Raw genomic sequence first — 72,089 nt, forward strand, 5'->3', positions numbered from 1 at the left:
TATAATCTCTCAGCTTTCATGAATCCACTGCAGTTTTCACATGTTTGCCCATGTTTAGCCTTGAAACATTAGTTGAATGAATAGCCTCGTTCACTGAAGGCACGTCACCTTTCTATTCTATCCAAGCTCTCAATTCCCTGGCTCCCTGGCCTCTCCATTCTTTGACACTGCCCGCTGCTTTTGAGTATACGTCCATTCCATTACAATATCCCTATATTTTAAAGCGACAGCTGCCCCACAAAACGTAAAAAATTGCGATCGGTGGTGTCAACAGGATTGATACAAAGACTCATCGTCATTTAATGGTGTCACTGTATGACATCATCACGACGTCAAGCGATGACGTTAATTAATGGTGCCACCGGAGATCGCGAAGGCCCCGAAAAACCACGCGACACGTGCAGAAAGTGTCAAGGGCCTTCGATCCAAAAGGTAGTGCAAAACCACGTCGGGCACAGAAAGATGGCGGGAAAGAGGAGGCCAATAGATGATTTACACTAACGTTACTGTAACAGCCACGTTAGCGCACCAACACAGCGGCAGGCAAACTTTCCGACGTTGCATTAATCTCACGGTGGTTCCTTAGTTATTCACGCACAGAAACCTAATATTGTTTCAGTGACATTGTTATTACACTGAAACGGATTAATTGATGCATGATTCCACTGCTTTGACGTGAGCCAAGCTATCGATAGAATCAACTGAGAAAGAGAAGGTGACGTTCGCCTTCAAGTCGTCTTCGGCAAATGCATAACAGACCACGTGAGCTTTCGGTAGAAGGTGATGCGGTATTCACGATCAGCATTATCCTTAGTGTGTACCATGATATGGGCTGCCACGTCTGCTGCAGGGGACATAGAGGGCTGCTGTTTGTATTCGCAGTTCTGCTCACATTACGTTAATTTGTGCAACAAATGGGGGCAGCTTCATTATACTTCAACTGCACTTCTTGTTTGACAGGATAGTATGAACAGTTGCCTTTGAGAAACGGCACCGCAACGGCTATATTTATAGCTGCGACATAAAAAGGGTGGTTTGAAGGAACATAGGTCATGCTACCTGTGATGTCTGAACATCTAGTAGACCTAGCCGAGACCTCCATAGGATATCTTTCCACCAACACCCTACCGCAGATGCTTTTCATGAAGCCAGCCGCACCAAGCGATTGTCTTTTCTATCGCCTCGATTTTGTAGGCCCGTGTGCTCAGATTTGGGTGCACGTTAAAAAACCCCACGTGGTCAAAATTTCCGGAGCCCTCCACTACGGCGTCTCTCATAATCATATGGTTGTTTTGGGACGTTATACCCCACATATCAATCAATAGCCTCGGTTTCACATTTTTACATATACGAAGTGAGAGTCACATGGCCTAGATGCGTCATTCTAAACATTTACTGCGATATCAATTTTATAGGCTCTATGTGCGAGCGAATGCTTCAGAAGGCCGCAGACAAGCGCGGCTCAAGCAGAGAAAAACGCGCCGGCCTGCTCTGTCGGGTGAAGGAGCAGAAAAGGGTGCCGTAAGTGGAGCTGCGTCGATAGGAAACTGTGAACTATCTAGAAGAATGTGCATGCATTCGCTATCTCGACTGCAATAAGCAGTTGGCATTTATACCGTTGCACACGCTGAGCTCTCAGTGCATATTTTGCATTGAAGCGACAGACGGCCCTTAGCTTACTGGAGGGGCCCGGTTCCTGAATGATATTTCTTTTTGTAGTTTCGCCAAGTCGGATCCTAATGGAGTCAAAAGCTAGCCTTACTTAATGCCACACTTCATTTGTTCCCATTGCCTTACCTTTCTAGCGAAAATGACAAGCGGGCCTATGCTCATCACACGGAGGGTGCATGCGATGGCATCCTGTGTGTGAGGCTGCCAACGATTGCTAATAGAATCAGAGAGGAAAAGATCGCCTGTCTTGAAGGAGCATGAAGAGACACCACACGGCAGTGTGGGGGGAGTGTGTTGCTCAAGCAGCGACTGTGAACTTTATAAAGGCGCTGTTGCTATCGCTGGCAAGCACGTAATCTTTGCAGGATACAGCATACTGTTTGTATACCCTTTTACGTGCTATGCTCTCAATGCGGAGACTGTTTGAAAAGTGCATCCATTCCTGGAGAGGCCATATTATCTTGCAGCAACATTTTGCCGAATTACGCGACATTAGATTCAAAAGAGTTAGCTGCCAGCCTCACTTCATATAACAAGAACATTTGTTGCTATTGCATTATTTGCTTCATCCTTGAGAGTAAATTTTTTTTTTGTGTCACATACTGGCTTTTCACCACTTGACCATCCTCATCGGGCTTTCAAAGCTTTCACCTTAAAAATCAGTGCTCAGATTTATGTGCCGCAAGATCATCCGTCCTGCTCGCACACACGTTGGCCAACTAAAGAAGTGTTACAACACTGAAGGACTCTACAAGACTTTCACTCGTCACAAAGTTTTGCCATTGAACGCAAGTGTAAGAGCAAGAATGCTTTGCACATTTCATCATTACGTGATGTTCCTCGGGGCTTGCCTTGTGCCATTCCACTGCATGTATTCAGTCATCCATACGGTCGAGCACTGCCTATAGCATTTTTCACAGTTTGTTGGTCCTGATCATTTCAAAAACGTGCACCACTCGAGATGCACTCGAGATGCCAAGCACAAACATGGTTTCTCGCTATACCGAACCAGTAATCTAACAAAAATTTTTTCATTGCGCAGTTGTAAATATGATCTACCTCTACAACATTGTGAAGTTTCTCTTTAATTAGCCGCTACGTAATGTTGCACATACACTATGCACACCTTCGTTTCTTATTTGTGTGTGGCTTTTTACATGCAACATTACACATGCTAATGACACACCAACAGGTACAAATAGTGTGACTGGTGTAGTGCACTACAGTTCAACTTAGTACACACAACATGCTTGCTGTGCACACTGTTCAGAGCAAAGATAATACCAGTCAGTGATTTCTCCGACACCCCCAAGCAAAGCTTTATTAAAGAAATCAGTATATCTACGCAGCATTCCACAAAAAGCACGTCGAAAGTGAATACACATGAACACGGCTTCAAATGGGCAAATCAAATTTTCAACCGTTTATAATTGTAAAGTCATCGTAATTGCAAGTAACCATGCGGTGCTTCTCATGGAAATATAACTTGTGCTGGGTGTCACAATACACAATATTTAAAAAGCCTAATGTTGTTCTTTGGTTCAGAAACGGAAGTCCTGCAACATTTGAGGATGCTGAACAAGGATCAGTCTTGCATAAGTTCATTCAATGAACAATACTGAACGCAAGTTCGTTGCTTAAACATATGCACTTAGCAGGTCACTCCTATTTGACGTGAAGCAACACCCATTCACTCGTGAACCTTCCATTGTAAGCATACATGTAGTCTACAGATAGTTTGTGTTGTCACCGCAAACCAAACACCTTAAGTTAGTGAGGCATTATTTTACCACAACCAGCAATTAGTAATCTTTATTATGTACTCTTGTTTGGCTATTCAACAAGCCTTCAATTTGTTTGATCCGTCTACAGCCATGAAAGTGAAAGTATAAAGAGTTGTGCATGAAAAAAAAAAGTGTTCACACCAATTGAAGAAACGAAATACTTTCAAGTCAAAAGCCCTAGGTTGGTCAGAAGATAATTTGACCTGTTGCAACACAGCAAAGTATTTGTGTGAATACGCTGTTTATGAAAACACCTTCGATGTAAGAGCCTCTTTTTGATAACGCACAGTGCTAAGCCTGTTATCTTACTTCCTAAAACACTTTAAGCCACACAGACTACTATAATTGTTTTAAGATGAAGGAGCTGTGTCTTTTCCTGCTACCTATCACCACAAATCAAAGTGAGAGGTCCTTCGAGTGAATTCAAGCAGCAAGCAAACACAAAGAGAGGTGCAAACAAATCAGTTGGGCACGTCTTGAGCTGGAGGTTTCCTATTTCAAGTTGCTTTTGCAATCTGATCTTTATCAGGGACACGGCTGATCATACAAGCTATGTGGCCTGCTGGACCTTGGTTCATTTGATAGTGTCAGGTACTTGCTAGAAACGAAATCACATCGTTGCTACGTTGTGGACAGTATCTATAAGAAGAAAAAGAAAACTGGAAAGGTAGAACCCCTACAGTCTCACTGATTGCCTCTCCAGACAGTGTGAAGGAAATTCACTGCTGTCATGCAGAAAAAACGACACTGCAAAGTGTGCAGTCACGATGAGAAATTTGGGCAACTTGATTCAAGACAGTTTAACAGCCACAGTGTCTAGAGCAATATGTTGGAACTGTAACACATGATACAAAGCTCACACTAAAGATGTATCGCGACGACTATGCTGGATGCAGTGATTGACGAGCGACACAGGTACTGCACGCAACACTGAGCATTGGCCAATCGGTGCTCTCCATCTACTTGAAGAGAACCACCTGATTATTCACAAGATTGCCATGACAACAGACCATGCCTGTTTTGCTTGTATTGATGGCACCTGTGTGTTACTTTGACTTTTTCTATGCTTTCTTTCGTTTATATTCACTGAAATTTACTTTCACCTTGTACTTAATTAATAGAGAATTTTGGAGCTTCTTTTTTAATCAATATTTGCTTTCTTGGGCGGCTGATAGAAAGACGAAAGGGCTAGGAACGACGAGTCTATTATGCTTCTGAGAGGCAATGGGCGAGACTTGAGGTTGTGAATGAGAATAGAGGGTGGGGTGGGGTTCTCAGAGCTTGGCTGCAGACGGCGCGTCCCGTCAATCCTTACAGACGGCCAGGGCGTCGTCACGCTCCTGGACCAGCTCCTTGCCAGTGGCATCAATCTTCTGCCGGGCAAAGTCCGACATGGGCAGTCCAGCCACAATGTGCCAGCGCCGCTGGGCATCGATCTTGACAGGGTAGCTGAAAACCACGTCAGACGGCGAGCCGTACGAGGCATCGCTCATCACCGCCATGGATACCCACTCGCCCTGTGAGAACATGCACACTCTGGGTCAGGTGCAACTTCGCTCACATATATGCGCATAAAACGCTCCCACAAGTAATGCACATATACTATACCCCATAATGTGAACGAGGGATAGTCGCCATGGTAGCTCAGTTGGTAGAGCATCGGATGCGTTATTTGAAGATCTTGGCAAGCTAATTTTTCGTCCACTTTTTTTCGTCACATTTACATTACAATTATCTCTAATAACATCTCGTATACTTAGTACGACTGTCTATTAGATCTCATTAATTGCCAAACAAAGAAAAACGAGCCCCCAAATGTACATTTCTTTCCTTCTCTCATGAAAAGAACTTACTCACAATTTACGTTTATGCTACATTAAAGCTATACATGCAGGGTTCATCTCACTGTTAGAATTTATTCGATTTACTTTTTGCCGATTAACTCTGGCAGGGCGTTATCCCCATAAAGACTCAACAATTTTGCGAAGCTACCTTATATATCGCTCGTACATTAGTTCTTTTGCAAGACAGTCGACGAATTGCAGACTTGAAACAATGGAACTCTTTAGTATCCGATTTTTCCACTTTTTGCAGTTATTGCTCGAATTGACAGCCTTGCACTGTACTGTAATTTGCTGTGATGTATTGTGCAAATGTAGGGCAACTAGACATCATTGACTGCTAATCAATTGCTCCTTGCGACTGATCTCTTCTGGAAATTACTGCCAGCCCCATATTCTTTCTTTAGAAAGGAACCAACAGAAAATGACCAGCTCTCGGTTCATACATACTACAGGTATTGCTAATTTGCCCTTTCCTGTGTTCCAAACAACATTAACAAGGTTTTACTGTTACAAGCGAGCATAAAATGCTAAGATTTCTTTATCAACTTGAACTGCGCACTGGCCATGTTCAAGAATTGCTTCAGAGATTTGAAAACTGACCTCCGGTGTGCCATGCCACCAGTCGTGCACGTGGTCAGCTGCCGCCTTTGCAGCCGACATGGCACTGGAGAGTTTGCGTGCCGCGATCACTGCTGCCCCACGCTTCTGTACAGTCTGCATGGAAAATGGGCACAAGTACTTCAGGCAACAGAAGCACATAAGAAAAAAAAAAAGCAATAGCTACCACACACATTTCAAAGTTTGCGAGATATTAATTTAAACAGCACACACTATCTGAGAGGTATTCAAAAGTTGTAATAATCGCACACCCTTAATTTGCAGCGTTAATGATGGTCATGACAATGTCAAAGAGAGAGCGGGTGTCAGGTGCTAATGTTCTTACAACACAGCCAGTCAATACGCTTGCCACTCGTGCTGTCGAATTTACGAAATGCCGAAATCAAGGTTAATCTCACTGCACATCTCACTGCTGACATGCTGACCATAGCCGTGAGGCACAATCGTGATGCGTAGTATTTAGAGGCGACTACCACATGTGCAAGATACGCGTATAATCGCAGCTTGCACACGAAGTGCACCAAACTTGCCATGCTTGCAGATGAACACTCGGTGGCATTACATTAAAAAGTTTTAGAAATCAGAGGCACTTCCTCTTCTAACGCGGATGAGTTTGAGCCAGCACTGATAAGTGCACACTCTAGACTGATGTAATGAGCCGCACGGCTGGCGACTCCGCTGTCCGGCATGCAACCGGAACTATTTCTCAGGTGCCACTTTCCAGTCCTCTACAGTGTACTCTCAGTAAACGGAACGAAAATTTCTTGAACAGAATCGCTGCTTAACTCTTCCGTTACCACGCGGGAATGGTTGTTTTTCACATGTCTCGAGAGGATCGTTTTTGCCAGTTTGAAAAGTACACCACCACACATTGCAGCGTACCAAACACTGCAGAATAAAATGCTCTTTTCGAAAAATATAGATTGTAGAGCAACAAAAATATTTTAGAATGAATAAAAATGTGGAGAGTGTAGAATTTTCGTGTCAACAGCTGGTAAACAGTGGAATAAAAAACTATATATGCAAAATATTCAAAACAAAGAAAATTCAGAATATAGATTTTGTAGATAAATGGCCCAGCAACAGTATGAAAGTAATTAATGATGTACAAAATGTTTCTCTTCACATAGAAAAAGATGATCAGAACAGAGGTGCTGCTTCATTGCTCATGCCATGCGGTGAAGCATTGAATAGTTTTTCGTGAGGCACAAGTGTACTTGTACGATCTTCTCAGTAAATTTTCGATGCCATGCGTTAAGAGTGTAGGTATTCCAAAATTTATGGATACACGTGATGTGAATTATCAATCTATAAACAAGATGTCTAATGTACTTCACTATTTTATCTAGCATCACCTCTTTCCATGAGCCACCTCACTCCGCATAGGTTGGCATATCGTAATAAAGAAAGGAGAATATCACACGCAGTTCTAAAATGTTTCGCACTGCTCTGTAGTCAGGGCCAAGATGTGTTCCGGGGGCCTTCTTGCCGCCAGGAGAAGCTATGCAGCCAGCCCCACCATACCGCGCCATAGCGAAGTATGGACCTTGCACGTAACTTGAGTAAGTATAAGATTATGCACAAAGGTCAGAAGCTATATGCACTTGCGGCAGAGGAGATAACTTGAGGATGTAAACAAAGCAAACCCCTGAACGGCTACGGGTGTCTCAGGCTGACCTAAAACGTCATCCTCAAGCAGTGCATGTGTTTTGCAGCGCTGATGCGCACCCATGTGCGTGACTACCGCGTAATAGGAACGACTAGTGACACCAGATGTGACCTTGTGTCTGATATAACGATACAAGCAAAACCAAAGTGACTGGAAACTGGCTGTGAAAGCCACCTGCACACTTTATACATGCGGCAGACCTCGGGAAATATTTTTTGTAGCATTAATTTTCCCTGACTTCTAGCAAAAGCTCTCTATTGATTAGCTGGCATAAAGTTCTGATAATTATTACTGCTCTACTCAGTCAAAATGCAAAGCTAACACATCAATTCAATATTTGGCTTGCAAAGTTTCTTTTTCATTACAGAACTTCCATGTTACTGTAGCATAATCACAAGGGGCACACACTTCTGTCAAGTTTGCCAACCTAGTGCATTTTTCTAACTACACACGCACATTAATTTGCACAAAAGTCTGTGTAAAATCTTTATGTTACCCAAGTTGGCAAATTCAAAAAAATTTTGAAAGATGAAAGGCTCAACTAACTACTAGAAAGAGCTGGGTGCCCAACAAAGAAATTTAACATGCCAAAATCGATGACCGAAAAGCGTCAATCAACAAGGATTGATTTGAATAGGCATGGTAACGAAACAGCAGGAACAACTGTCTCTAGCATGATTGGTTTCGTATTTAACTTCTGTACCCCTATTCATCTCTCAATAAACCAAACTTCTGTTACCAGAACATGTTTTCTTGGTCCATCCAGGTTTTGTTACATGAACATTTACTGTGTAGTGCAACCACGACCTGACAGAAACGCTGCTTTAATAACTGCTGTCGTGAATCTGGAGGGAACGAAAGATCATCATGCGAAATCTCCTTTGGTAGTTGTGTGATGCATATGCCCTGCATTTCACTGTAGGCAGCAAACGTCACTGGAACACCACTTTTGGGCGGTGTCAGCATGGCATCTATTATCTTTCTAGCATTCATCAGCGTTTCGAACCCTGTCCCATGGCATGTCATACCGTTGCCGCCAAAACGAGTGCGACATCAAAATTCACATATTCAATTTTCCTGGTGTGTACAGTACTTTCAGTTGGCTTTATGTGATGTCCTGCCAAATGATTTTGATTTTACTTCTACGAAAGTCATCAGAGCATTCATGGAGCATTACCTTGTTAAATGTTTGTGCTGTGGGTATAACAGATTCATGCAGGTCACATGGGTTAATATTTTGCAAGCATGGATGCGTAGCGTAATAAGGCACTTACTTTCTGAAAGCGAAGAGTTCTGGGTGAAACCTAAGCTCCGGAGTGAAAACCTTTTTGCTTAATTTTTTTGTAACACCAATTGTTTTATGCGACAGACAGATGGACGAACAGCTTTCTTATCGCGTCAGCACAGAAATTCCCAAGTGTTTAAAATGAACAAAGTGCAAGCCGTGCCTTCTTGGTTTCTTTGGTCAGTTACTCAAGTGCATGGTCAACCAGCTTGGCTCAACACTGAAATCAGAGTTCAGGTAGCCATAATATAGGAGCTAAAAGTAACAAGAGAATGAAGACTCACAGAGAGGAATTCACCCTGGAAGTAGGCCTCGTCCTTGATGGCATCCGGGACCTTGACGCTCTGGCCGTTCAGGGTCACAGAGGCATGGCTGGCGTCAGGGAACTGAGTGGACGAGTGGTTGCCCCAGATGATGACGTTGCGCACGTCCGCGGCTGATACCTTCAACTTCTGGGCAATCTGCATTGGGAGAAACAGAAGGTGCGACACCGTGTTCTAGAAGGGGCAGCCGTAAAATCATCCCACAGTCAGGAGGAAATGAATATCCCCTCTTTCAATGCAATGAAAAGAAATCAGTATGTAAGGTAAAGAACAAGCATTATGTGGCAGAAAATCTGGATCCAATTACGAGGCCTGCTGCGGTGGAACACTCTGGACTAATTTTAACCTCCGGTGTGACCTTTGTTCCCAGAGCGCTTCAATAACCCCAAGCTACAGCACTGCAGGTCGATGGCATGCAATAGTTTTCAAATCTTTACAGCACTGTATCAATTTTGCATACCACTGTCATTAACATGGCCTCATTTCACCAATCAGTCAAAGAGTAATCAGGCACTGGCCCCCACTGTGCAACCAAATTTTCAAGCTTTGCATGGCATACCTGTCCCTTGGCCCTGTTGTGGTCGAGACGTGTCATGGCCGAGAAGTTCTCCTTGGGGATGGACGGCGCATACTTGGAGCAGATCAGGGCATTCGTGTTTGCAGGGTTGCCCACCACCAGCACCTGCGCACAGCAAGAAGTACAGAGGAACGTTCATCACAAGTCGCTCGGTCATGCAAAGACTCGCACTTTATTACTAATCTGGTTGGTCCCAGGGAAACGCCTATACAAGTCGCACAATAAAAACCTCGGTTATACGACGCTATTTCACGCAGACCTCGCCTTGCATGATTCTGGTAATGATTCAGTGTGACTGCAAAGATTTCATATGAATACGGCTGCTCTTTGATATTCTGGATCAGGCCTGTAGCAACGGGGGTGCCCTAGGACACCTTCCTCACCTAAAATTTGGATGAAGAAGATGTTTACTGAATATGCATAATAAAAACAAATGTTTTCCTTATATAGTCTGGGTCTTCAGCAAATGGCTTTTTAGTTTCTTTATAATAGGGAGAGCTGATATAAAAATATACAAAACTCGGACAATTTTTTGTCACAATTGGGCTTGTAATGCTAAGGCAACAACAAAGCAGTTGTGAGAAGTGCAGTTTGCCCACCTTGACAGATTTCTTGGCGTACTGGTCGAGGGCGTTTCCTTGGCTCTTGAAGATCTTGACGTTGGCGGCCAGCAGGTCCTTGCGCTCCATGCCCTCCCTGCGGGGCATCGAGCCAACCAGGAAAGCCACGTCGATGCCCGCAAAGGCAACCTTCTCGTTGTCTGTGGCCACCACGTCTGTGTTTAACAATAATTCATAGAGTTTGCTCACATGCTGGGACCACTAACGCTGGCTACTGTTAATGAAACGAAAGCCTACGTTACAGTCACGCCTGCGTGAACACTCTACCTGACATTGTTAGCCAAACCTATCCGACTTTTGCATCGACTAACATCGACAAATATAGTAAAGCTTTAATGATATCTGCCAGCCTCTTTGCAGTCATTCATGTAAAGTTGGAGCTCTCGAGAATATTCCCTAGTGCCTACACAATGTACTTGTTCCCTTGGGCAGTTGAAATGCCCAGAAACAACGCTAAAACCAGCATTAAAAAAAAAAACCGCTTGCCATTTCCAAATGCTCCCTTTTTAAAAGCTTCTGCATGAATTTCTTTCTACTGTTCCAAAAAATAAAAGATCTGCTCTCTCATAAGCTGGCAATACCTGCTGGTGTAAAGTTCGTGCAATATAAAATGGCTACGACTCCTGCGTGACAGTCACTATAAATGAAGTGCTTTCACTGAAAAATTTCTTCTTTGATAGAATGAGTTAAACATGCATAGAACAACTGAATTCGTCAATGGTGGTGCTAGAACTCGGCTAGGCTCAATTTTCAATTCTCTAAGCTCAAAATAATAAAATACACTTTGAATACTTCAACTTTTCTCAGCAGAGCACAGTAGTGTTGAATGAATTGAGATCAATCAATCAACAATCAGTTTTTATGATTGTATAAACAAAAAAAAACATCAATAAAGTACACTGACAGCAGTGGCAAGCATAAGAGTGAATGTGCGAAGTTTTACATAACGGGACACATATAATAATTAAAAGTATGAATACACATTATTATATTGACTAACTACTCTATAATAAAAAAGTCAGTAGGAAAACATAGAAAAGGAGATGCCCCACACTTTAAACGAAACAGCAAGAAAATCACAAGTATTAAAAAAACTCCACACAAATAATTCAATTAGCTGGCGGCCAAGGGAATGCGAGAGTTGACAAACTAAACAAGCTAGTGCACATTTTGCTGAACAGAAAGTAGGTGGCCGACCTTTCAGGAGAGGGAAGGCACAATCGACGAGCTCCATGACGACACCGTTGAGAACACCCATCATCATCGGTATATCCAGCAGGTGTAGAATAACAGGCTGCAAAACCGAAAAAACGCTTACACATCCAACCATTCACTTGTCCGTTACCTTTCTTTAGTTCAGTGTTGTATGGTGCAAAATCAGCTAAGACTACGCTGTGGTAGTCCTTGGGTGTTAGGTTATGAAGACTGCAATTACTTTTAGAAACCTTCTTTCAAAAGCCACACACTTTCAAAAATTCAGCACATCAGACAAGACATGGATACAAGAGGATCATCTCCAAGAAGTGGAGCAAAGTCGGATAGATGTGTACTGATTGTACAGCTGGCGGAAAATATTTTTGCCTCTGCAAAGCAGTATTAGGGCACGCAACATCTATGTGTATAACTCTTAATGGTAGCTTCATTCTGCTTTAATTCATCAGATTGTGCGCTAACCTGCACAGTTGATGAAGACTCAGAAAACGAAGCTACATGCGACTTGCGACAAGTGCAGGGCTTCAATGGAGTCCTACTTACTCGAAGAAAAGTAAACCTTTCAAGAATATATACATAGGATAAACAAAACATACAGGAAAGACTGAGTACTATAATATGCATGAATGGAATGTTTTATAAGCACAATATACCATTGTATGTTTTTATTAAATTGTAGTATTTATTATAAGACTGCGTATCGTACTGACAAAAATGAAAATTGCTTCATGTAATTGAAAAAAATACATGTACATGTATTCTTTTAACTTGCCCATGACAGCAATGCAAGAATGAGTTGCAATATCTCAACTATATATATTTGTTAAAAAAAAGGAACTTATAAGCACCGGCAGTCAGCACTGAGAATGAACAAAAAGGGCCATTAATTATGACAACATAGATAAAAAATTCATGCAGAATTGAATAATGCAAATTGCTTGTCCCCGATTACAAGCAATGGTTCACTGGTACATCTGTCTATGCACTCTTTTACATGAAAAACTTCCATTATTTAATGCGTTTACCAGAAAACAAAATATCCTCACAAAAATCAGGATCACAATTGCACAGTTCACATAGACTTTGCAAGTGTAATCATTGTAGTCAGTGACAAGGAATGTGCACTGTTGAATTCTGCATGAAGTTCTCGCCTATTTTTCCCGTTTTCTCATAATTCATGACATGTTTCACACTAACTTACTGCAGACTGCTTGTGGTTATGTAGTTTTCATTTTCCAAAAATAAAGAGTTGAGAGTTAAGTGGCCGTTTGTACCCTACACTGTGCCCTTGTTGTTTGCGTGAGCTAAAAGTGGACAAGAATAGCAAGCAACTCTCCTAACTTTCACTTATAATGCAATGCCACTTGCACACGACTAACACAGTACTAGCAGTACCCATCAGGAATGTCCCCTTCACATTTAGGAGGAAACAAAATGGCGTGAAACGCCGGTCTTTCGTTAGACACAACAATGAGCCAAAGATGACAGCCAAAAAAAGCATGCGAGGTCTTATTTGGGGTGGGAATCTTACCAGCACCACACAAAGCCATGGTGGCAAATGTGGAACATTCTTTTTGCATTATGACGAAATGCTTAGGTGATTTCATAAAAAATTATTATGGCTATGAGGTGCACAGTAGTGGATACTTTGGAGTATCACTGGTCACCTCCTTTCACACACCTATACCTAAGTATACAGGCACTTCTTTCCATATAAACACTGCCTTTATGACTGGGAATCGAACACACCCCTTCGTGCTCATCAGCACGATGTGAGAGCCAGTAAAGACCCTATGGCAGCTGCAAGTACAAGTACCTTCGGAATTCTGTGTAAGCTACTGTCTACATTTACTCCAGCTGTAATTGAAAAAAGGGAAGGCTAAGTGCAGAGATTCAGTGACGGATCTCAAGCGGCTTACGCTTTGACTCAACAGCCACTTGCATGCAAATACAGGTATTGTTTTGTCCAGCTGGACTCACCTGGTCACACCCGAACACCTGGCCCTTGGCTATGATGGGCACCAGCGAGTAGGCAATCTGGCCTGCTGCGCCAGTCACCAGCACTCGGACAGGTTCCTTAGACTGCGCAGGCAAACAGTGAAGCCGGTCACGATTAGCACGAAAGTAAAGTCTACACTCTGGAACAGCAGACTAAAGAGAAGTCTCCTAAACAGGATCGCTGCACGAATCGAACTACCTTTGATCCGACAATATGTTTAATTTCGTACTTAATTTCTACACTCCTGTTCACCTCTCAGTTTACAGGAGCACGGTTGAATAGGCTCCTCTCACATTTCCTGCTCCATTCAGGTTCCGTTTAGCAAGAGTCTACTGTATTTTTTCACTTACACCTGGTTTCATTTCTTAGAGGATGCCCCAACCATGCTGCAAGGAAACGAATGTCTTAGTAACACTGGCTGTTTTAAACTGTCCGCGAATGCCTACCAGAAGTACAGTTGCAAAGCGCCCACTACGCCACAATTCTTTTTGCCAATCAATGGAGAGCCTACTAGGAGTCCGTAAGGCAACATGCAAACCTACTTAGCTGCTATCTTCGTAGATGCTTTTGCTGATGATGATTAAAGGTATGAGCGCTTAGTAATAGGTGAGCCTTTAAAACACCCACTGGCTACAATGTTTTAATGCCTGGTGCTATCTTGTGGTTCTGCCACGTAGTATTACGAGCGCTAAGCACACTCGTCCCACTACATTGCATTCATAGAGCATTTTTCTTTTCCACAACAGTTTCAAGTAATAGCGTGGCTCTGTTGTAGAGCACCCGCTTGTCACGCAGAAGACGTACCTTCAGCTCTCACTGAAATTGAAGACTCTTATTAATTACATTTGATTCTTTCTGACTTTTTCGGTCCCGGACAACGCCGCTTTCTCGTTCACAACCAAGGGCTCTGACACTGACGTCGACACTAAAACTTCTGAGCAACAGGCCCTTTAATGCTATAGCATTAACAGCGGCTCTAACAAGTTTTCACGAACACCTGTCGACACACGAAGGCCCTCTACTGCATTATGAGCCAGGTGTTCTTCATATTTCTCCAGCACGGCGGGCAGGGGCTGTTAGGCTCTCGGTTAGCAACGTTCATGTTGCTGCCCATGAGCATGGGATCATACATCAAGCGAAGGCAGTGCCACTGTTCTGCTCAGTAGAAACGAAGGTATATCTTCACATCTTGGGTTAGAAAACATTCCAACAATAAAACAGTATGACATTACAAACAATACATAAACAATTAACCGTGCAGACTAGTATAAAGTCACGTGTTGGGGATCATATGCATGCTCTTTCATGCCAGCGGGAGGGCCAAGAGTGCTTTTTTGCAATTTTAGTCAATAAAAAAATCGCAGCATACCCACAGAGTATGATTGGTGGGGCGAAGCGTTCGTCAGTCTGTCTATGCGTCCATCCATCCATGTGACCGTCGGTGCATCCATGTGTTCGTCTGTACATTCGTTCTTCTATCTGTCTATTCGTTCGTCTGTCTATCAGTTTGTCCTTGCCTCTGTTCATGTGGCCATCCCTCTGTCTGTCTGTCCATCCGTCCGTCTGCCCCTCTGTCTGTCTGTCCGTACACCCGTCCTTCCATCTGTCTGTCTAGTGAACACTCCAAGTACAACCATCTCACATCTTTTCATCATGCATACATCATATACAAGTGCCGCCATCCAGCGGACATTCTAAGGACTGCTCTTTCGGGTATGTGCCACCAGTAGTTACGCACTACGACGAGGGACGCACAAGCCATGCCATAAGAAGCTCCATCCCTAAAAATATACATCTATATGCAATGAGAGAAACAGCCTTCGTTCTAGCCAATGCACTACTAAAAAATATTTCCACTGGTGGGGTTATCTCAATTCGTGTTCTGGGCAGTTGTCCCTTTAATGTTGCAGAGATAATGTAATTAATACAACCAGCCATGATCTTTTTTGATATGTGGTTGCATTTAACGGATGTGCAGGGCAAAAATGAGTCCAGTATGCTTCTAGTGCGAGAGTATTTGATGCCTACATTATAAAGGTGGTCAGTATGTGGTACATGTATAAAAGTGATCAATATTCACTGCCATGAACTTCTGCATCTTTTGGACATAAGCTATATGAACGGACAAACTTACTTGCTTCTGTGCCTGCAGAAAGGGCACACTGTGTCGCAGCATCATAGCACCCGTTAGCGTATTCATTTGGGGCCTTGTACTAATGTTTCAAATGACTATCAGAGAAGGCCTGCAGCCAATAAGCTTTCGCTTCAGGTTCCTGTGCCAGCCACAGCCACCCAATTGCGAATCCCTATGACTCTTTTACGACCTAGAATTCAAAACTCACAGCTACTTCTTTGCAACTACAGCAAACCACGTTCTGAATAGGCACACCTGCAATAGCTGAGCTACCCCTCACAATAAAAGCAGCTCCACACTAAGCCAAACCGCAACACATTGTAAGAAGGAAGATGAAATAGCTACAGCTTTCGTGACGTCAGACATATGTATTGAACTCCATTAGAAAATGCAGGTCAGATGATAGCTGTTACCTCCACCAAATTATTAGGCGATGTTGCAGATGTCGTTACCAACAATTTTATTCCCTTGTTCCTTGCCTTTGAAATCTGATGAACTACTGTTCAATGGGTGCTTAAATGATCACATGATTTTCGACTAATAAATTATTCAGCAAGAATGCTATTGCCATTTACTCGAAGTTTTTATAACAAGAGAAAAGGGCCGAAAATTTTTCATCCGAGTTTTGCACAAGAATATTAGTATTACTGCATCAGTGCATCTCAAATGCCAGTCTTACTTTATTTTTTTATTTCAACCACATTGGCTGAATAAATTTTTTTTAACTAGCTATAATTATTAGTACTTAGTTGTTTTTATCGAATACAGTGTGAGATCACAATAAGCTAATTTATCAACAAAACGTCCTTATTTTCTACTTAGCATCCTTGATAATGTTCAGGTTTCATCATGTTCTAAATCTGTTAAAACTTTTTTTCTAATATGAGCTGTAATTTTAATTATCTTCTATTTGAAGTGAGCGCTCCGAGTTGGAGTTTCCTACTAACATCCACCTTTCCAGCCTTTCAGGCAGGCCAACTTTCATACTCGTGCTGATTTATGCAGCTCCTGCACATGAGGAGCTCCATTTTATCTAAACGAATACTAGGTTAGCTTTCGTGGAGTCGCAAAGACATGAACAGAATACTAATATCATAGCTCCCAGTAACTATATAACCTGCAGGCAACCTATTGGCACAGTTCCTATAATGACCTTGCGCATGATCGCGAAGATCAAACGTTCTTGCATGCATATGTATGCAACTTCCCGAGAGATATGGCAGAGGTAATTGTGGTGCTGCAATTATTCTGATTGACATGCAAATGAAGATAAATTTCTCTCATCCTTGGTCCTGTTACTTCAGGTGATTTTACGGTTCATAGGTTATCCAACAAGTGATTGTGTGACTACGCCATGTGAATAGATTTGAGTAGCCGAATGGTCGATTGATCCCACCAGCTTGTCTTACAATCTTTATTTTTCTGTCTGCCTTTTTTACACTATCCTCTGTAGTAATACTGCTTTTTCGAATGCAGCAGTCAATAAGACTATGCACACAAGCATATTTACAACAATGCACTGCATTTACAATGCAATGATTTTTGACATATGATGAAGTCACGATGTCACAATGCCAACAGAAGCTGAAAGGGCGAGGCTTGGGCAAACCAATAAATTAGGTATTCATCTGTGCTCACTGAACATGATGCTCTCATCGCTGTTCAGGTCCCAAGACACTAACACCAGAGTTTCTTATAGTTGAAAAGGCAGAAAACTCTATGCTTGAATGCATTCGCATTGGTGAGAAAAAGTCACTCTCATTAAGCCTGTTTCTATTGTTTGTAAAAATTTAAAGTTCAATTGTTACGGACTAACACGGCCTTGGTCATGACAACCTATTGCAAATGAGTCGTCAAATTTCAAGTTCAATGACAACAACATTTATTCAACAGCAGATCGCCTCTGTTATACAGATATTCCTCATGTGTCTAGAGATAGGGACATTAATTGAAACTCCTGAAGCGAAATATTTCTGTACTGCATTGCATACAAGTCTATATCAGTCACAACAGCTGTTACAGACAGTTTATGTAAAAATAACATGCTATTAAACAATGCAAAGACATGAGTTTCCTCACCAACATTTTATGCAGTGCTACATGACAACCACTGCTGGCACAGAAAGCAGAGAACACACATACTTCTTTGTTTTTTCTGGCGAGTCAGAAAAGTCAGAGTAATAAATGTTATGCACATCTAGTGTATATATGAATCTTGGAACAAGGCAAGGTAAAACAAGCTCATAATAATTCACCTTGGAAGAAAATTTATGAGTGCAAAAGCAGACACTATCGCAAGGACAAGGGCATGCATTTGTGTTACCCACCAGGCTCCATTTGTGCTATGAAGGCTGTAGGAATGTAAATACATGCCTGGGATACTCCTTTTGTATTTGGCGACACTGTGCAAGCAAATAAGTTGATAAAAAGAGAAGGTACAGTAAAAGAAAATTGAGGCCACCTACGCGCAACATGTTCGAATGTTATTTCAGAGGTCAGAGGGAAAATGCTTATAATAGCTTACGGGTCATCTATAAACTAGCTAGGTCTAACTATTTCTAACTCATGATGCCACGAATATTGGCCACGGACTAGATGATACTCCCACAAAGGTCTACCATTCGAGTTTATGAAGACGATGAATCCCCACATGAAGTCATATTGACACCTTGAACTGTATGCATACTCGGAACATATCTACAAGTCACACTCGTTTGAAAAGATAGAAACTGAGCTAACTTCCTTCGAGACCTCACTCCAAAAGATTACTCCATAATATTTGGCGGGTTTTTATGAAAGTAGCGTCTATTATTTGGCTGTACCATATCAATAATTTGTATGTGTATGTGACGCTATGCAATATCCTGGAACTATAAAAAAATTATGGACTATCTTTTCGAAGAGAACCCTGATGGAATGCGAAGCAGCAGCGGTGTGCACGGTGTTGAACTGTTTGGAACAGGTGTCGACATGGGTGCTGGAAAAACGGTTTGAAGTGAAACTCGGTGTAGCATTTACTCGAGTGAACGTTTGTTTTGAAACGCAAAGACATGGGGAGGCGGGGTGGGTTTCCTGTAAGCTTCATTGCAGAAAGACTGTGCACTCGCGCACTGCGGGCGGTGGAGAGGGTGAAGCGAGAAAGATGACATGCGGCAAGCGGCAACAGGCTAGGGAGAGAGTGATGTCAACGCACGTGCACTGCGAGGGAAGGCGTGACCTACTTGGCACCGCCCCAACACCTGCGGCCAGGGGAGCGCGGTGCGGACGGCGGGACAGCGTTACACATGCTAATCAAAGAGCTGCTTCGCATCCAAGTATAAAATGGTGAAATTATTTTGTAAGAGTACTGGATGCTCTACACAGGCATAGTTGATGACAATAATACAAGACGAAAATTCAGCAAAAAAACAAACAGAAAGCTCGGAGAATTGGCAACAGTTTATGATATGACGTCCACATAGCCCGCATTGTTTTCTCTCACTTCTTGTACGCACAACTCCACACCATTTAAATAAACCACGTGTAGGTTGCAAGTATTCTGTATTATATTCGGATTAATTTTTTTTATGTAGACAAAAATAGTTTTGCTGAGTTAACTTCGAATACAATGCTTACATTCGTCATGTGAAACCGCTAACTACATGCCGGTCATCACAGAAAAGCACGACGACGTCCTGCACTACTAGTGGCCGTCCTTCGAGGCGCCTCTTTTCTGGGCCACGGCACAGTACTACGATAACAGCGGGCCGCACTTCCTAGATCCGGCAAGATCCAGCTTCCAAAGTGAGATGGTAAAACACTGATATAAAGCGGCCTCGGATGCCCGCGAGGCCGCTATAAATACCGTTCAGCACCGGTTAATGTGACACACCTGTTTCTAATACGTGGCGTGTATACGTACTATGCAAATTCCGTAAGCCGAGCGTAGAAACTGATCGTACTAACAACTACACTTAACTCGTCACGCTGTTCACAAAATGCGTCTTTCATTCATCTTACTGGTAAACACCGGCACGACTGACATCAACAAAGCTGACATATGAGGCGGTTTAATAGCTCGTATTCTTTGCGAAGTGTAAACACACATACAACGCTGATGTAATTCCATATTTTTCGAATGTGTGCAGCTCTGATCTGCGTAACTAGGGGGTGAGTCTTCTAGGAAGTTTGTACGAAGGTCGACCAAGCGATTGTGCAGTCTCAAGGTCAAAGTCGTTTCCTCGTAACTTCGGCGGTTTGGTTTAGGCGCTTCAATCATTACAAAGCTGCGCTAATGCCTGGCATAGCCGACGTATTGCTAAGCGCTAGCCGGGGAAAGCGTAAATAGCAGCGCTCACCATGTTCTCGGCGTTTACGAAAGACGAGCGAAACGAGAAGAGTGCCTCCCTCCACTCTCTTGGACGCCCGCAAAGAACACCGACCGAAACTTGTCCTCAAAGTGGATCGCCGTTCGTCTGCAGTTTAGCTCGGCTTGGCTTCAAACAGCTCTACCACCATTTAGGCGTGTCTTTAGCAAACCTTCAAAATTTTGAGCGCAAAAAAAGTTCTTCAACTAAAAAACATTTGTTTGAATCCTAATTTCACAAATATACAACTAAAAATTATGCATGTGCGAACAGTTTTTGTTTGTTTGCGTCAGAAACATAACTTTTCAAACAAAAAAACAAACACATATTAGGTCATATAACTTTATTTACCGTGTAAAATAAAGATATGTTAGTTTTAAATAAGATGTTATTGACAATTTTGTTATAACGTGTTCGTTTTGTGCAGCTTTTCACAGAAGGAGGTGCTGGCAGCGGCGGCAGCTGTCGGCAAATGCAACATGGCCGTCGATCGCTCAAAAAGTGAGTTACAGCTGGAAACTTGATTTATTTCATAGAGATGAGCTACACATTCTCGCATTTTCGATGTTTATAGTGACGTACGCTGTTCTTCGTTGAATCTGAGCTGGTGTCCCTAGCGAATTTTGTGCATACTTCGACGCCTAGTCGACCGCGTGAAACTTTAGGTTAGCGTCACGAAATATGATTTTGACGCTTGTGTGGTGGTTTCGTTGTTAATCATGTTTGCGCGCGCGCGCCACGGCCGTGTTTGCTTTGGCGATGAGTCAATGATGAGCGTATCGTTGAACTTATCAGTGTTCTAAAATTGAGATGATTCGTCAGCGCTTGTTTTTACGTATTTGAATAGAACAGCCTGCGCTTATACCAGACCCGTGCCGCTTAGGTCGAAAATCCTGCCGCCTGATTCCAGGTAACGCAGCTTTACCTCTTGCTCTGTTTCGCATAGTCTCACTGAGCAGTCTTTCATTTGACGCAAACCTGTAGAAAGGTGGAAGTAACGCTAAACGGCACGACGTACTTGCAATTGGTTAAGTTACAGCCGGCTATGTGACATCATTACACATGGTCTGAGACATTAATTCGTTCGAACACTATGTCAGGGGTCTACTTGTTCCACAGAAACTGCTCGTAGTGGATGGATCTAGAGAAATTTTCGGCCACCTGCGATCTTGTTCAACTTGTAGTGATCAAAGCGTTGGTAGCGGTGGTGGTCCTGCGACCCACCCGTCATCGGAATGCGAACCACCTGCCCCGCAAGGACAGGTAGTCGAACCCACGATCTACTACTGCTTGGTGTGGAGCGCTCTGCAGTCTGCTCCGACCGTGTATTTGACGGCGTGCTTCAGCAGCTGTCGATGAAAGGGGCGTGCGGGCAGGACACTACGTCATCGGAAGTGTAACGTCCCCAAGAAGTCCAGCTGCGGCGCTCTAGCCATGCTCGGTCGTCATCAGGATCTGTTTTGTGAACGCCGCTGGCGCGTCATTCTAAACAAACGCTTGTGGCTACTCAAGGAAATAAGTCGAAAAAAGCGGCGCTGAGACAGTTGCATTGGTTCATGGGGCACAATAGACAATAGGCAGTTTGAGAGCAGGGAACGTCTGATTGCGGGGTAGGACTGGAGGATTCCCGTCTGCAGAGTTTTTTTTATCGGTCACGGCCGTGAAAAGCGGGCAGCCTTCAGGCGCGGAGCACTTCCCGTGAAGCACATAGATAACGCAGGTGCACCTTTTATGTTGCCACTCTTACTTCTTCGGCGTTACCCGCCGTCGCTGTTAAGCGGCAGATAGTGCTGCGTTGCCGATAAGCACGAGGGCGCGGGTTCGAATCGTGGGCCATGATGGCCCCATTTTCGATGGGAACGAAGTGCACGAACCTCTGTTGTACTTGTTTCTTGGGGCATGGTAAAGAACGTGAAAGTGTCAAATTCATCCAGATTGATTTACTCACTATAGTATGCCTCATGATCGTACTGTGAAGGAAAGAAGTCGACATATAAGGGCTCATCTTTCTACTTACAGGCAATGATGCTAAGAAAGTATAGTAGGTGTTTTTACTAGTAATTGTGATGTAAATGTGAAACAAAAGTGGATTTAAAGGATAATGAAAAAAAATCATTCTTTGATAACACTAATTGTACTGTGGTGTTTCGGAACATAAAACCACACAAATTAACATTTTGGTCATTGTGTTGCACTTGGAATGGAAAAATACGGCCTAGAAAAGGCCATTATCGCTTACTGCTAAGTCCGTATACTGAGAGGGAAAGTGATGAGTAATATTTATTTTACCGTCAACATAGGAGTTTCAGCAATTAGCTCGTGATGAGTAATGCTCATTTCATTGTTAACGCATTAGTTGTCACGGTGATGATACTGCATTACCAAGGGTCTTATCGGCATGCTCAGCTGTCGTCTCTGCATTGTAACTGTTTGGTGATCCTTTCACATCAGGAGCTAGGTGGCACCATTTTGTGTTGTTTGTTTGTCATATTGCAGCAGTAATGATTGCTCTCTGCTGAAGGGAAGGAGGCCTCAATCCTTGCTTCGACATGTGAATTAAATGTTCTTGGAGACATTAAAGTGTTCTGACCTTTTATGGCAAAAAATCCGGACTGAGCTGCTTTGCTTTGAGACTGGCCTGGCCATTCTGATCGACTGTCTATAAATGTGTGAAATTTTACATAATTTGATGACAAGGTTTGGAGACCAAATTTTAAGCAAGTGAAAGTGCTAGAATAAATTATGGTGCACTATGGCAGTCATTCGTAGATGTAATTTATGTGCCTCGCCACGGTGGTCTAGTGGCTAAGGTGCTCAGCTGCCGACCCGCAGGTCGTGGGATCGAATCCCAGCTGCGGCGGCTACATTTTTCGACTGAGGCAAAAATGCTGTAGGCCCGTGTGCGCACGTTTGGGCGCACGTTAAAAAACCCCAAGTGGTTGAAATTTCCGGAGTCCTCCACTACGGCGTCTCTCATAATCATATAGTGGTTTTGAAATGGTAAACCCCACACATAAAAACAACCATTAGTTGTAATCTATGTAAGTATTTAATTATTATACATTCAGTCATGCTGCATTTCTTCATAAATCGTATTCAATGACCCACTCAAATCACATGTGGTAATTATCTACTGGTAGTGAGTACTCCTCAATAGGTAGAAAGAATTTGGGAATTGCTGCAGAAACCTCCTGCTCCAGCATTGTGTAGCAAAATATTTTTAATTAGAAACAATGCAAAAGAATCTAAGGCAAAAAGAATGCGTAATTTATCACTTGCACAGTATTTGCAGTCTGTTTCTTGCTAATAGTGCACAAAAATGGAAACACATGGCTGCCTCACACTCATTAAGACTCACGGATCTCTTATTTGCACGCTTGCAAAAACTGTCCATGTGTGCACACAAGTGGTGAATACTATGCTTCGAAAAGGCAAAGCATTTACTACCGGAACAGCACTCTACTTGACAGGCCGTAGCGCAATGTGCAGGTACAGCAGAGGGTTAATAAATGAATGGCAAGATCTCCTTGACATCCTTCTGTTCTCATGGTTCCAGTTTCTCGATCTTTATTTGTTCATGAAGAATCTATAAGATGCTGGCAAAATGCAGCAGCATTGTCGATGCTCTGGGGATCCGCCAAGCCGGTTGGTATATTTGTGTGTCCTTGATAGTCTCTGAGAAAGCAGAACAAGAAGTGGTGCCTCAATTTCATAATCAAAGAGTGAAGCGTCGAGTGCAGTGACCTAGTTTACATTTCTTCGACTTCCACTTAATTTCCTCGCACCTTTCTGAGTTGTGAATGTGTATGACTCGAGCAGTGACTTTTTTTCTCTCATTTTCTGTATGCCACGAGTTGTAAGAAAGGTAACCTGAGGTGCTTGTTTGCTATTGGTCGCAATCATTCCTAAGCCTGCAAGACTGCCAGAACCGGCGAAACCGTAGGGTAAATCATTTGTCTTGTTTAATTGGTGTACATGAGAATGATGAAGTGAAACCAGTAAGAGAGTGGTCGAGAAAAACAGGCTGCCTCAAATGGGATCTGAAACCATTTCTTCACATTACATGTTTGATGAACTTTCCAGCTGAGTTGTCGTGGTAGCATTTTATAGATATTTATAAATACGTTCGTGAGAATGTTAGCTTGAAAATCGCCACTGACTGTCATGGCGGTGCCATGGCAACGAGGGGGATGGGGGGAGGAGGCGAAATCTGGCTCATTCATTGACTTAATAAGGAGGGGAGTGGTCACTGCCTAGGATATTGCTGTTCATCAATCGCACCTAAATTTAAGAAATCTGCAAATGGCAGGCATGATTTAGGTATCACTTGGGAGTGGTTGGTTGATTAGCGTGCTAACATTCTCGTGTAACTAACCTAAACTCATAAAATAACTTAAACAGCATGGCCACTGGGCAAACAGATAACATAGTGGTCATGCCATATGTGCGTACTGTTTCACCCTAGTTGAAGAAGATTGGTTGTAAGCGTGGGGTAGACATGGTACTCCTGGCCCCCTGAAAATTGGCTAAGCTGTGCTCTAAGGTCAGCAACCATGAGAAACAGAAAGCAAGCAAAGAAGAGTGCAAAACAAAAGTGCCCTCCACTCTTTTCTGTGTACCTCTGAGATAGGGTGCAGAATTCTGTTGAGCTGTTGAAAAATGCACATCGGCCAGACGGGCCGTTGTCTAAATGATAGACTCGGAGAAAATGCACTGTTATCGAAAGCTTCTGCGGGGAGCACACCCTTGACTTTGCACAGCATTGAATGCAGGTGTGGTCTGCACCTTACTAGCACTAATGTGCTCTGCATGTCTAAAAATAGACTGGCCAGGGAGATCAGGAAAGTTGGACTGAGAGTGCTCTCAACCATGTGCATCAATATTCTCTTGTTAGCATTGACAGATAAAGAAATGGACTTTCTGAGTTGTTAAAGCAAAGGTATATAATCAGTTTGGTTAAGTAACCTTCTTGTCGGCAGTGTTATTTATTGTGATAAGGTGGCTGCATCCATGCTCTTGTGAGAAAATCTTTCAATAAACATCATTTAAAAGTTAATGTCTATCCTATCAACTTGTTTCCTTCTGATCCTGCTTTTTTTCTACTCATACAATTCACAATATGTTCCACCTGCTGGCCCGGCATAGCCTCATCTTCAGTTTCGTAGCAATGTATTGCTTTTCATAGAAAAAGAGCTTGTCAAATCCGGAGGTGTTTTAGGCGTGGTTTAGTTGCATCAATACTTTCAGCTATCTGTCGTAGGAGCATTTGTAACTGTGTATGTGAAAGGGCAACCTTTGTTTTGCAGAATTTCGTCCTGTACGGTGTCCAGGCTAAGTGGGCCCCACCCTGCATCACGATGGCAGAACTCGAAGCGGCCCCTTTACCTGAGGGCAACGATAGAGGCCCACAGGGTGGGGTGGCCGCCACTAAAATAGACGCTGGCAGCTTTGATACGCCCTGTGAGCATGACGAATTCGACGATGATGATGACTTCGGACACTTTGCGACTGCCGCCGGTGCACTTCCAACATCGGCAGCAGATGCGAACCACATTCCAGTAGCGAACAATGCGGCCACCTCGGTGGTGACCAACAATTGTGATAGCACGAATGGGACGTCGTTGCCCAATCTGTGTACAGGTGATAGTGATGATGACAGTGGGACTAGTCGGGACGCCAGCGGGCCAGCTCGTCGAGGTTCAGCAGACCTGCCATCTTCCGGCGAGTCGGGCGGCGTTAAGAGGGAAGACAGCTTTGACGACTTCCAGCAGGCCGTGGCGCCACCTCCGTTTGAGGCGGCGCTCGCACCGGTGGAGGAAGGAAGCGACTTTGCTGATTTTGAGCAAGCGTGTGATGCAGGGGTACAAGTTGACTGCGAGTGGGGCGATTCTGGTGGGGACGGTTTTGCGGACTTTGCAGCTTTTGGGGACGCGTCTAAGACGGCCGTCGAGGACAATGATTGGGCCGACGATGGCTGGAAGTCGTTTGCCGGTGCAGAGCATAGTGGAGCGTCGGTTGCGTCGTCCATGGCGATGCCGCAGCAAGGGATGGTCCCTACTCAGGTGTGTACTGTTTTTAACATTCGAATTTTGTTTATCTCTCTATACAGGAACCTTGCAGGATGTGGTCATTTACTGCTATATATCAATTTAAAAGAGAGCATATGAACAATGCAGGGGCATTGTATTGCATTTTGTATTTCATGCAGAAACATCCCTGAGTTTGTGTGATACTGCAAACATGGAAATACTTTCAAACATCTTGACTGGTTTTCCAAAATGTTCCCAAGTGCGCTGGTTTGAGTCTTTCTATTTCGGAATGTTATCATGTTGTTCTTATGATATATAGTTACCAAGCAGCGAGGAAGCGCTGTCGAAAGGTATGGTTCCCCTAGAAGTGTAAATGTCTTTAAAAAGATATTTTGCCATAAGTTAGGCAATACCAGTACTACACCCGAAACACACGTTTAAAAACTGATAATGATCTAAAGGTGTCCAAGACTGCCATGACAGCATGCTTCCTAAGCTGCAGGATTTTTGGCATGTACCAATAATTTGACTTTAATCAAGATTTTGCGGGAAATGCAAAGCGCCTTTGTGACGTGTGTCACAAAGGCGCTTTTTTAGCAGGCTACATTAGACAGGAGATACAAAGGCTCTTTTTTAGCAGGCTACATTAGACAGAAGATACAAAGGCTACGCACCAAAGCCGGACCGTGCAAACTTGAATGAAATATAAGAAACCGCGAGTCCAGGCAGAAAGGGCTCCAGCATTGAATAAAAAGAAAAAAAATTGCTTTACCTTCATTTTTTCACCATCGGTGAGCTTCATGTCAATCGGGTGTAGTGCCACAGAGCTATGTCAGTCGCATCAGAGTCTGTCTAATAAAGTGTGTTACGCTAAAAAGCGAGTTATGGTAATCTAGTGGTCTTGGTGCTCAACTGCTGAATGAAAAGTCGCGGCACTGCAAGTGATGTTTGCACTTCAGTCATGAGACTGTAGACATTTAAAGCTTCGTAAAGGAGCACTGACAGTAAAATTTTTACTTCTGACTTCTGGGCTTAATAGTAGCTTTATGTCTGATGGTCCCGAAGTTGAATTGTAAACGCTCTCATCGTGCGGGAAAGAATGAAACAGTGGGCGTGCTGCGGTATCTGGTAGGGTGCCACGCAGCAGGCTGATTGTCCTGGTGAAATTTCTGCGATATGCCAGCCTGCCAAGCACCAATTTAACAGTAAAGAGTGACTGTTCAGAAGTACTGACTCAGACATACATACTCAGGACTCAATTTATGTGGCATGCCTCAGTATGCAGTGAAGCCAACGGGAAGAATAATCAGTCTTGTGGCTAAGGACAACGAACGATTTATTCAATACAAAGGATCATTTTGGCCATCTGTCTGCCCTGTGCAGAATTTGACTTCGTTTGTGTTCGTCAATTCTTGCATTACACTGGGCTCACATTTTTACCCCACCCACCGATATGTGCACACAAACACACACGCTGCCAACACTCCGTGCATCTCATCCCCAGGTAAGTGTCCGTGCAGGTGCATTTCGCCCTTGTCAAACTTCGCAGGGCAGCACATTCTGTAAGTGCGTAATCGACTGTTTAATGGGTTGCAGAAAATGCGTGGATAGCAAATGAAAAGTGAATGTGCAGTGCTGCTTGGAAGCTATTATAAACAACCTTTGGAACCACAGAATTTTATACTGTGGTGCTGGTACATCAAAGACACTCTTTCTTGCAGCATTTGAAATGTCTCTGGTGTAAGCAGCGCACAACTGTTTTGCGATATTCTGGCAAATAATTCAAGATCATCACTCCGAATCATCACACCATTTCAAGCACACGGCAAATCACTCGAAACAACATGGCAAAAAATGCGGAAATGTCAAGAAGCAAGCTGGGCAATCAAAGTGAAATCACTGCCTACGGTTGCCACCAATCGGTGCCACGATGACGCCGAGATTGTCGACGATGTTGTTACTAGCGCATCGTCACTCAGCGCACTGGGGTTGGTGTTGGGGGGGCTCGCTGAATGTCTTGTGACAGGTGCTGAATGCCTCCCCCCCACTCCTTCCACCACCTCTCTTTTTTGCTCAGCCTTCGAATGCTGTTTCTTGTTGAAATAAAATAACTGTCATGTAACAGGCGCCATTCACTCTTTGCCAAAAAGACCTATGCACACCAAGCTATCAAGTGAAGGCCACATCACCATCTTGGAATTTGATGCCACTGAAACTTAGGAGGCTGTAGGATCGGTCATGTTGGTACAACATCATTATGAGTGCATATCAGTGGAACCAAGAGGAGGGGACAAAAGTGCTGAAATGTGTTTTAGTTCTTTAAGAGAACATTATAAGAAATTGTTGGAAGTTCACCGCTGTCTTGTGCTCTGTTCTATCGCCTCCTGTTGGTTGTACTGATTGGCAGTCATAACCTATGTCACCGCTTATTTAAGGAAACTTAACTTGTGTTCAACGGCAGCAACATTCAAGCGACATTCCATCCCAGCCTTTTAGCAGACTATGACTTAAGTACTGCCATACACTTTGCGCTGTTATCCTCACCGAATGTGCTCTTTCAAAAGAGATGCTGCACGGTGTACTTTTATTCATGGAATTGCGAGTCTTGTATTGCGTTACTGATTGAGGTCGTGTGTCATGTTCACTACATACAGTGCTTTCTGGCTTTTGCTTGGGGAGGGGGAGACGTTACTTTTCTGGCCCCAGGAGGCGTCTCATAAGGAAGAGCACCTACACGTTCCTTAAAAAAGCTCAGGAGCCCTGGCCAGGTTGAAGCGCTCAATATATTTTGCAGACATGACTGCCACTGCATGATTCACAGTTGTCTGTTTGCCATTGAACAAACATGGTGACATGGCCTTTAAAGGGACACTAAAGAAAAACACGAAATCAGTTTAGACAAATGAAATCATTCTTCCAAAACTCATTTACATTAATTTTATCAAGAGAGATTGGTAATTGGTAGGAAATATAAAGGTCGAAGTTTTCTGTTTTGAACGGGATACCTAAACCTCAGCTTCGGTATATCACTCTTATGCTGCAAAAACCAAGATGTTCATTCTTTTTTTTTCTCCTGTTTGGGCAATATTGGCTCGGTAAATATTTCTGAAATTTCTCAGAGCATTTGGCTGAAGCTGGCATATGACTTCTTTAGCATGTTATGTATTGTGCCCTTAAGTTAGCTAATTGATTTAGAAGTTTTGATGTGCCAGAGCGCTACTGTGTAGTCACAAGCCATGCTGTTCAATGGGCTTGTGATTAGTTTTTGGTTTCATTAAATTTTGGATAGTTTTGCATTCTTCACCCATCCGCGTGCAGTCGTTATTAATGGGAATCAAGCCTGTCCTCTCATAGTTACTAGCGCAAACTCTGTGGCTTGTCATGCAGTCGTGAACGTATGTTGCTTAGTTACCAGTATTACTGAAGTTAAGCATTCTCACGTGAAATTCATGATGTCTCAGCGGGCTGGTGGAAGACATTGAAGATTTTATCAATACTCATCAATGTTCTCTTCTGGCCTACCAAGCCTCTCATCAAGTTGAAAACAGCTTTTCACTGTTCTTTCGCACGGTAAAGGCGTGATTTGTCAACACCACAAATTGTTTTTCTTGGTTGTACCTTCAAACCACACACATAACATCCATGCATCCGCTGTTTTCAGCTGGCGTCAGGAGATGGCTCACTCGAGAACTTGATCCAAAGAGCGTATGCCTTCGAGGCTGGCCCGTCACGTCCTGTTTCTGTGGAGGAGGATGAAGACTTTGTGGCCCTTACCTGTTGCGAGGCACATGTTAGGTGAGTGCTTGGTCATTGTCGATTGACATTCATTGTAGCAGCATGGCGCATGTTGGGCTAGGCCTAAATAATTTGAAGATTTTCACTTGCCTTTGTTGAATACGCTGTGCACTCATTACAGCAGACCTCGACAAAATACAGGCACGCTGTACATGACCCTGCATCAAAATTCGTGACATGCTTTCTTCCTCCCAATCCGGCTCCAATCGCTCTAACATTGTATACATATTTTGATACATGCAGACTGTGGGAGCAGCTCCAGGATCTGGATCGTGCCCCGTCACTTAAGTTCAGCTGGAATGGCTCACAGTCCTGTCAGCATTTGCTGCAGAGTCTTTCCATTGACTCTAGAAACATTGTGAGTAATGAGCAGCTGCATGTGCTGGGTTGAGCTAGGCTGTCGGTTTCTAGCGTTACTCTTAGGCCACACACTGTTTACCCCAGGCTGGTCACCGTGTAGGATGGGGCCGGTCCTAAGTTGTTTTACAGGAACGCTTGAAGTAACTTATTCTATCACTTGCATTGTGCGGTGGCAGAGGGACGTTCAACGATGTTGTGGTGTATTGTAAGCGCGATGAAAAAGCCTTATTACTGTGGACATCTTATCGGCTTAGAAGAGTTGTTTGTAGAGCCAGCTGTCAAGAAAAGTTATCGTGTGGTTTAAGTGTTCAAAGGTAGATGCCTCTTGAGGATAAATGGACCGGGACAGTGAAACCGCCTGGTATTGGTGAATCCCCTAAGGGATGTCCTGGCGCATTTGCTCAAACTTGACAGGCGCCTAAGGTTGGGGCGACTTCTCTGTTGCATCTTGAGAACCCTTTTTGTAGCAGCATCAGCCTTAAGTCCTTGCTTGTTGATATGTGCTCTCATATGTTTGTACCATTGTTTAAGCACATATGCTATAAGTGTAGTACTGCATAAGTTTTGGAAAGTTTTTTACGAAAGGTATAAGTACACTGCAGGTCTGATCAATTTTATTTCTAAAATTGTTCTGTAATAAATTCAGGGCAATACTAACCTGCGTCTGAAAGATTGCAGCTTTACTGACACTTTTTTGCAAACCAAGCTCCGTACTTGCTGGCACATTTCTGTGTCTCATCCTTTTCTCTCACCTTGCACCCACCTTTCTTGCCTCTCTCTCTCTTCCACTAACAACCACGGCTGCTGCATCGCTGTGCTGCCCACTAACCCTGCCTGCTGGTGCCACCGCTCCCGTCATTGTCACTGTCGTGGCTGACTCGCTGTTGTAATGATCCCATCGGTGGGCGGCCTGGTATCGACGACAGCTGCGTAACCCTTCAGTTCCACTGTTTGCCTCTCACCTGGGTCTGCTGGAGCCCCAGCGCGGCAGCGCGGGCAGCCCCTCCGCGGAGGAGCCAGCATCCTCCGCGCCCGCCCCTTCTCTTACCTGCTGCGAGGTAATGTGTTGGCTGGCTACAAGGGGCGCATGGCCTTTGCATCTGTAGCTTGTTAAGCGGTATTCACGTGGGTGACTCCTCCCAGGGCTAAAAGGGCCGAGCCGTTTCTGACATCATTTTTCTTGAAGCTCCTGTCCACCCTTCACAATTTCTAAGGCAGTGCGCTACAGCCACTGAACAAACATGATGGCTGGGCACTTTTGCCTTCCCTGAATCTTCCCCAGCGGAAACATTCAGTTCGAACTGAAATAACTTAATAATCCGATAGGCCACTGGTGATGTGAAGATATACACGGTATGCCTACGAGAAGAAATTTAGGCTATATCAATGGCAAATGCAGATCAAAATCTTGTTGCAAAAGCACAGCATATCGCAGCCAAGTTTTGGTTTCTTTATTATGTGACCAGTGTGTACTTTGCCACTCTGGCTAACACAGTGGGCTCTCTTTTATTTACTGTTGTTTGTTATTTACTGTTGTACAGTTGATCTCATTTTTTGCTGTTGTCTCTTATACACTCAAATATCATTATAGCATAGTTGCATATTGAACAAAAATAAGCTTGTTATATCCAAAAATTTGTTATAAAACTATATTCTGAAACTATATTGCAAGAACAGTGTTCTTCATTAACTTCGTTATAACCAATATTTAGTTATAGCCATGTTTCTTATATTGAGGTTTGAGTGTACCCATTTGTCTGTTACATTGCTGTCTTTTTAAAGAGGTTCGATTCTTGCCTGCATCAAGCAGGCACTTTGGTTCATGATCAGGTCCGATCGAAATCAGTCCCGTTGGGTACTAGTTGTTGCTGTATTGTCTTTTTCGATCATAATGATGCCCGTTTGAGAAGAAGACGATCATGATATGACCCTCAGATCGCAATTTGACTGATACATGTGACAAGCGATTCGTGTCAAGTAAGTGTAGCTACAACAATCGTTGATTGTAGTCAAGAGAGCTTAACCAGGTTAGCCTGCATTGCAATCGGAAGTGCCCACACAGCGGTGGTTTTAGAAATGGTGTTTGGTGTTGACACATGTCATGGGTCCATGCGCAGCAGGCTGGTGCAGACTGTGCCATCCCTCCGGCTCAGTTTGACTGGAATTCGAGTGGGCTGGTGAACCCGCTAGAGCAGCCTGCTGCGTCAACCTTGCTCGACCTCGAGTTCCTTTCAAGCCTCTCCTCGGCCACTGTTGGCAGCAGTCCTCCGAGAAACAGTGAGTGTGGCGCAACGGGCATGGGTTTTTTTTTCTTTGAGATTCGCAGGCTCTTTAGTGGAGAATCGCGTATAATACCCTCTGTGTGATACTATTAAAGGCATTCAGTTTCCTACACTTATCTAGAGCAGTGATGGAAGTGCTGCTCCGATTGCTCTATACTGCTTCGAAATAGAAATGCTGCTCTAAATTGTGGTTTTTCTTGGTAACTCCTTCGAACCTGCTCCAAAATGGCGCTGAGATGATGTAGACGAGCAGGTTTAACAGTGCGAGCAACTTTCAAGCCCTAAAAAAAAAAACTGAAAAAAAAAAAGTGTATGCTATGATCCAAGCATGTTAATATGCAACTTTGTTGGCTGTTATTTATGCAACAAGAACTGGAATATCAAGCTTTCAGATCACATAGCTGTTTTCAATTTTATGTGCAGGATATTTCGGTGATATGTGAAAATAACCAAGATGGTATTTTAGGTATATAGCTCATATCACAAGCATTCACTAAGCAACCTGATTGTCCGGTTCTTGCAATTTTTGTTTATTGTAGGCTGTGAAACATCTTTCGTAATAAATATTAATATTTATGTGTCACTTCAGTGACGCTTTGAATTCTTGGTGTTGCATGTTTTGCACTATGCTCCTAAAGCACCAATGGCTGCTTCAGACTGACACGGGTCACCCACCGAATTGCGGCTTTCAGTGAAAAATCGAAGTAGAGGGTCCATTGTCTCTGTCCATTTGTAAAAAATGAAGTGTAAACTAATATTTTAATTGCGAAATGATGTTTAAATGCCGCGGGCAACAGACCCCACCCATTGCCGGCGACCGCCATTTTACCATGGCCCGTGTGACGTCTTGAGCTTGATGGAGTGGAGCCATCGTCTCCTAGCTAAGTTTCACCCACTGCCAATCATTCACTTTTAATGCCCAGCTTAAGAAAGCTGTAATAACTCCACTGCACGCGCAAATGACCACGAAACAGAACCGCGGGCTGGAATACTGCTTGTTACGTGACGGCTCAAAAGTGCGCCAGCGTCGTCAGTCGCGGGTCGCTCGTGTGTTTATGAAAATGCTCCTCGTAATTTGAGTTCTCAACGTAATGTGCTGCAATTTTGCCGGATTGTTTGTGAACACCCTAGAACTAAGCCACATAGCAGAGATAATGAGCGAAGATCGGGTATCATGGCTCCTTTTAAGAAAAAAATGTAAGCTCTGCTCACAGTACCGTGGTGCATATGCCCTTCACTAGCAAAAGGCGGTTGTGTTAGCCGGCTTTCTCTCAATATCATTAAAGTTGTTTCCTCCTCCTCCTTTTCGCAATTTGCAAGTACCCTATTTAACCAAAAGTAGGTTGACCCATTTTATTTAAACTTGAGGTTGGTTGGGGGAGTTGTAAGTTGACTTACAACCAAAACTAGTGCCGCCAGTTATGGCAAGACGAACGAGAAATCGGGATGCGGTTATGAGATTATGTTTGTGTTCCTGCTCTACATATCACATATACTGTATTTTCTCATGTATAACTCGCATCCTCAGCAAGAATTCGTGTAAAAGTTTCTAAAAAAAATTGAAGATTCCCTGTGTGTTTCCGTGAAGCTGCCTTCAGTGCAAAGCTGCAAAGCCACCTTTGCACACCAGAATTCGAGTTTTTTGTCTTTACAAAATACTTTTCTGGCATAGTCGGTGAGACATTGTTAGAATATTCCACCGCTACCTTTTACCTAAACAGTAGAAGGAAATTTGTGACAGGACAGGCGTTGAATACAAATCTGAAGTCAGCTCCCGGCCTGACTGCATAATTGGAGTCAGTTTTTATTTTTTTTGGGACGTGTATTTTTTTGAAGGGGATAGACTTACATTAGTGTAAAATACTTTTTTCTTGGCTAATGTAAGTACTGTGCATATTAGGAGATAAAGGCTTGTTGTTACTATTTTAAACATTAGGTTTGGCTGAGCAACTATGTCAGAATGCCTGAAATATTTTACCAGGATTTAAAAGTTTCCAACCTAAACATCGACACAGACGTGTGTGTGGATAACTCAACTAATTCAAACACTCAAGGATGGCGTGACTTACGAAAATGAGTCATTGCTATTGGATTGAGCACTTATGCAAATTTTTTGTGTGAGGGACAGCTATGACTGGGGATGGAGCTGAGGTTTTTTTTATTTGGTTGTAAATTAGTGTAGACTGTGCTCTCATTGGTGCATGCTTGTGTGCATCCACTTTTAAGGGGAGATGCTACTTGAGGAAAAAAGGTTATTTTAGCCTAGGGCAATAAAATTTTGACTTTTTATATAGGTTCTTAGGTTGATATTAAATATGTAATCAGTTGCATAGTTTTCGTTTTGTACCATGACAGTGTCTAAAACATAGCTCTTTTTGGACGCACTTTTTCTGGCACTAGCTTTTATGGTTGTGAGCTGTTAATGGGTCATATTGCTCCACATAACTGTGGTATCCAAATAACTAACATGTGCGTATAAGACATTTTAATGAACAAGAAAAGTTGTCATGTGAGAAGTATTAAACTGCTCATCCCATACTAATGATTTACTTCAAGTTTATAATAATTATTTAAGTGATATCTCATTTTAAAGGAGATAGTTGCACTCCTCACATATTGAGGAATATGTGGAAAAAGTTTCATCCCAATCTGGTCATCAGACGTACAAGAAACACGATGTCGAGTGTCACGAAGCTATGTAAAATTGCATAATGAAAAAAATGCATCTTATATATAGAAACGAAGGCTCATCTATGTGGCAAGGATTTGCTTTTCGAAATGATTTCTTCCATCATGTGAGCTTGGGAGTCATGGTTATTTTAAACATATGGCCTTGGTGAAAACCTCATGTGAAATTCAAGGGTAAGCAGCCGGGTCACAATTTCCAGGGTACTCTAGACCTAGAGAGCTCTTTATAGTTGTTAATTGCCAACATTGCACACTTTAAAAGCGATTTTAACCTACTTTAAGCTCAATTGGAACCTCGATTTTTTCATTGTCATGAAAGTAGAGAAAGTTAACTTGTGAAAGCAAGCAAGAAAAAAATACATATACAATTGTGAAATGCGATATGTGAAAAAAAAAAAAAAAAAACGTGAGTTTTTTAGTAGCATCTCCACATAAGGTGGAAATGTGGCTGCCTACTAAAGTTTTACCGAACTATGCTATTTTAAAGCATTGCCTATAAAGCTCATGCTGTCACTTCTGGGATGCTTGTACCATATGCATGCATTAGATGTGTGCGAGTGCCTGGGCTCAGATGTTGCTCCATGCCTGTGCCACTCTTGACTGTGCATGGGTACGGTGCACAGTCAAGTTGGGCCAGTGTGGCCGTGTCAGGCTGTTTTTGTTTCAACAAATTTTGTGCAGCAAATGACACGATCAAGTTGATCAAGACTCCTATGAAAGGTGTTCAGTATGCTTACGCCACGTGCACTCCACATGCACTGCTCAAAGGGTAGTGAAAGTGCTCATCATAATGCTGTGATAGGCCTTATAGTCTCATCCAACGGTGATGGCCATAACTTTGCTATGGGTTTACGGTGGTCAAGCATCTTGACATTGCCGTACTCGAGACAAAGTGTCAATTATAGGGCTGCTGGCCTTGGCACTTGACAGAAAAGGCAAAAGATCCCTTGTGGCACACTGGAACCTCGAACACGCTGCTGATTGAGGGGTGCTTTTATCTGCTCTAAGCGACATGATACACGGATAGCCAGGTACCATGGAGTCTAGGTGTAGGATTTGTTGTCGCTTTATTTGCCATTGTTACTTTCTGGTGCAGGAAAATATTAACAAGCTTTTGCTCTAACCACTTGCCAGTATAGAGGTTCGGCCTGAATTTTTATGTCCTGCCTGCACCAATCTCTCAAAGCCTGCCTTGCATGAGAGTACTGCTGGGCATTACTTAATGTGCAAATTATACGAGTAAAAGCTTCTTGTTTTTATTTTTTAGTCACGGAGATGATACCTTAGGGTTATGTAAATTTTGTGAGTGGGCGAATAACACAAGTAAATGAGGTATATATACATGTCCACACTCATCTCTTTTTCCTACTTTGTAAGGTATTGATGCCCCACTGCGTGAATGAGGTAACCTCCTTGTAAAGTGGGCGCCCTTCTCGAAAATCGGAGCACCACGATACTGAAAGTGCGTGAATTTTTATTTTGACAACCAGGTTTGGAGAAGGAATTCCTGGAGTTGAGCGACTCTATGGCAGAGCCTTCGCAGTCCTCTGCGCCGTCAAAGCTGCAGGAGCTGTTGCGAAACAACGTCTCTACCCTGTCCTCGACGCGTCGCCGACCCTCGCTGCTGAGCAGCGAAGCCCAGGCCATCTTGGACAGGCTTCCGGACCTGTCATTTATGCAGGCTCGCGTGCTGATGTTTCCAGTGCACTTGGACTGACCCTTCATCAGGAATTCGTGACGACTGGCTGAAAGCGACTGTACATTTTTCTATGACGTTCAGAATGGCTCGATGCAGCTTCCACATTTTGCGCATCTAACGTGTGCTGATGTATTATTTTTTATGTTAGCGCTCAGGTCAATGACGGGGGCCTTTTGTTGTGCTGAAAAGAGGTTGTGCGTTGTCAATGATTCCATTCTTCGTTCAAATGTGTCTGGCACGTTTTGATTTGTGCCATTAGTGTGCTACTCATGAGGAGTATATCTAGGTATTAAAATGTATGCGTATAGTATGTGTCTTACCACCGATAATTTATTTTGTTTGCGTTAATAGCCAGGAGCACAAGTGGCAGGCTATACGGTTTGGGGATATTGGGTTGGGGGGGATAAGGAATGGTGTATTTCTTTAGGGCAGTATGGATTCGTACTGCTTCCCATATCTTGGTACACAGATGATCAAATGTGCATGGTTTGACTATATTTCTGCAAATGCTGATCAGAAAATCTGGCAATTGCACCTGTACGTATTCATCACTGTATGCGCTGAAATCTTTTACGTCTTGTCTTTATTGATAGACTTGAAACGGTGAAGCACGGTTTCAGTTTTTGTGAAGGTACTTCCTTATGGCTCTTTGGAGTAGGGTCTCAGACCTTTAAGGAAGCTACTCACAAACGGGTTGACTGCCCAATATTGAGCCTTGTTATGAAAGTGCAGAGTCATGGTATGTTGGTTCTTATCTGCCATGTATAAATGGGCCCATTACAATACTTCTGCATTGAAAGATAATTGTTATTGTGGAATTATGGCAACATATTTTGTGTCAGACTTGTTAAATGTTTCGCAAGAGTGCTGGTACGGTGCTATATCTTGAGAATGTTACTGAATGTGCTGAAGGGTTTAGGAGTTATGGAAAACTGGCTTCTTTAAAGGTATATTGATTATGTACAGTGGAACGTTCAAAATCGACGAACTCATTGTTGTTTACGTTTCACAGAAACTGTGCAATGTCAAATTTGAACAGTGTTGCTGAGATTGCGCAGCTCTTAAGATGCTGCCTCTTGCTTCATTTCAACAATGATTTCTCCGGTGATTCTGTTAGAGCAGTGCTAGCTATCAGAATGTATTGTCCGAGTGTTCTTGATATCAATGTTACCATTTAGATTGCCTTACCACATGGCTTGGTGACAATACGTTTTGCTGCAGACAATTTCATTCTTGTGATAAGTGCTGCGTTTGACAACAAACCTCTGATTTAGTTTACGAGACCTTGTAATACTAGTGCAGGTTACCATGTTCCCATGGACTACTACTAAAGCCTTGCCATTTCCGACCATGAGGAATGCGGTTCATGTCGTGTAGTTGCTGTTCCAGTGTATCTTTGTTTTTCAGTTTGTGCAGATTATTTAAATGATCTATATTAAACCCAGCCAGCAAGCCACCACAAAGTTTTCATCGTGCAGCCTACACTGTGAAAGGTCAGGGCAAGCCTGCAATAAAACAATTCGCGGAAAACGCGTTGTGCACGTTTTCTTGCTTGCCTACGAAGACATCTGTGATTTGACTTATTGGTAATATAAGAGTAGCATAATAAGAATTTCTTACAAGCTCCACCGAAAAAACCTAACCACAAATTTCAGTTGTAGGGCAAGGCTGCAATTTGGTTATGCGATATAGATATTGCATGGTCTTGCACAGAACTGGATGTAATCTAAAGTTGGCGAAAAATAGGTGTATGCATGTTTCACCGGTGGTTCTTGATTCTTTCCAGCCATATGAAATGTTTTGTAGAGCGCATCGAACGTATCGGCACCTTCCACATCCCACTGCGCACAGTTTGATTTTGAAAACCGGGGGCTTTTAATTATTATTTGATTTCTTTTTATTAAAATATCTCAGCAGTGTTTTGAGTGCTCCTTATGGCTTTTATCTGAAACATTATAATTGTAATCTCAACGTGTTTTGATTATAGCAATGGTTTTTTGTACACGCAGCTTTTGATTTGCACAATGTTGTGCCGTGACAACCACGCCATGGATGGACAAGGCTCGGCCCAAGGTGTTTTGTCCATAATATTTTTTGTGTGGGTAGTCCTTAACGTGCACGCAAACCTGTTGTGTCCGCAATCCTTACATGCACACAAGTCTTACATGCTCATAAGAGCTTCGTGGCCATCAAAATTCAGGCACTGTGGCCAGAAATCAAATCAAGCCCATGTCTTCATGCATAAAAGTGCAACACCTTTGTTGCTGAGGCACCATGGTGGTAAGAAGGACAAGATGGGTGAACTGTTTGACATGCTACAGGTCGTCTTAATATTGTATCTGACATATAGTGCACATGTGTGTCTTGTAGCACCCCTTCATCACTTCAGAATGTGCCACCAACATGCCAGAATACCTACTTACTTTGTCACTGATGCTTGTGCCGGTTCAGTTTTGCCTCACGGTGTAAGTTCGAGCAATCATTAGGTGCTGGTGAGGCAAATTGTTTTAGCAGCCCAAGAAGAGGGAGCAGAGCGTTTCGGTTCTTTCTTTACCGTGAATTATTACCTAAAACTGACGCCACACATTGCGAATTTCTGAAAAACACCGGTGTGTTTGGCTGGCGGGGACTAACAAAAAAAAAAGCGACTGGAAGAACCTCGATAATATTTTCGCATTCAGCTGTAACTTCATGACGGATAGGTGCTATATACAAGCACATACATGCAAAAATAGATTGCTTGCCATGATTACTCTACAAACAAAAACATGTCGGCGACCACTGCGTGCGTCAGGAAGGGCTGAAATTGGTGATGAACATCGTGGGAATCTGGGTACTGCATTGGAATAAACTGAAAACAGATGTGAAGCAATCTTCGTTCACTCGCGGTTTGAAGTATAGCGCAAGTAAGTCCCCAGTAAGTTAAACATTCCGATCGGTTAAGTTGGGGGGTCACTTTCTTTTCAAAACTAGTCGATCGATTCCCTACAGTCTCCATAATTTCCAGGGACTCCACTGTACCTTAGCACACAACAGAACTAAAATACAAAGTAAAAAATGTGTCAAGATACGTGACAAAAAAAGTTACCGGCATTACCGTTGTACGCACCATGCGAAGTCTACCTTGTAAAATTTTTTTCTCTGCTGTTTCCACAAATTCCTATCAAAGAGCCACTGTTAAAAAAAAAAAAACACTTGCGAAGCCGAGCTGCATGAGCTACTTTGGTGGCGTGAACTTTAGCAATTAGCCCCGAGAACGAACACTGGCGTCGCTGCAGTCGCGGTGATGTGACGTCACGGCACGGACACTCCTGCTCCGCTGGCGCTTGTCTCCTTTTTCAGCGCCCGCCATGTACACGCTCTTTGGAGATACGTTGGTGATTATTCCTGAATTTCGTGACGCTCATTGTTCAACACACAAGGTGCAAGGTGTTTCGCAAGTAGTGAATGTTTTTAAAGCTGTAAGAGCTGTAAGAAGCTGTTTCCGTAATTCAGCTTAGGATAGGCAGACTACCTTCCGAACGGAAGATTTATTGTGAACATAGTGATGCGGGGGAAGACGCTCGTTGTTTTTATCGCGTACACCACAGCATGGGTGCTAAGAGAATATGCTAAGTGGTACTAACGTTATTACAACCAGGCATAGACTCCGGGATCAGAACATGTCTTTGCCAAAGTATGAGAAATGAAATTGGGATGTTTTTGATTCACTAATACATTGCGCTTTACCGTGCAAGTTACGCCTGCATTTGCCAATGATCTAAATGATTCGATAGAACTGTGCTTTCTGAGAAGGAGACATTACATGAGTGTGACCGTCATAAGCACTCACGTAACATAGTCGTCAAACAAACAAAATAATAGCGTTTCATCCACAATTACTTCAGAAATAATGAGATATTTACGTTCACTGGAATTGTATGTACAAGTTTCTTCTCAACAGTCGTTAGGGATTTATAGCCCTATACCTACCCTATACCCTAATTTGCGTGAAATGCTGGAGTGTTCTACCGCCGCGTCACAAACGCTAGTGGTAGCTTCACGCGGGAGCACTACTGATAGCAACAAATTCACAAAATCGAGATGAACTCTTTCTATGGCACACTCACAGACCTGAGTGGCGTAACCAGGGGATGGCTCACCGGACCTGTCTCCCACCACCAAGTTTTTCCCCGTGCAGAGAGAAAAATGATCATTTCAAGGAGGTGCCCTCAGCCAACCCCGAAAAACATTTCAACCTAAAGGCTTCTGGGCTCATGTAATAACTAAACAACCTTCGCCTCGATGAGACGACGACTGGTCTCGCACGTCATGTCCACCAGCAGGTAATCAACTGCAAAGAAATTAAACATATGAAGTTGCTATCAAAACTGGTAGTTCGGAGCGCGACCGCATCGTTGCTACGTTTCTGCACGAAGACTAGAGTCTAACCTCAACCCCACTTAACCTCAATAATTTTGGTCAATTAAAGTTTCAAAGTTATTGTGAGAGAAACACGAAACTAAGCAACGTGTTGAAGGAGCAATTGTACACGAGAAAAACACACAACAGCGGCGGTGGTATTCTAGGGTGAGTGCCTTCCGGTATATGTTGCAATACCCGATGCTGCACGCGAGCACGGAGCTTGATATACCAGTAAAAGCGCTCTCCGTATACATAAGCAGATTCCTCCTGTAAAAATTATTGACGAGAAGTCATATCCCTGAAAGTAATCGAATCACCCACGCTCATCTGAACCTTGTAATGTAGATATGGTGTCTTAATTCCTTCTGAAAATCTCATGATCATGCATCAATAAGTATGTTGTATGCTAAGAGACGCGTGTTCGTCATTTTCACACCCGTCGAAATGCGGCTGTCGTGGCTACGAATGGAATCCATCATCGGCCGGGTTTAGCAGCGCGACACAGACCTTTTCACTCGTCTCTCGTTGCTTTGCGACCAAGCGCGTGACATTGCAGAAGCAAAAGTAAACTTTTTATTATTTTACCTCGAACATTATGAATTATGTTTCCTTCATTCATCTCCAGCTTGAGACAAGTAAAAAGCGAATGCAAACATTGTAACAGCGCACGGAGCGAGCGCAGCGGCTTGCATGGAAGAGTCCGTGCCATGACGTCATCCGCCAGGCAGCGCCACTCCAAGTTCTCGGGGCTAATAGGAAGCTTTAGAATAGGATTTGCCTCCCCCCCCCCCCCCCTGCAAACCCAAATGCACGGTGGCAGCTGCACCATAGCCTCGACACCAGCGTTTTGCGGGCCTTGTGGACCGCATGCTATTTCGGATTTTTTGCGGGCGGACCGCAAGTGCGAATGGCGGCCGCTCGCGTTACGACGCATGCGCACAGGCAGCAACTGAACCGCAAGAGCTTGCGGTACGCTATTCTAAAGCTCTCCAATTTTTTGAAATTATTCCTAATGTTATCTCTTGTAAACTTGCCTAGCTCTGCACGACGACTTGTTTTCGATGGGAGCTCGTTCTCTTCGCTCATGCACTCTTAAAATTGCGGCTCGAGAGGCTTTAAATTTCACTTGTTCTCGGGCCGTGCAATCTGTAGTGAAAGCGAGATAATGTGCCCTTGGAGGTCGTGGCAGGCACACGTGGTCATTATGCAGTGTGCTATGTGTACCCTCTGAATAAACACTACTTTTGTTACTGGCTTTCACTCGTAACAGTTCTGATACAATGGATCATACTGAAGTCAATGAGACGCGAGACGCTCGCATTTCGATGGTTACATTCACTCGCTGTGGTGCATGCGCACGCATGACCTGCAAGTATTGCTCGATACATTTTTCAGCATTTAATGAAAACAACTAAGTTACTTAATTAATGTCATTATCCTAGTGTAGTCAATCCGGTGGTCATGTCTGCCGAGTGTATCTTCGTAGCTATAGTAGCGCTGGCTGAGCTAACGAAAATTGTGCCAGCGGCTGGTTCACGAGCCATCTGGGGCTTCGATATTCCTCGTTGTGCTCATGCTGCAGGAGCAGTTCTGGCTACACTTTCCTTGCTCAATGAGGACTCACTTTCCACTAGTTCCTCATGATACTGCTCTCGGGTCCTCAGCAGGGGACGCTGGTTACGTTGATTGATTGGTATGTGGTGGTTTAACGACCCAAAACCACCATATCAATATGAGAGACGCCGTAGTGGAGGGCTCCAGAAATTTCGACCACCTGGGGTTCTTTAACGTTCACCCAAATCTGAGCGCACGTGCCTACAGCATTTTCGCCCCCATCGAAAATGCAGCCCCCGCAGCCGGGATCCGGTCCCACCACGTGCGGGTCAGCAGCCGAGTACCTTAGCCACTAGACCACCACGGCAGGGCGACGTTGGTTACGTCGTAATTCCCTGCCATCTTCTGTAGCTCCTAGTAAGATGTTGGTGCGACTTGGCCCTGCACTTGCGTCTTCCCGGTCCACGCCTTGTCCTTGACCAGTGTGACTTCGCCTTTCTTGAGTGCTGGTACTGTTTGTGTTTAGTCCCGGAAATGCTTGAGTGGTAGATGAAGCCTGAAAGTCTCGTGCGTAAGCGCCTTCCTTGAAGGAGTTCACCAGGTGAGTGACAGTCTTCGAACGGGGAAGAACGGTAGCTGATTATCCCGAGCCAGAAGTCCTGTTTAATTTAAGCTGTCTTCTTCATGATTCGTTTTACAATTTGAACGCCTTTCTCAGCGAGACCGTTGGACTGAGGAAATATGCGGCTTAAATAGACGTCACATGCTAAAAGTCAAACCTTGAAGCAAAACGTGTAATTTCATTGATGAAAACAGATTCATTATCGCCGCAAAGATGTAAATGTATGTCATACCTAGCAAAAATAGCATTCAGCTTTTCGATTAGATTAGATATATGGTGCTCAGGCCACTTAGTACTGCGACTTCTGGGAAATTGGACAAAGCATCAAAGGCACAAACGTGTGACCTTCCACCATGCTGCAATATGTTCACTCTAACTCAGTCTAAGGCGGTAAGTAACTGTAATTCGTCGCAATGGCCCGCTTAACATTTAAAATATGAAGCGAAAATTCGAAGGAGGCAGTAATACAGACACTTCATCATTTGACACAACATAGCTCGATATGTTAACAAGGTTTGAGACATCCCTGGAATATGCCATATTTTGGAAACGGGAGGGCACCGTACTGAAATTTTGGAAAAGTTGCATGGGTGTGCATACAGAAATCATTCCTTTTTAGAGTAACTGCTTACATTTTACTGCACATATTTCATTGTTTTTTTCCCTCGATTTCGCAAAGCGAGTTAAGCTCTCGGCGAGTAGACACGGATCGATTGCACATCTTCTTTCTGTTCATCAGGGTCTTCAAAGATGAGCGGTAGTGACTGACAGTAATACGCAAAGTTAGATCTGTTAGATCTCATTAATATTTTGACAAAACATGAAAAAAAACGAGCCCTTAAGTATACACGTCTCACTTCTTTCCCTTATTCATTAACGAGGGTCTCGTACTGGCAGATTTGGTGCCTTGGGTTGTATACGAGGGACTATTGGTCAGCTGCCAGTTCGTAATAAGTTCACAGTTGACAAAACTGAAGTTCGTGGTACCAATTTAATGCGTGGCGCTCTTAAAAGCACTTCACCCGTTTCTAGCGAGTGTGAGAAAATAAGCAATATGAAATTTGCAGTTTACAACATATCTCTTAGTGGACGCTCGCTGTGGTTTCGCATATCGATCAAGAAATTAGGGCAACTGACGTTGAAGAACACGTATTCTTGCGAAACATTGCAGTGTTCTTTGAACAAAACCTCACATCCGTCATATGTTTCATTGGCCTTGAGTGATTCCACCAGGTGATGTTCCCACACGTGCCGTTCGCATACACGTGTTCCTGCGAAAAAAAAAAGACTTTTCAAGCCTAGATTGCGTATATCTTGCTGAAGCATGAGTGCAAATTTACAGCGTTATGATATATACTTCCGTGTGTCAATAGTTCTTCAATCTAATCTGCACTTCCAATTAAAAGAGGGCAACTCTAACACATACATCGGAAAAAAAAAAGATTGCACGTTCAAATTTTCTACGCAAAATCCTCCGTGGTGGCATAAGGTGCACGGCTACTGACCAAGTCGTGGGTTTGACTCTGGCCGTGGCGGTCGCACTTCGATGGAGGCAAAATGGTAGAAGCCCGTGTACTAAGCGATACCAGTTCCAGGCTAATGTACCACCGGTGGTTAAAATAACCTGAGCCCTCCACTACGGCGTCTCTGAATCATATCGTGGTTTTGGAACGCAAAGCCACAAATAATATTATTATTTTATGCACAAAACATAATAATGTATGTGGTATTATCATAGGGTCATGGCGTTGACAAAGGCAGAGGGCTGCGTGTCCATGATGAAACTCTTTATTTGGCCCAACTTGTGGCTGGAAAACTAACCCAAACTGCAGCAAGAAATATACGTTGTACACTCATATCGGCGAAGGAAGCGCTAACCGTCGACAAAACTGATTCGTGGCTAGGCACGTGGGCGTTAGGTGGTGGGGCGTCAAACATTCGAGCACGAATGATTGGAGGCAGTGCACGTTCGAGAACAAGCTCAGCTGTTCGCGTTCGTGCGCTCTAGCCTAACAGATGATCCTGAGATTATCTGCGGTGCTGCAGATTTTCTGGCGTTGTTTGCGAGGCAGTGTCTACTCGTGAGACGAAGCAGCACGTGGAAGGAGCATGTGAGGCAATACTTTACTGTGACTTGTGATGCTGGCCGACAATATAATTTCCGGAAGGCATATGTCAGGTGTCAGGTAGTGTCCTATGTCAGGTGTCAGCACCAAGGGGTGCCGGTTAGCGGCTGCATACCTAGGGTAGCTACAAGGAACATCCACTAAAAGAGCTTGGTACGGGTGGTCAAACGCGTGCTATTAGAGAGCAATAGCTAAGTGGCTCAGCGGTCGAGTGGGCCCAACGAACGAACGGAGACGCCAACTGCACATGCGCGGCACACTGGCTGAGTCGCTCACCCGCCCATTTCGTCTCCTCAGCGAAGCGTGCTCAGTGGACGAGCGTGGAAGCAAATTCATTCCAAGCAATGCCTCTGCTCGATTGATTGTAAGTTCAACTTTGTTCAACGTGCGATGCAGTATAGTGCACTCCGCTGAAACAAGCAGGCATCGCTCGGCTATTGCTACTTACGTACGGCGCTCCTCTGCCCCTCCACTGGCCCGCCGAGCAACTTAGCTATTACTAACTGTTATGACAAATGAGTAGACGGCTTTTACCTGCGTGCTGTTCACTCGTTTACTTCGTGTTGTTGCGAGAGACAGTATAAAAACCGCTTGCTTCCCTGGCGCGGCTGTATTTTATTACGCTTGCGTTTTGTAAAGTTACGCGTTATATAAGATACAACATGAGCTGGATCAAAATCTTGCCTCGTATAAAATACCAGTTTGTCGCTATCACATTCATTGCTTCGAGATTTAAACGAAAGTGCTGTTTATCGACGCGACAGCGCTAAAGAGCGCGCTGCACGTAAATTCCGGTGTAGCCGTTGGCTGTCAGGGAAAAACCGCGATGGATGCAGACGATGCAAATCGCGGGTCCGCGGCGGAATGAAACCGAAGCCCTCTGCGGGGCTTGTAGCTATTCTCCCACAAAGGTACACAAGTACCTGGAGCTGTTACGGAAAAAAACGCCAGTACAATTGACACGAGGAGTCGCGTTGTGTGGCATAAGCTTGTTTGTTAAAAGCGCTGCATTGCACCAAGCGTAGCATGCATGTCATTTGAGCATCGAGTGGGTGCCTTAGAGGCCCGAGTATTGTAACATTTTCAGGATTAATTAATGATTCCTATGAGCAACAACACGACCAGCATCGTATTTTTTTCAGTGGACAAACAGGAGCCATTGCGCCAGCATGTCTAGCATGCGTCGTGTTTCGTGATTGATTCGCATCCTGTTGGTCGGCATGCACGATACTTAATTCCGAGTGCCGTGCAAAATGGACAACGTAACCACATATGCGTCTACGTCGAGAGACCATCTCCCGTTATCGCGGCTGCTATCAAGCCTGCCACCACACCAGTGACATCCCATCTGTTCGGGCATATGCAGCACCGGGAACCCCTGAGCGACTTCGGTAGACAAGATTGGAGGCACTGAACCAGCATGGCTAAAATGCGCCTGCTCTTAGCATCATAGGTGCGTAACCATGCATCTCTTCCCGCAAAAAAAAAAAAAGTGAAAATAGCTTTCTTGTTATGGTGCCTAGTTCAAGTGTGATTTGCACCATTGCCTGTGATTCTTTTGATTCCTGTATGTTACTGCTTTGCTGCGGCGTTGTTGAATATAACCCCCATTCCAACACGCGATCTGCTACCTCTTCTGCACCGGAACGTTGACGCCAGCAAATGAATGAGATCAGTAAATTACTTGAAGACATAAATAAAAAAAATAAATGCACTCAATTGGATCATCTAAAACTATGCGCTGAAGCTAATGCAAATAACTCAAGCCAGGAATATGTAAAAGCTAAATTGTTCGATGCTCTTCAGCGCTTGGCGAAACAAGGTGAGAGTCGTTGCAAATCACTTGAAAAACTTGACGTCTCCTCGACCCAGTGCACCATTCAGCAACTAATCTCACAACAGAAGGACGTAGAGGCTCCTCTAGGCGACCTCGAGGACTGCCCACGAAGGAAGATTAAAATCTTAAGAGTCATACTTGAACCCCGCGAAACTTGGGGAATAAAGTGAACAAAAAAATTAAGGACCATCTCCTTGAAAAGCACCCTGATGGAATGCGATGGAGTGCGCACGGCGTTGACCCGGTTGAAACGGGCGTCGACGCGGGTGCTGGAAGAACTGTTTGAAGTGAAACTCTGTGTAGCGTTTACTGGAATAAACATTTTTGTGAAACGCGAAGGCACGGGAGGCGGGTTGGGTTTCGTGAAAGTTTCATAGCAGACAAACAAGCCGAAAGAGTGTTTTCACTCGCCGTGCGGTCGAGTGTTGCGGGCGGTGGACGGAGTGAAGCGAGAGAGAAGTATGCTGTGAGCAGGTGGAGGATCCAGCAGCTGCGGGCGCTGCGGCGAGCGTGCTGTGGGTAAGGAAGAGAGGGACGTCAACGTGCACCGGCGAGGGTAGCGTGACGTCAACGCGCAGCTGCGGCGTGACCTACTTGGTACCACTCCAACACCTTCGGAGAGGGGAATACGTTGTGGCGCGTTCGCACGGACATACGGCGTAACACACGTGAGTCAAAGAGCTGCTTCGAATCTAAAAGTGATCGCTGATGTCACAAGTGCTTTCGGCCACGATGTTGTGGCACGTTCGCACGGACATACAGCGTAACACACGTGAGTCAAAGAGCTGCTTCGAATCTAAAAGTGATCGCTGATGTCACAACTGCCTTCAGCAACGATGTCTGCAACGATGTCTGCGCCGTTGCTAAGCCTCGACCAATTGGCTTCCATTCAAGGTCGCCACCTCGTCCCAGGTCACCACCCCAGGAACGGTCTTATCCACGCTCTCACAATCCGGTCAAATGGCGAACTGCGGATGATTGGCCGATCTGCTTTAACTGCCGCAACATAGGTCACGTCGCACGGATTGCCACACCCATTGGTCTTCGTCCCGAACACAGTATAGCACTTGTCGCCGTGCCGACAGCTACCGCCTTTTCCAGCCTTTTGCGCCGATCCCCGACAACTACCGCCGCCTTCCACCCTTCGATTCCTACGCCTTCGATGCCCCTGATAGGCTGCACAGCCACTCACCGCCGCCTCAATGTCACCAGTCTCGTTCGCTGCCTGGACGTCGACCGCCGTACCGTTCTCCTCTATGACGACTCCCGATTTCCCCGCTCAATTCTCATCATGTAAACTAAGCGGTGCAGCTTTAGAGGTGAGGTGCCCGACTTCGTCGCCGCCTAAAGAAAGCGTTCACCCCGGCTGCACCTGGCATTATTCGTGTCGCCGACGGAAGAAGTCTTGCCATCACAGGAGTGTGCTCAGCACGCATCACATTCGCCGATCACCCCGCATCTGTTCTCTTTGCAGTTATTGAGCAGTGTCCCATTGACCTGATTCTTGGATTGGATTTCTTGTCCACTCATGCCGCTGTCGTAGACTATGCAACCGGCGTTCTCCAACTTGAACTGCCTTGACTTGGGGCTGTGCCGTCCTCACCATCACACCGCTTCTGCGCCGTTGATTATGTTCGGCTGTCACCGCAAGCCACCACGTTTGTGGCCTTAACGATATAATCAGCTCTTCCGGACGGTGACTACATAGTGTCTCGATAAGTGAATGTGCTCTTGGCCCGAAGTGTTGCTGTGCCGCATACCATCGTGACTATCATGGACAACTACGTTCAGCTTCCGCTCCTCAACTTTAGTAGTTCGACCCAAGTTCTCCCGCAAGGCATTTCGTTAGCCCATGTTTCCCCACTTGAAGCATGTAACATCGTGGCATTAGTCCCTGAAGACTGCTCGTCCCCTATTGCAGCCTGCCGAACAAACGCACTTACCGACGAAATCACGATGGGGATTGCCCCTGATCTTCTGCCTTGTCAGGCTGCGCAACTCTACCATGTTCTGACCAGCTACCGAGTTATTTTCGACATCGATGAACGCCCTTTAGATCAAACGTCCGTCGTGCGCCATCAAATACATACCGGTGATGCTAGTCCGGTTAGACGGCGACCATATCGTGTTTCCCAGTCTGAATGCCAGGTCACAACGAGAAGTCGAGAAGATGTTCTCCAAAGGAGTCATAGAGGCCATGGGCGTTACCTGTTGCTTTAGTCAAAAAGAAAGACGGCAGTTGGAGATTTCGCGTTGACTACCATGCCTTGAACAAGGTAACCCGGAAAGGCGTATATCCGCTGCCACGAATCGACGACGCCCTTGACTGCCTTCATGGCGCGCGATACTTCTCATCTAAAGATCTGTGTTCGGGCTATTGGCGAATTTCTGTCGACGACTTAGACCGAGAAAAAACTGCCTTCGTCACACCGGATGGCCTTTATCAGTTCAAGGTTATGCCTTTTGGGCTGTGCAACGCCCCGGCAACGTTCGAACGCATGATGGACTCTCTCCTCCGTGGTTACAAATGGTCCATCTGCCTTTGCTACCTCGACGATGTAATTGTTTTTTCCTCACATTTGAAAGCCATCTAACTCGTTTGTCGACCATTCTAGCCGTTTTTCGACGAGCGGGACTCTAGCTCAACTCAAAAAAGTGCGATTTCGGCCGACGAGAAGTCATGGTCCTTGGTCATCGTGTGAGTGCTGCTGGCGTCCAACCGGACACTGACAAGATTAGCGCTGTCAAGAACTTTATTCTGCCTTTCTATATCAAAGCTGTTCGTTGTTTTCTGGGCTTATGTTCGTACTTACGACATACTATACGCAATTTCGCTATAATTGCACGACCACTAACTGATATTATCAAAAAGAACGCGCCCTTTTCGTGCGGCCTAGACCAAGCAGCTGCGTTTTCCTCGCTGATTGACATGCTCACTTCACCACCGATACTGACTAACTTCGATCCGTCCACGACGACTGAAGTTCGCACAGACGTTAGTGTTCACGGCAAGTTGGCGCCGTCCTCGCTCAACACAAGAGAGGCCAAACACGTGTTATTGAGTATGCCAGCCGCCTTCTCTCCACATCTGAGCGAAACTATTCGATAACAGAGCGCGAGTGTCTTGCTTTGGCTGTAGCGAAATTTCAGTTATTATGGACCACCACGCGCTCTGTGTTGGTTGTCGTCGCTCAATGACCCAACTGGTCGCCTAGGTCGCTGGGCTCTACGCCTCCAGGAGTATAACTTCGACGTAATTTATAAGTCTGGCAGGTTGTACCAAGATGCCGATTGTCTCTCGCGTTATCCGGTGGACCCTGCTAGCCTCGCTGTCCATGAGAGCGATTCTTGTATGCTCGCCATATCTGATTTGCGCGACATCGGCACAGACCAGCGCCGGGACGCAACCCTCAAGACGGTCATTGAGCGAGTATCTTCAGAACATTCCGACCCTCCGCAACGAAATTCTGTATCGCTGCAACATGAAGCCTGATGGCCCGGAACTTTAACAAAAGTTAGTTATTCCCCGACACCGGTGAGCCACCATTCTTCAACATCTGCTTGACGCTCCTATGGCAGGACACCTGGGTTTTTCATGCCCCTATTACCGTGTGCGGCAACGGTTCTTTTGGCCTGGCCTGTATAAATTTGTGCGCCGCTCTGTCGCTGCTTGCGAGCGCTGCCATCGTCGCAAACATCCTGCTCTCCGTACGGCTGGCCCGCTCAAACCTATCGATATTCCCCCGGAACCATTCTTCCGCGTCGGCCTCGACTTGCTCAGACCTTTCCCGACGTCCGTGTCAGGCAACAAATGGATCGATGTCGCAACTGAGTATGCAACCAGATACGCTATAACTCGTGCCTTGCCAAGTAGCTGCGCTACAGACGTCGCAGACTTTCTACTGAATGACGTCATTCTGCGGCATGGGGACGTGCACCAGCTTCTGACGGATCGTGGCCGCCCCTTCCTCGCAAAAGTTATCAACGAAATCATCCGTAGCTGCTTTGCCGAACATCACCTTACTACTGCCAACCATCCCGAGACTAATGGTCTCACGGAGTGCCCCAACCGAACTCTTACAGACATGTTGTCCATGTACGTCTCTGCTGACCACCGTGACTGGGACGCAACGCTTCCCTACGTTACGTTTGCATACATTTCGTCAAGGCATGACACAGCCGGCTATTCTCCGTTCTTTCTTCTGAACGGCCGCAACCCTCCGTTGCCATTCGACTCACTCCTTCCTTCTGATACTACCGAACCAATGTTGTATGTTCAGGACGTTGCTTCTCTAGCCCGCGTCACTCGCCAAATCGCACACACTCGGCTCACTGCTTCTCAGGCCTCACAAAAAGTTCACTACGAAGACTGACACCGTGGCGTTGACTACCCTGCTGACTCTCTCGTCCTACTTTGGACGCCGCATCGACGTGAAGGCTTGTGCGAGAAGCTCCTGCCACGATACACGGGGCCCTACAATGTTCTCCGCAAGGTCACCGACGTCGACTACCTCATCACTCCTGTTCAACCACACTCATCTTCTGCCACACCTGCTGATGTTGTTCATGTGTCGCGAATAAAACGCTACTATACTGCCAGTCCCGATTGACTTAACGGTGCCGTGACGGCGCTTCGTCTGCCGGGGGCGATGATACGAGGCAGTGGGCATGGCTCCGCCGTCGTAGACGAATAGACGAAGAAGCGGACACGGCGCGCGAGACTCTGGCAGCCGGGTGTCGCACCTACCTATAAATATTGGAAATACACTCGTTTCTCTCTTCCGTGTGTGTGTAATCCCCGTAACAATATGATTAAGGAGTGGACAGACAAGCATATACTACGGAAAATCTCAACACACTCAAGAATACCATAATACCACTCGTACTTTATATGCTGTCTAATATAGAAAGAAACAGTTTTATCACCCTAGCTGCTAAGATATTTGGTACAAATGAAAAATGGGAAGGCTACCATAATACCAACTGCACTTATGTATATGCACCTAAAGGCGCTAGAAACAACTTTCTTAAAGTAGTTTTTTAAACATTCTTGCCACTAATACTAAGAAGTCTTGGCATATTTTGAATACTGCTCATTCAGGTACCACTAACTTAATGAAAATAATTGGTTCAATAATTCATATGCAGAATGTCCAAAAGTACTAAACTCACTTTTTGCAGCAATTATGATCCATCCAACAACGCCACTTTTCCACAAACGCATACTCACACCTACTTCACTACGGATCCAATAATAGTCGAACCATAAGGCATTGAGAGTATTATAGACAAGCTAAAACCATGTTTCAGGCAAAGTGTTGTCTAAATAACTCAAAACTACCGAAATGTGCCAGGACTTACTGTTGATAGACAATTAAAACAACACACCGACCATGATGAACAGCAAATAAAAACAAGATGGTTCGGCCCTGTACGGAAGACTTGTTCACAAGTGAAAAACGAGTGCGTGAGCAGTCCGGTTATGTATGTTATAAAATGTGACGTAAGTAACGTGTGTAAGCTCCGGGAAAGTTCCCGTCATTTCAATTGAGTGTGCGCGCCGTTGTCTGGATCATCATAGATTCGAGATACGCAGCGCTCCGTGTCATGTGAAACTACTTGCTTATACATCATTAGTTTCCCCGCCGCGGTGGTCTAGTGGCTAAGGTACTCGGCTGCTGACCCGCAGGGCGCGGGTTCGAATCTCGCCTGCGGCGGCTGCATTTCCGATGGAGGCGGAAATGTTGTAGGCCCGTGTGCTCAGATTTGGGTGCACGTTAAAGAACCCCAGGTGGTCTAAATTTCCGGAGCCCTCCACTACGGCGTCTCTCATAATTATGTAGTGGTTTTGGGACGTTAAACCCCACAATCAATTATACATCATTAGTTAAATCTAAGTTAGAATATGCATCTCCCACTTGAAACCCGCCTGAAGTTGGTCTTACAAATTCCCTTGAATCCATTCAAAATCGTGCCGCTAGATTTATTCATGCTTCGTACTCATACGACATCAGTGTATCATCCCTCAAAGCCGCGTGTAACTTATCCCCTTTATCATGTCGCCGACGCATCGCAACCCTCTCATTATTTCGCAAGTTTTTTCACTCTCTACTTAACCGCCCTCCTTACATTATCCATGCAGCTCAAATATCTCGTCGCACCGGCCATGCGCTTCAAGTTTTTTGCCCGCGTGCCCATAGTAAAACATTTACTGCTTCTTTTTTTCCCAGAGCAGCAAAAGACTGGAATGGCCTTTCCCACGATATCGCCCCAATCACCTCTCTATCAAACTTCATGCATAATATTTCAAATGTAACTTCACATTTATCATTGTGACAAAAATATCGATTGTGTGTTACCTACCTCTTATGTAATACCCTCTCGGGGGTGAAATAAAAATGAAATGAAATGAAATCATATCATATGTGTTGTTTTGTGCTCCTTCTCCGTGCCATGTCTCGAAGCAATGCCGCGACATCAGAGCGCAGTGCATGCAGTGGCGTTGGAATGACGCTTTCCCATTGGTTGCCCGCACGGAGCAACGAACGGCGACACGCTATCTCAAAACACCGTATTTTTTACAGAGCCAGCGTGACCACCAATATTATGGACATGAGGAATGAAAGACGCCGACCCACGGAATTGTACACAACTGAAGAAAAAGTTACTTCATTTGATTTCCGTCGTGAGACACTGCATGAGGGGTTCTCTCCCCCGTGACCGCAAAGCACGCTCGAAGGCTAGGGGATGGGCGAGAACAGGAAAGGGCTAGTGGGGGAGGGTAGTGAGTAGCTGGATGAGGCGCATCTGGATGGCATTGGTAAAATAGCGGCGATGTTGGCCGATGTATGGCTGCCACTACAGTCTGCGCATGGGATGCTGTATAGACAACGCCTGCAAATTTCGCTTTTGGCAGATTGTCTTTTACTCTCACAAGGCGATGCCTCAACTTGTTTGTTGGCACCTTTAGTATGCTACCTGCACATCGTAGTGGCGTAGAGCACGCGCAATATGTTCGCTGACACTATAGAAACGAATGGCACAGAAGCATGCTTCCTTGGGCGCAAGTTTTCGAAACGTGGCGAACGTGGACGTTCAACGGAATGCACGGAAGAGCCAGGGCAGCCCCTTTGGGTGAGATCCCGACGCACATGCTCCATATCGGCCGTGAAGTCTTCTGATTTTTCGCAAACTCTCTTTGCGCGATTCATCAGTGAAGTGCCCGCGGACCTTTTGTTTAAAACTGAGCTCACAGAATTTAAATACAAATAGTGACCCATGTCGAGGCTTTTTCCGTAGACACTGAACGGCATGCGTTATCCTTCGTGCTTTACAAGAACGTTTAGGAAAAGGAGCTATCTTGAATTTCGGGGCTCCAGCATATTATCATTCACCGTTTTACGCAAGTAATCATTCTTGTGGGAACGCCGTCGAAGCGATTAAAAATAATTCTCGCAAATCTACTGACTTGGCACCTATGGTCATTTCCGTGTGCCATCAGAATAATTTTTTTCATTTTGAATTCATGTAAGATTCACTCTCATTGTATTTCACCCAGCTTCACACTGTAAGTTTATCTGTCTCCTCAGCAGCCAGCTTTCCGTGGCTTTTTTCCTCCTTAATACAGTACTTTCTTTGTTTAGAGTTAAAACAAACATGAACATTTGTTTAGCCTAATACCTGCCGTCTCCATTCTATTCCGGCAAATTTCCTGACAGGTAAACCAGGAAGTTTCTTTGCTTACATGATCCAGCCGCGCTATATCTAAGTGGAGGGTACTATTCTTTTACAATCAATCTATTGTAAATGTACATGTATGTGTGTGCAGCATCAAAATGTTCGTAGGTCAAAACTTAGAAACGCAGATTCGCGACTGCTATCGATGATTAAGTCTCTAAGGCTAAAAAATGTAGAATCTTGCAACATGAAGGTGAACAAATATCATGTAGGAGCATTTGCTGGACATTTCACCAAACGACAGTGGCAGACAATGTCCCAAATCAGCTAGTGAGTTTTCTGTACAGTATAAAAACTCAGATCTTACCATTGATATAAAATGCAAAAACGGCGCATTTGCGCCTATTATCCCAATAGAGGAGTGTTTTCGTCCGTACACCGCTTCCTAAAAAAATCGATACGAGTTAGCTGATAACACTGTTATGTGAAATGCAGTGCTCATAGATTGAAATGGGACATCAAAAGTGCAAGTACAATAGATGTCATGCGAAATTGCTCGAGATAACTGTGTCATAGCAATACAAATCTGGCCTTTAAACGTAATGTTGGACCTGATATTGTTATACGATCCAAATATGCGCTGATGGAACATGAACTGAAAATACTGGAAACATTTCCACTGATACGTGCATTGGTTACGTGAAAAATTGTTGCATTTCCATCTGCGGGAATGGTACAGTTTACCGGACACAACTTCATCACTATTTATCCGCATGTACGCTTATTTTGAGGTGCATTGAGTGAGGCGAATGATCCCTGTGGTCAGGCATTCTTGTTCCATTGAATGACAGGACTTTAAGGAGGAATATGAATCATTGCATAACGCTCTAAAGGAATAGATGTGTGTGAACCTCATCCGAATTAGAATGACGAAGTGAATAAGACGGTCTAATGCAAAGTGACTTCCGACAGGCACGAAGCTATAGGAAATTTTCAATATGGGTACATTTTTGTAAAAAAATATCAAGCAACGACAACATAACATAAGAGGAAGACAAATTCATTTAAATGTGCCGTTTTGCGTCTCGCTCGTCGCAACAAGTAAAATGCGAGCGTATTTACTTTTGTTGCTCCAAACGTTTAATCGCTTCATGCATATTCAGCTTAAGCCCAGGAACACTAACACACTATGTGTATGTACACTATTCTTAGCATAAATATGGACACGTTACCTGATTTCACCTTCATGTATTCTGTTTTGTTTGGATATATTCCGACTTCTCCAGAGTAAGGAGCACCCAGCCTACGAAAGGTACCAAAAGCAAACGTTCACATGTGCTTCCATAGAATATTTATTAATTTTCATATTGTCATCACAAGGGCACTTAGTGCGAGTCTCAATAGTTCAACGGCGGTTTTGAAAAGCAATGCATGTTGTCATCAATCTTTTTCTTCCGTCCTGGACGCGTTTGATCACGTGGTCAACACATACGGCGCAGCAGTCGAATGTTTAGCGATATGTAACATTTCCTTTCGTGGTGTAAAAAGACAACTTCTGGAAGAAAAACTGTGCTTTCCATGGTCCAAACACACCTACCGAAGCAGTCCCAAAATGTAACGTGCTTCGAATAATAGGAAGCAATAATTCTGCTTAGTTTTGATATGTAATAAAGATACGGTAGGTAAGACAAATTATTTTGACAATACTTGTCGTTTTATAGTAAAACATATTGTAGCATTCTACACTGTAGCACGTACAACATTTGGCACGGCAAGGCTTGTTCTTGAAGCGGCTTCTTCATAGGTCCTACCAGAAATTTCGTCGCAGTTGCGTTATGTGGAAGTGCTTCGAGAGCCTTTCAGAGGTTTATGTTCAGCCTATGGTTCAACATAAATGAATAGTTGCTAAAAACACGCATATCTACGAAGTGAGTGATAACAAGTGGACGAAGCTAGGTCCCAAGGTTCATAATGTCAATGTTGAAGTCACCGTCTAGTATAAAGGACAGACTGATGGACGGATGAACGGACGGACATGTGGCCGGGCAGACAAGTGGATAGGCAGATGGATACCCGGGTAGATGGCCAGATTGACGGACGGACGGACGCATTGATAGATAAACAGATGGGTGGACGGACAGATGGATGGTGTGGGGTATCATGCAATGTGCTGTCATATACTTGATTGGCGTACACATAAAGTAAGTTTCAACACAGACATGTTTTCTTTCTTTGTTGTGCTGGTGCTCAGTTTCAGTTTCGTTTTGTGTAGTGTGATAGATGTGGACGAGAAGTCTTGGCCGTAAAGAGCTGCGCCCTGATATTTCTGTCACATGCACTGGTACAACACGTAAGTGCAAATTGTCTTCGCAGAAGAAGCGCTTCTTGTGTAGTGATTATGAAAGTGTAGAGCCCCCCCCCAGACTTGGCCCGGCTGCCGTGAAGAAAATGAAGCAAGCGGCGTAGCTGGTGATGTGTGAGTTACTTGCAAACACGCCACCCGCAAGAACGAAGACTAGGCAAATCCATGTCATACCCATGATTTCAATGGTCAATGAACGATGACAACGCCAGAGTCTCTTCAAGTTAATTTTAGAAAACTCTATGGTCACCCCCAGCTGCCTCAATGTGACAACGTCGACGCCCTTGAAAATCATTCCACGGCATCTATGTCGTCTGTGCCACGTGGCTTTCCCCACAGCACGTGGCCTTTCGAACAATCTACGTTGGCACGCCACCCAGGGCGAAACGAGTCTCGTTGCTCCTTCACGAGCGAATGTTCTCCCTGCACATGCAGGGCTTCAAACCTCCTCCCTCGGTCCTACTTCGCCTACATTTCCCGGTCTGCACGATCTCGGGGCAGTCCACCGGATCCCTCGCCTGCCCGCAATGCGTGGGTGTCTTCTCCCCTGGCAACCGGCACAGCGATGCCTCCATCGCCTGTGGCGCTCGCTGACCCTGAGTCCTCGCTTGTTCATCGCCTGCTGGGTCGCCTTCGCCTCGGGTCCTGACCCTCGATTCCGGCGCCCCGGTCACAATGGGGCCTAGCAGCCTGATGCCCCCTGCACATGACTCACAAAGCGCTGCTCACGTACCTCTACCTGATTGGTCACCCTCACAGGTACCCTCGCCTTCCAGTCAGTGTGCGAACCTGCCTGCTGCATAGTACCCGCGGTCGCTGTGTCCTGCGGCCCGTTCCTGCTCTTTGTAACCAGCCGGGAATGACTAGCTGTCCTGGTGTCTCCACGTCGCCTTCTCCTCCGTCCAGTGGCTGACCTCCACTGCATTGCCCTCCGGGGCGCCCAGCCTCTCCTGCCTCTACCAGCAAGGCCTCTCCTCTCCGTCTTTTGACGAGGTGGTTCCGGCCCCAAAGGACTTCCCCGACGCTTCGGAGACGCCTGAATCCGACGCCACGGGCCTAGATGCCACCACTATCACTTCTTCCATCAGTGTCCCTCCCTCAAAACATCCGCTGCTTCCAGTGCCATCCACCAGAGCTACAACAGACCCCACAAGCCTTTCGCCCTGCCAACTTGGACTTCCCAACGGAAATTTTTGATCAACCGCTTTTGTACATAGTCTCGTTCATGCCTGCTTTTTGTATATTTATTTTGATTTACTCAAGTACCCTAAAGACTCATTAGGGGCATTACATAGGGGGGGACATAAACAGAATACAATTTTTACAGAGAATGAATATTTGCAGGTTGATACAACGCTATATATATATATATATATATATATATATATATATATATATATATATATATATATATATATATATATATATATATATATTGTGGTGTACACGTATCCCGAAGGAGTATGGCCACCAGCGTGGGTCCGGTCTTAGCGAGCCGCAGGGCACGCGTTAACCGTCGCCATGGCGAGAACACGGTACTGCTCAAAGTCGCAACACTTTTTGTGGCAACACCAAACGCAGTACAGCCCGTTGCAAAGGCGCGGCGGGAAAGCAAATAGGCTTATCCACGCCACGGGCACAAAAGTACTACACAGGGTGCCACGAGCACGTCTCCGCGGTAAAGGTGATCCACGGAGACACGACACCGGGACCAAGGCCCGGTTGCTCAAGCGAGGGCACAGGCGCTAGCGTTGGCTTCGGAGGGAGACGGGTCGGCGTAGCCAGGTCACGCACTAAGACACCGTACCGCCCTTCGGCCGTGCGTACGACGCGGGGCAACAAAAGGTGAGCGTTCGCCTCGGGCGCGAGGCGCCGTCGGCGAAGTCCAACGAGCCCCGAGCGACGGGAGTCGACGGATAGAAAAGACTGCGTGCCTCACCGTTTGCAGTTCCGGAGAGTATCTGTCCACTCCTGACGCAGCGCGCGAAAACCTCTCGGGAGTCCGCGCGCGCGGCGCTACAGTCAACATCCGCTACCGGGTGAGGGTGTTAAACGTCACTCCGCTCTCCCACCACCGCAGACAGCAAGGAGGGCAGACATTTCGGGACATGAGAACGGCAGAAAAGGCGGCAAAGCCCGCGCGAAGGCAGCGGGCTAGCCTCAATTCCCACATCCCCCTCTCCTAAATTTGCCCTTTACCGGTCTGCAAAAGGCAGCCGGACGTCACCCATGCAGTTAAAATGACACTGCTATGAGCGACAGCTAACCTCAGTCCAGCCCTGCTACTGCTGCTAAAAATGATTACAAAGGAGAAACAAAAACATAAATAACAAAATAAACACATGACCCTATAAAAATAACTGCGGAAGGGAGCACAGAAAAGTGGGACTAGTGTTCGTGGTGCTGAAGCGGGATAGCGTCCACTGCGCGGAGGGGCGCAAGGGCGTGACAGTGTCCGCTGGGTGCGATGCCCGAGTGCGAGGTCAGAGGTACCGGAGGGGGCTCACTGATGGCTCGTTGTTGCTCTTGATAAGCCGCGAGTCGGACGAACGCTGCCTCGGTTGTTGTTCGGAGGCCCCGCATTTCTGGCTCGATGAAGGAGCTGGGAAGTTGCGGCAAGCCGGGCGTCTCCATTATCAGGAAGGCCGAACCAGAATTGGCTGCGAGGCACCCTGGCGTTGGCCGGCAGCATATAGCTGCTTTCAGCTCGCCTCGCGCAGGAGCCATGGTGGGAAAGGCAGCAGGGCTTCTTCGGCGATGGCCGAGAGCAAAGCACAGCCAGACGGTCTGACGTCAGTGGGCCAGATCCCCGCAGCACATCCAGTGTCCGCGTCGATGGGAGGAAAGCCATGACGCACTCTTCGCTCGCACTTACACACGCACAGAAGCACGCGCACACACACCGCCGATGGCTGCGCGAGCGTAGGCGCAAAGCGTTTTTCGTCTCTCCCTCTCCCGGCAAGCACTGACACTGAAGGTCACACACAACTCCCTTCGTGGTAGACGACATAAAAACACGGAAAAAAGTAAAACAGAGCCAAAATGACATTCAATATCTCGCCAAAGAAAACATAAAACATAAAATACAAATAACACATAATATTAGACAAAAGAAACATAAAATACACATGAACACTTAAAAAAGAAACAATGGCAACAGACAGGGCGGGGTCAACTTCTTTACGAGAAAAGGCCGTAAAGAAACTAACCTATACTGAGGCTAGCCAGTAAACTGAGGGCCTTCGGTTGCAGAGAAGCCCGCCGTCCCGCGCGAAATCACAAAGGTGACCGCTTCCTCAGATTATACCGGTGCGGGGTCCGAATGCGGTCTGCCGCACCGGGTGTGCCTCGTTGCTGGTGCGAAGTGCCGCAGGGCTCTGGCGCGAGCTCATCAGACCGTGATACAAAGGGTTTCAGGTCTGCGATATGGGCACGGCTGAGTTTTCCAGTATGGGGATCTTTCAGCAAGTACGCGAGTGGAGTGCAAGCTTTCTCCACTCGGTACGGACCAAGCCACTTAGGAGCGAGCGAGGTTGAAAACCCCTTACTGGCATCGCTAAGAGCGTGGTTGCACTTCAGGACAAGATCGCTCACCTCAAAAACTAGGTCGCGATGCTTGCGGTCATATTGGGCCTTCTGCTTAGCCCTGGCCGACGCCAAACTTTGCCTTGCTTTGCAGAAGGCTCGACAAAGCCTGTCCTGAAGTGCTGACGCGTAAGCAGAGCAGTCTGCCGGCGCCTCCTCGTCCTCGAGCTGGCGTTGAGTGACGCTGGTCACCGGATTTGCCAACTCCCTTCCAAAATTTAAGAAGGCGGGCGAGAAACCAGTTGAGCGGCTCTCGGATGTTCGAATAGCGAACGCGAGCTAACTCAAATGGTCTGCCCAGTCCCTTTGACTTTCGGCAAAGGCCGCCAACATCGGTTTGAGCGTACGATTGACGCGCCCCGTCAAATTGGACTGGGGATGGTAGGGTGAAGTGGTGCAGTGATCGATTCCGAGGGAACGGCACATGACACCAAACACCCGAGCAGTGAAATACGAAGCATTGTCAGTGATGAGCCTTTCCGGGAAGCCGAACCGGCAAAATACTTCCTGCAGCTTCTCAAGCACCGCTCGCGCTGTCACCTTCCGAAGTGGGAAAAGTTCCACCCATTTCGAAAAATGATCAACGACTACCATCAGGTGAATGAACCCCTGCTTACTTATGGGAAATGGTCCCATTAGATCGCAGGTGGCCGCTTGCCACGGACGGTCACTGACAATCGGTTTCATCAGACCGGGTGGTTTGCCACCCCTTGATTTCCCCGTTTGACAGATGCGGCAAGAACGGCAATAGCGAAAAATGTCTCGCTTCATGCCGGGCCAGGTCACAACGCGGCTCAGTTTTGCAAAAACCTTCGAGCCACTCAAATGACCGGCCATGGGTTCGTCGTGAGAGGATCGCAAAAATGCGGCTCTCAGACTTTTGGGCATAACCACCTTAAACGGGTCGATGGACTCGTCGTCAGTGGCTATATACTTCAGCAGGAGCCCGTCATGGTCCAGCAAATATGAATCCGTCGGGGACTCAGCGACACACGCTGGTTCGAGCCCCCTATTCACGCCCGCTGCAGGGTGTTGTGATCCCGGGGTGCTGAGTCGTATCCCACCTCTGCCAACCAGTTGTTGCGGGTCGGAAGGAAGGTCGCTGGAGGATACGAAAACAAAACCCGGTCTCTTGTGGTAGCGTGGTGTAGCTTCGGATTGAGGAAACGAGCGCTTACAAGATGGGGATACGAAAAAACAAACAGGTTTATGGCACTATCTACAAATATTTACAGCATGAGGTTAAGAGTTCACAAACCACGAGCGTGGTGGTTAAACCGTTACATGGTTCAGAGCGACGTCCTGCACTCTGCGGCGCCGTTATAAGCCCTGTCGGGCTCCTCCTTCTTCAGTGGAACACCAATCACACACACACACAACAGGTGAGGGGTACGAGCATGCACGGCGCACGTGAACATCCAATTTCGAGTCAAGATCACTGCACTTAAAGGTGGCGCCAGAGAGGCTCTTGCTCGTCGTGTATGTCGCTGGTCGAGGGGTCCCAAGCTTCGGACAGCAGACATCAAACGGTCCGCCAATCTGTCCGCTCAATTAGCAGGGCACTTTGTGGCGGCGGTCGCCGTTTCTTCAAAGGAATACGCTGTCTTTGTTGTCCCCTCTGGAACGGCTTACCGCTTCGTGGCGACGTGACGTCTCATCCGCCGGCTAGCAGGGACAATACCTGGCGGGCATAGGCATTCGGCGAGTCGGCTACTTGTTTGAGGATTAAAAAAGCGCCGCTCCCCCGTCAGCTCTCGACGCTGGTTCCAAGAAAACCTGGGTTCCAGGCGTGGGAACGCGGCCCGGCTACGCTTTTCAGCGACAGCATGGCGCCTACCGATGGCGGTCATAACAAGGGCAAGCAGCGTCACGGCGCTCCGTCTCGTCGAGACAGTCGTTATCGGCGCCCGCTGCAGGACAAGCAGCGTCACGGCGCTCCATCTCTCTGAGACCGTCGCACATTTCGCGACAAAACGGTTCACTTTGCTGGGCCTTCAGAAGCTCTTCTCTGCTGAAAGCGATGCCCATTCTCCCAAAATGGGGGAGTCTGGTATCGCGCCCACTCAGGACCGCAGCAACAACCGCTTGAGTCGGCGTTACGGGTTCGCTCTCGGCCTCGTGGCCTTCGGAAAGCTCCCCCGCTCGGCCGCTTACCTGGTTAGCAGCCAAGGTTTGTCCGCATGGGGACTCACCCTTCTCGCCGAATGGCGGCGAAGCTGCTGTTTCGCCCCCGACGCTTGCATGTGCTAAGGCACCGCTAGCGGCTGTCGCACCGGGATCAAGGTCCTCGGCCGACAATGGGGCACGAGATAGCACGTCAGCTACCACGTTGGTGCTCTCCTTTCAATACTGCACCGAAAAGTCATAGGGCTGTATAAGGAGAGCCCAGCGCGCCAGCCTGCCAGCAGGCTCACGGAGCCGCATCAGCCAGCTGAGCGCACTGTGATCCGTTTGCACTACGAATTTCGTCCCATCAAGATAGACGTCAAACTTCCGCAGTGCAAACACGATGGCGAGGCACTCCTTTTCGGTCACGGAATAATTTTTCTCCACAGTGACCAAGGAGCGGCTGGCAAAGGCCAACGGCTGCAACACGCCATCGTATTCCTGTAGGAGAACAGCTCCTAAACCCAGATCGCTCGCATCAGTTTGTACAACGAACGGTCTGGTCAGGTCGGGGAGCTTGAGCTGCGCTGTCTCCGCTATGGCGTTAGACAGTCGGCAAAACGCCTCCTGCTGCTGAAGTCCCCATTGCCACTCAGCAGACTTACGCAAGAGTTTGCTCAAGGACGCCTGCAGTCAGGCACAGGACGGAATGAAGGAACGGTAAAAGCTGATATGTGGGGTTTTAACGTCCCAAAACCACTATATGATTATGAGAGACGCCGTAGTGGAGGGCTCCGGAAATTTAGACCACCTGGAGTTCTTTAACGTGCACCCAAATCTGAGCACACGGGCCTACAACGTTTCCGCCTGCATCGGAAATGCAGCCACCGCAGCCGGGATTCGAACCCGCGCCCTGTGGGTCAGCAGCCGAGTACCTTAGCCACTAGACCACCGCGGCGGGGCGAAACGGTAAAAGTTGACCATTCCTAAAAAGCGGTGAAGGCCACGTACGTCCTTGGGCACGGGAAAATCGAGAATAGCTCGAAGTTTTTCCCGATCAGGCTCTATGGAGCCTTCGCCCAGCGTAAACCCGAGCAACTGAACACGGGTCTGCGCTAATTGGACCTTAGCGGGGTTTAATGTCATCCCGGCGGTCCTCACCCTCTCGAGTACATCGGCAACATGGGCCAAGTGCTCTTCGAAGGTTCGTGAATAAATCACGATGTCGTCGAGGTAGCACATGCAGTATGACCAGTTTGCTTCCCCGAGGACGCGGTCCATGAGTCTTTGAAACGTCGCAGGAGCATTGCAAAGACCAAAGGGCATACGAGTAAACTCGAACAACCCTCTGTGGGACGTGAACGCAGTTTTACACTGGTCACGGTTACCCATCCGGACCTGTAGGTAATCTTTAGAGGCGTCAAGCGTGGTAAAGTACTGTGCATCACCCAGGTTACCTACGATGGAGTTTATCGTGGGGAGCGGATAGGCATCCTTACGAGTCACTCCATTCAGACGGCGATAGTCGACGCAAAGACGATGACTGCCATCGTTCTTAGGCACCAGCACAATTAGAGACGCTCAGGAGCAAGACGAGCGGCGAATAATACCAGCCGCAAGTATGTCATCTAGCAACCCATCAATAATCTGCCTTTTGGCGAGACTGACGGGTCTGGGATTAGACTTCAAAGGAAGCGCGTCACCAGTTTCGATCACAAGGCTCACTAAATCGGTGCAGCCAGGTTGATCGGTGAAGAGCTCGTCGTACTGACGTAACAGTGTCGACATACGAGCCTTCTGTGCTTCATCCAACTGAGTCGCGCTGGCGACCAAAGGATGTAGTGCCTCTTCGTGTCGTGTCGGTCGATCCACACAGGGGTTTCGAGCCGACGAGCGCGGAACGCCAGGGTACGACCCCGGAGTTGGCGCACGACACGGTTCGTGCCGCGCCTCTTGTTCCCGAAGGGGACTGTGAGAGGGCGAATGCGGTGAGCGGGGGCTTGGCCCCGAACTCTGCGCAGGGCACGTTTCCGACGCATCTGCCGCAAAGGCGACGGTAAGCGCCGGCGGGCTGATGAACGGCTTGAGTTGGCAAAATGCGCCATCACGATAGTCGCCATTCGCAATGTCCACAACGATACCGGTTTTCAGGAGAAAGTCCCGACCGAGAATCACTGGAACATTGAGCCCTGGAAGATGAACAAGACGGCAGCGTCTCATTCGATCTCCCCATCGGACAGTCAACCTTGCAGCGCCTGCCGAATGGGCCACGCCTTTCGCAAGGGTGAATGTCGTTCGGCTGTCCCGCAAGCGCACTGAGTGCTTCTGCAAGTGGGACAACACCTGTTCGCCGAACAACGAGGCGCTAGCGCCCGTGTCCGGCAGAGCCGTAAATTCACGGCCGGCAATAGTGACCGGAATGAACGGCGCGTGCGTATCAGCAAGAAAAGTGCTTGCCCTGCACGCAGAGGGAAGAAGCAAAGGTTGGGTCGCTCGTGCATTCCCGAACGACCCGGAAGCCAGTTTCCCTGCCTCGCAGGAGGCCGGGATCCGGTGCATTCGCTTGCTATGTGCCCTCTTTCACGGCAGCGGTAACAGCGCACTCCATTACGGTCTGTATTCCCAGACGGAGCAGCCTCGAGCTGTCGTGATCGGCTCGCTACGTTATCGCAGGATACGTTTCTGCCAGCCACACCTCCCACATTACGTTGGGTCGGAAAGCGTCCCTGTGTGGAGGTTTCAGGTGGAGCAGCGCAGGCTGCCCGCCTTTCGTGCGTAAAGGGGTCAAGAGCGCGATCGCTCAACTCCCACGCACAGCCGGTTGCAGCCGCAAAGGCGGCGCCCAGAGGCTGTTGCGGTTGGGGAAGGGTCGTGGCCCCTCTCCAAGCGCAGCGCGGCTCAAGGGCATCGCTGGCTGGCGGCGGCGGGCGATAGGCACGCGCGGCGAGAATGTCGCCTTGGATGCGCTTCGCCTCGGCGGCCAACTCTTCCAAGTCACAGAAGCGGCCGCCGCGCAGGTATGCCGAAAAAGTCGGATGTGCCTGCCGTATCACCCGTTTGACGCGTTCCTCGTTCGAGGCTCGCGGCTCAGCGATAGAAATAAGTTCATCAATCGCACGTACATACTCCTGTAAAGACTCGCCAGGAGCTTGTGTACGGAGCTCGAGCTTTCGCCGCATCCTACTTTCGTAGTTAGCGGGTAGGAATTCGCGCAAAAAGACCGCACGAAACTCCTCGAGGTTTGCTGCCCAGTAACCGGTAAGCCGATACCATCTCGCCGCCGTGTCAGTTAGTGCAGCTGGAACAGCACGTTCGAGCACCACCTTATCATCCAAACCCATCGCTCTCTGATAACGTGACAGAGAGTCGAGGTAATATCAGGCGGTGAGCTGATCACCGTATCCGCTGTAGGTTGGCAAAGGCAACATAACAGCGGGGTGACCGCTTTTCGGACCAGCCGAAAGCGTTTGCACAACTCCCGAGAGTGCTTGGATCATCTGCACGGCGTTCTGCAGCAAAGTCTGCGTCGTCGCACTGGCTTCGTAGGAAGCCGTTGGTGCGTTAGCGGCGCGCTCGAGCGAAGGTGAGCAGTCGCCCAGCTCGATCAGTTGGGCGGTTTCAAACAGACCACCACCCTGCGTGCCATTCCCAGAGCAAAATAGGCTCCTTGTGGGATTGGTCTTTTGTCGAACCAAAGACGCACTTGGTGCGGCGACCATCGACAATTCAGGCGCCTGCTCAGCGTGCGGTCGAAGTGTCGGTTGCACGGCTGATGGCGGGCAAAAGTCGGCGAGGGCCAAGGCCTGCGCCCCGTCAATTCCGCAGGGAACCGACTGTGAGCGCTGTGCCGACGAACTGCCATGCATGCCGAAGGGCACATTAGCAGTCGGAGGCACTTGTGCGTAACGTTCGGGTAGGGCAAGAGGCCCATTCCGAAGCGACGCGCCATCTCCAAAGGGAGCGGCTAGGCGCCTCGTGTCGTCACCGCAATAGGGGGTGCCGACACGGACGGGTGCCGAAGGGTTCCCGTCAATAGAGGCAATGGCCTCCTTGTGCAACGCGGCATCCGCTAACAGGGACAGCGGACAAAAGTCCCGCGAAGCAGCCATGTTGCGACTAGCCCGAATCGCGCAGGCGAACTGACTCGCTAAGAGCAGTCAAAAGCTAGAGCTTGTGATAGCGCGTTGGGCGCCAGTGTGGTGTACACGTATCCCGAAGGAGTACGGCCACCAGCGTGGGTCCGGTCTTAGCGAGCCGCAGGGCACGCGTTAACCGTCGCCATGGCGAGAACACGGTACTGCTCAAAGTCGCAACACTTTTTGTGGCAACACCAAACGCAGTACAGCCCGTTGCAAAGACGCGGCGGGAAAGCAAATAGGCTTATCCACGCCACGGGCACAAAAGTACTACACAGGGTGCCACGAGCACGTCTCTGCGGTAAAGGTGATCCACGGAGACACCGGGAGAAGGCCCGGTTGCTCGAGCGAGGGCAAAGGCGCTAGCGTTGGCTTCAGAGGGAGACGGCTCGGCGTAGCCACGCCACGCACTAAGACACCGTATCGCCCTTCGGCCGTGCGTACGCAGCGGGGCAACAAAAGGTGAGCGTTCGCCTCGGGCGCGAGGCGCCGTCGACGAAGTCCGACGAGCCCCGAGCGACGAGAGTCGACGGACGGAAAAGATTGCGTGGCGCACCGTTTGCAGTCCCGGAGAGTATCTGTCTGCTCCTGACGCAGCGCGCGAAAACCTCTCGGGAGCCTCCGCGCGCGGCGACACAGTCAACATCCGCTACCGGATGAGGGAGTTAAACGTCACTCTGCTCTCCCACCACGGCAGACAGCAAGGAGGGCAGACATGTCGGGACATGAGAATGGCAGAAAAGGCGGCAAAGCCCGCGCAAAGGCAGCGGGCTAGCCTCAATTCCCACATTATATATATATATATATATATATATATATATTGTGGGAATTCGTAGAACGTAGTGACAAGGCAAGCAGAACAACAAGAGTAAACATCAGATAAAGCAATTATGAATGAAAGTAACAGGGCTGCGAATAGGTTAGTAATGCTGAATTAAACAAAGAAAGCTCAGTTATTGTAGCAATCCTGAAAGGTAATTTATTCCATTCCTTTATCGATAAAAGTAAAGGCGAATTTCTGAATTTTTCTGTACGGGCGAATATAGAATTGACTTTGAAAGAATAATCGGTGCGACTAGAAGTATGAGGTGGCGTAAAATATGCGTTAGGGCAAATGATGTGTTAGAGTGATACAGGGTATGGAAAAGGGATAATCTGGAAAATTGCCTGCGCACAGCAAGCGGCGGCATATTCAGCTCTGCTTTCAAAGATAAAACGCTTTGAAATCGTGATTGTGATGATGAGATGAACCGAGCTGCTTTTATTCTTAACGGCTTCCAGTAGATTAGCAAGTGTGATGTGGTGGGGATGCCGAATGATTGATGCATATACCTTTCAAATCACGCAAATTTCTAATGGGGGAGCCCATGTAGCGCCACGCGGGTCTTGACCAGACGGCCTCGAAGAAGATAGAAATGATGTATTATCTCCCCTAAGGGAACACTGATGAGACGCGAAGCAGCAGCAGTGCACGTGGCGTTGACCCGGTTGAAACGGGCGGCAAGGCGGGTGCAGGAAGAATGATTTGCAGCGAAACTTGGTGTAGCACACAAAGTTTGCACGAGTAAACGTTTGTTTGAAACGCAAAGACACTAGGGGCGGGTTGGGTTGCGTGCAAATTTGATCGCAGATGATCAAGCCGGATATAGTGTTTCCACTTGACGTGTGGTCGAGCGTTGTGGTTGGTGGAGAGGGTGAAGCGAGAGAGAAGTCTGTTACAAGTGGACGGAAGAGCCGGCAGCTGCGGGTGCTGTGGCGAGTGTGCTGCGGGTGAGAAAGAGAGAGAGTGACGTCAGCCCACAGCTGTGGCGTGACCTTCTTGGCATCGCTCCAACACCTGCGGCAATGGGAACACGTTACGGCGCGTTCGTACGGACGCACGTAAGTACGGCATTACACACGAGAGTCAAAGAGCTGCTTTGCATCTAAATGAAGTGAGTGGCGTGGCTGGTGATGTGAAAGCTATGCACAGTATAGAACGCTCTGGCTCTTGACCTGGCTGGACGCGGTAGCCGACAGCGCTTTGCTACATTCTCGCCTGAAGAAAAGTCGCGACCATCGAACAGCCTCATCAGCTTCCATGTCGTCTGGTTCCTCTACAAAAGTTTGCAAAACGTTTATTGGTACTTGGCAGCTATAGCGTTGTTCGTCGTGAAGGTACCTACGTTGGCGCCTACTGGCGCATCTTCATCAAGACGACAAACACACATCATCATGATTTAACCGTAGTGGAAGCAAAAGTTGTTAGGCTATTTGCAATGCCCATAGACTGTCGCACCACCAAGCGGAATTCACGAGCGTCCTCTCAAGGATGGTACACAGGCCGACGCTTCCATGTTCGGCTGTGCTAGCCTTAGTGTTAATGCATTAACAAGGAACGTACACTACCGTTTTGCATGTTTTCTGCATCAGTAAACAAACCCCTTCCTCTATGACACGATAAATATGATCTATTTTTGCAAGAGCAGAAGTTTTCGTAAAAATGCGTGGCAACTCATGCTTTAGATGATAGCCTAAAGAGTACACATATCAGCTTCGCGAGATTTTCTACAGCCACGTAGGTTAGTTGAATGTTATCGTCTGGTTTTTTCAGTTGAAACTCGTTTTGTCTTACTTGAATATAGCATTCAGCAGTGTTTTCGCAGTGCATGAATGTCTTAATTTAGTACGCGTAATGTCGTGAGGGCTCACGATTCCTATTTAACAGAGAAGTTTCAAATAGGCAGCACTTCGCCGCTGTGGTCGCTTGTTTTTATTTCGATAGCAATAATATGGACACTCTTGGCTATGGATTTCGCCACCAGCGTCAGCATGGGCGGGGGCGTCGATGTCATGCACCGTATATATATATATATATATATATATATATATATATATATATATATATATATATATATATAATAAAATGCAAGAAAGAAAGAAAATCCCAGAATAAAAGACTCCGGCGCGCAAAACTTCGCGTCGTGAATGCGAGGCGTTAACCACTGAGCCACCGACAGGTACCTTCTTCAACGTCCAAACGGCAAGCTATTCATATCTACCACTTACCGCTGTTGCCGGGCATCTCGGGGAGGGGGAACTACGTGTTTTCAGCATTATCAGCAAGATGGCGCAGTGAGCGCGTGGCGGCTCTCATCTCTCACGCGTACATTGGCTACTTTGGCCCGCGTAGAGAATAAGGGATGGTGTACGCTCGATCACGCACCCTTATCTTGCAGTGGGGAGAATCGTACGTCTTGGCTAGCCTTTGAGTTTTGTCGGAACGAATCTTGTGTAGTTATCCGGCGCACAAAGGACACTGCAATTGTCGCACAGCCTCCGTTTGCGAAAAGGGCGCGCTTTTCAGACACAGCAAAGTAACAACAGAGACGCTTATTCGCGTTCATCTGTACCTGTGAGTACGTTTCGTGCGTTATTTGTGCGCGAGAAATGCGGGGCACGTTTGGATCTGCTTGCCATTCTGCGCGTGACCTTCCAATTTGTTGCTATCTCATTCATTGCTTCGACTTTGCGGCAAAGCTGTAACTTTTTTTGTACAATTGCTGACAGAGGACAGAACACTTCACGCAATTGGCTTGTTGACCGTTTTCAGAGCGAAACTGGCGAAATGTTCTCCACATACAAACTTGGTGACGTACGTGGTGCAGTTGGCGTTGTCGAAGTCATTCGGTGGAGGGAATTCCTCCAATTTCTTTCAGCAGTTAAGTTGAAAGAAACTTCTTGATGACGAGGATTGCTCCACTGGATGTGGAAGGCTGTGAACGTATTGAAAGTGACAGTGACGAAAAAAAAAAAAGAAAACAACCAGCTGCTAACTCGTAATAACCGAGTTGCACTTCACGTCAATTCGACCGCTAGTTTTTTCACACTCGTGAGGCACTTTCATTGTATGGAACGTGTAATATTCAGCGAGGTCAGAGTGAAAGCATACTCTTTCCTGTGCACTGCATATAGGCACCCGAAAGTGGACGAGAGGGCACGACGAAGCTTTTTGGGCCGCCACAACATTGTTGGTACTGACCACCAAGGACCACAAGAAAACGAACTCTCGCTTATCACATTGAGACACTGAAAAGACAATGCTCTTTTTGGCGCGTTTTCAAAGAAGCTTCCATGGGTACATAATCAACCGTGACCGCCCTGCTTATAACTAAAAAAGAAAATGATATGCACGTGCAAGTCCGGTTTGGCTGCGTGTACTCGCTAGGCTACTCATTGGAAGACTCGGTTTTGCTGCTACGCTGTGTGTTCTGGCGATCTCCTAAACTGCATCAGATATCTTAAACTGCATTGCCGGGTGCCTATAGCACAATTTCTGGTAATGTCATGAACGCCGCGTGGCACTAAGACGCCCGAGCTCACCCAGTGAAGTGAAATGTTTAAAGCAACGAAACGTGCAGTTATGGCTATACAATCTACGTCTTTCCGCTAACTTTTCTTGTACTACTGGTACCTTCCTAACGGCGTTGTTTTTTGACGAATCCACATTGGGAAAAGAATACGTGTATATTTTTTTCAATATCCATGTTTAGGTGGCACTGATCGAACCTGCAGCACCCGAATGCGCTGAGCTGCGCACATCTAGAGTCTTAGCATGGCTGTGACACAAGCGTTACATCATGGGATGTTATATGTTTGTGTTTCGTTGGAGAAGCAACTCCATGTTCCTGATAGCGGAAGTAATGACGATGGCGTATTATGTTTGTAAACCATCACCACGTTAAACATTCAGTTCAGTGTAGCAG

The 72,089-nt window shown here is 46.2% G+C and overlaps 2 protein-coding genes and 1 long non-coding RNA gene across 3 annotated transcripts; 1 reads left to right on the forward strand and 2 right to left on the reverse strand.

Moving 5' to 3' along the window:
* Positions 1–4,217: 4,217 nt before the first annotated feature.
* Mdh1 (malate dehydrogenase 1) lies at positions 4,218–20,211 on the reverse strand. Its single transcript, XM_037418739.2, has 8 exons — positions 20,074–20,211; positions 13,584–13,685; positions 11,589–11,685; positions 10,371–10,546; positions 9,754–9,876; positions 9,156–9,332; positions 5,900–6,013; positions 4,218–4,972 (listed from the first exon to the last, which is right to left on the reverse strand). The coding sequence occupies exons 1-8, from the start codon at positions 20,074–20,076 to the stop codon at positions 4,760–4,762; spliced, it is 1,005 nt and encodes a 334-aa protein (XP_037274636.2). The 5' UTR covers positions 20,077–20,211; the 3' UTR covers positions 4,218–4,759.
* Positions 20,212–20,485: 274 nt separating this feature from the next.
* On the forward strand, positions 20,486–38,465 carry LOC119167279 (aftiphilin). Its single transcript, XM_037418735.2, has 7 exons — positions 20,486–20,583; positions 25,389–26,144; positions 29,773–29,906; positions 30,150–30,264; positions 31,193–31,324; positions 32,384–32,543; positions 36,727–38,465. Exons 2-7 carry the CDS (start codon positions 25,440–25,442, stop codon positions 36,951–36,953), a joined length of 1,473 nt encoding a protein of 490 aa, XP_037274632.2. The 5' UTR covers positions 20,486–20,583; positions 25,389–25,439; the 3' UTR covers positions 36,954–38,465.
* Positions 38,466–44,487: 6,022 nt separating this feature from the next.
* LOC142764977 (uncharacterized) lies at positions 44,488–55,602 on the reverse strand. Its single transcript, XR_012883993.1, has 2 exons — positions 55,523–55,602; positions 44,488–44,786 (listed from the first exon to the last, which is right to left on the reverse strand). It is a non-coding gene; the product is annotated as an uncharacterized LOC142764977 (long non-coding RNA).
* Positions 55,603–72,089: the final 16,487 nt, after the last annotated feature.

This window comes from Rhipicephalus microplus, chromosome 6 (assembly GCF_043290135.1).
Source record: "Rhipicephalus microplus isolate Deutch F79 chromosome 6, USDA_Rmic, whole genome shotgun sequence".
NCBI classification, from domain to species: Eukaryota; Metazoa; Arthropoda; class Arachnida; order Ixodida; family Ixodidae; genus Rhipicephalus; species Rhipicephalus microplus.

Excerpts from the sequence above, each read along its gene's own strand:
- Mdh1 (XM_037418739.2), bottom strand. Across the intron at positions 9,333-9,753 it reads ACAACAGGGCCAAGGGACAG|ATTGCCCAGAAGTTGAAGGT; the intron begins GTATGCCATGCA and ends CTCCCAATGCAG. Across the intron at positions 6,014-9,155 it reads TCCAGGGTGAATTCCTCTCT|ACTGTACAGAAGCGTGGGGC; the intron begins GTGAGTCTTCAT and ends TTTTCCATGCAG.
- LOC119167279 (XM_037418735.2), top strand. The coding sequence starts at position 25,440 with ATGGCAGAACTCGAAGCGGCCCCTTTACCTGAGGGCAACGATAGAGGC. Across the intron at positions 30,265-31,192 it reads CCATTGACTCTAGAAACATT|CTGCGTAACCCTTCAGTTCC; the intron begins GTGAGTAATGAG and ends TATCGACGACAG. Across the intron at positions 32,544-36,726 it reads CAGCAGTCCTCCGAGAAACA|GTTTGGAGAAGGAATTCCTG; the intron begins GTGAGTGTGGCG and ends TTTGACAACCAG.